The sequence below is a fragment of the Phascolarctos cinereus genome, unplaced genomic scaffold (assembly GCF_003287225.1).
Source record: "Phascolarctos cinereus isolate Bilbo 61053 unplaced genomic scaffold, phaCin_HiC Scaffold_4;HRSCAF=312, whole genome shotgun sequence".
Lineage (NCBI taxonomy): Eukaryota > Metazoa > Chordata > Mammalia > Diprotodontia > Phascolarctidae > Phascolarctos > Phascolarctos cinereus.
In genome coordinates, this window is record NW_027555847.1 from 131,444,957 (window position 1) to 131,517,045 (window position 72,089).

Below are 72,089 nucleotides of genomic sequence, written 5' to 3' on the forward strand. Positions count from 1 at the left end.
CAAAATTATTTTGTTGGCTGCATGGAAGATGGATTTGGGAAGGAAGGGAATCAGAGTCAGGATTACAATTACAGCACTGTTTCAATAATCCAGTCAACAGATGAATAAGGTCCAAACAAGGGTGATGGTTGTATTAGTGGAGAGAATGTGGGTTCAGGTGAAAGGTGTTATGGAGATAGAATCAATAAGATCAGCTATTGATTAGATATGGGAATAAGAAAGAAGGATGAATTCAATATAATTCCAAGGTTGTGGGCCTTGAAGACTATAAAAATGGTGAAACTGTAAATGGAAACAGGAAAGTTTGGAGAAGAGGTGAATTTGGGTGAAGGTCCAGGGGAAAAATAAGTTCTATTGTAGACATGTTAAGTTTGAAATGCTGGTGCACCACCTCATTTGAAGATGTCCAAGTGGCAATTGGTGATCCAGTCCTGGACCTAGACTGTTGCACTGGTTTCCCAGTAAGTTCAAACCACCAGAACTAAATTAAATATAGCCTATGGTATTGAAAAATTGGGCAAGACTTCCACTTCTGGGAGCCAAGATGGCTCACCCTCCCCTATCAACCTCTGAAAACCCAGAAAATATCACTCCAGAAAAATAAAACCCTGGAACAGCTGAAGTAGAAGAAAGATGGGGAACAGCAGTGCAACAGCCCAGCAAACAGGTCTCCCAGTGCCTCAGCAAAAATAAGGGAAGCAGCACTACAAAGGGCCCCAGGCAGATAAGCACCCTGCAGCATTTATCTGAAAGGAGCTGAAGAAAGCAACCTAGAGTTTTCCTAAAGTCCCAGCCTTGCTGATTCTAACCCAACACCACATAAGCTGTCAGAACCCTACAGCCTCCAACTGTCAACACAAGAAGCCCCAGTACACAAAGCCAATGACCAAGACCTAGGCTCCCAACACAAGAAGCTTGGGTCAGTGCCCTCTGTTCAATCTCTTTAAAGCCCAGGGAATAAAGAAACCACGAGTAAAAAGAAACGTACCATAGATTCATATTGTGAGAGGAGTGGAGATCAAGATTGAAATTCTGAAGAGGACAGCATTGTTGACAAGCCCACATCTGCAACATCAAAAGGGAATACAAACTGGTCTGAAGCCCAAGAAGCCTTCTTAGAAGAACTCAAGAAAATTTTAAAAGTCTAATGACAGAGGTAGAAAAGTCCTTAAAAAATGCAATAGGCCAATTGGAAAAGGAGTGCACTGAAGAAAACAAGTCCCTGAAAAACACAATTGGCAAACTGGAAAAAAAGTACACTGAAGAAAACAAATCCCTTAAAAATACAATTGGCCAATTGAAGAAGGAAGTACAGAAAATAACAGAAGAAAACAATCTGTGAAAAACTAGAATTGGACAAATGGAAACTAATGACTCTATGAGAGAGCAAGAATCAGTCAAATAGAAACAAAAAAATGAAAAAATGGATGAAAACACAAAATACCTCATCAGTAAAACAGCTGACCTGGAAAATCAATCCAGGAGAGACAATTTAAAAATCATTGGACTACCTGAAAATCATGATGAAAAAAAGAGCTTGGACAGTATCTTTCAGGAAATCATGACGGAAAACTGCCTGGAAGTCCTAGAACCAGAAGATAAAATAACCACAGAAGAATACACTGCTCACCACCTGAAAGAGATACCAAATTGACAACGCCAAGGAATATAATAGCAAAATTCCAAAATTACTAGCTGAAGGAGAAGGTGCTGCAAGCAGCCAGAAAAAACAATTTAAATATCATGGAACCACAGTCAGGATTACACAGGACCTTGCAGCTTCTACATTAAAAGACCGCAGGGCTTGGAACATGATATTCCTTAAGGCAAAGGAGCTTGGATTGCAGCCAAGGATCAACTACCCTGCAAAAATGAGCATGATTTTTCAAGGGAGGAGATGGATATTCAACGAAATAGGGGACTTCCAAACCTTCCTCATAAAAAGACCAGAGCTCAACAAAAAATTTGATCTTCAAGTACAAGATTCAAGAAAGACATAAAAAGGTAAATGGGACAGAAAGATACAAAATGTTGTTAATAAGGGCAGACTGTTTACATCCCTACAAGGGAAGATGACACTTGCAACTCTTGAGAACTGTATTGTTATTACACCATGTTAAAGGAGTATACATAAAGGGGGTGGATATTAGTTGACTTTGATGTAATGATAAAAAAAAATCTAATCAAGAGGGTTAAATGGATCCAAGTAATTAGTCTGATCTTAGAAAATGTACTTAGAAAGGAGGAGGCAGACAAGGGTAAATTACATTACAGGAAAAGACAGAAAATCCTATTACAGCAGAGGGAAAGAAGGGAGGGGGGTAAGCATTGTTTGAACCTTACTCTCATCAGATTTGGCTCAAGAAGGGAATAACATAATCAGTTAGGTATGGAAATCTAACTTGCCCTTTGGCAGGTTAGGGAAAAGAGGAAAGAAAAGGGAGGGGGGATGGAAGGGAGGGAAGAATTGGTAGGGGTGAAGGGGAAGAGTGGGGAGGGGATAATAGAAGGGAGGAGAGACTGAAGGAGGTGGTGGTCAAAAGCAAAGTACTGGTGAGTGAGGAAAGGAAGAGAGGAGAAAGAAAAGCATAAATAGGGGGAGAAAGGATGGAGAAAAAGACATAGATAGTAATCATAACTGTGAAAGTTGAATCGCTATCTTTTTTTTTCTCTTCTGTTGAGTTTTGTTTCCTCTTTCTGATGGTTCCTCCTATTGGTTTTAATTTTTACTTACAACTTCACTAATGTGAAAATATGTTTAATAGGAATGTAAATGTATAGCCCATATCAGATTGTGCACTGTTTTGGGGAGGGTGGTGGGGAGGAAGGGGCAGAAAAATAAACTCAAAAGCATATGGAAGTAATTGTTGATACTAAATAAAAAACAAATAACAAAAAAAAATAAAAAAATAAAATGCAAAAAGAAAACTGGGCAATCAACTTTAAAGATGTGGGAGTCATGAAGATGTGCTACAGGATTACCTTAAGATGCAAAGGGGCATGATATCAATGAAAAGGACATATGGGAGCTGACTGAAGAGACATATATACACACAAGGAATTCACAACCAAATTAAATTTAAAAATAAAACAAAACAGAAGGAATGGCCAATAAAGGAAGATGAATGTAAAAGGATTATACGGTCTTATGAAATAGAGTCAGGAGTAGTAAAGCTCAGAATCAATTGAAGCTAGTGAATAACAATGACAATAATAATCATAACAAAAACTCATTGTACCAGGACAACTTGGAATCTCCTAAAGCTACCCAGAGAACTAAGAGATTAAGTAACTTGACCAGGGTCCCCAAACCAGTTTGTGTTAGAAATGCCTTTAAGGCCATGCCCCTATCCACTATACCAGGCTGTTTACAGTTAAGTACCTAATAAATGCTTGCTGAACTGAATTAAAATAATATCATAGAATTTAGACCTGGTCAGAACTCATTAATCTCACATCCTCATTTTGTAGATGAGGAAAGAGAGACCAAGAAATATGAAGTGTCTTGCCTGCTGTCACAGAGCAGGGCACAGACCTAGAACTAGAACCAGGACTAAAACCCAAGTCCTCTACTTCCAAATTCTGCATTCTTTCTATTCTACCATCGTTGTAGTCATTCAGTCATTTTTCAGTCATGTCTGACTCTTTGTGACCCCATTTGGAGTTTTCTTGGCAAAGATACTGGAGTGGTTTGCCATTTCCTTCTCTAGCTCATTTGACAGATGAGGAAACTGAGGCAAATGGGGTTAAGTGACTTGCCCAGGGTCACATAGCTAGTAAGTAACTGAGGTTGGATTCGAACTCAGGAATATGAATCTTCTTGACTTCAGGCCTGGCACATTATCCACTGAGCCAGTTAGCTCCCCCTATGACCCCCCCATACTGTTTTTAACCTGCCTGGGCACATTTGCTAATGCTGTTCCTTTTGCCTGAAAGGTCCTCTCTCCACATCCTACCTGTCCTACAAAGTCCTTTGCTTATGCCCTACCTCTTCTCTCAAGCCTTCTCTCACCATTCTACCAGATAAGAGTCCCGTTTCAGGGAATCTTAGCAGCCTGGCCTTACTGGCATAAGGGGAAAAACTGAAGAGCTATAAATTGCAGGTAGATTACAAAGGGATTGCCAGACCTTTGAGTTTCTCTTCATGGAGGGTTATTGCAATGATGATGTGGTATCTTTGGCATGTGGGATTGAGGATCCCCCTCTCTTCTTTTGGAGCAGATTCTCACCTTTGAGATTTTGATTACTGGTGACTCATTTCTTTTTCTTTTTTAATCTCTTGCCTACTCAGTGCTTCTCTGTTATGCAGAGCCAGTCCAACTTCTACATACCACTTCATCTATCCATCCATCAATCAACAAAAGAACTAGCATCTGATGTCAAATTTGAACTCAGATCTTTCTGACTCCCAAGTCTAGCATTCTATCCACTGTATCACCTAGTTGCACCCTTATGCATTAGGAGAGTAATTTTATTGAACTAACAGTGAAGTGATCCTCATAACAACTCCATGACAGAGAAAGGGTAGGATTATACCCATTTTACATATGGAAAGAAACTGGACACCAGAGAAAAGAAATTGTGATGGAATACTTTTGTGCTAAAAGAAATGACAAGGGGGTGGGTTCAGAAAAACCTTGGAAGACTTATATGAATTGATGCAAAGTGAAGAGAGAAGGAGAACATTGTATACAGTAATAACAATATTGTAACCATGATCAACTGTGAAAGACTTAGCTACTCTGATCAAAACAATGATCCATGACAATTCCAAAGGACTCATGATGAAAACTGCTCTCCACCTCCACAGAGAAAAGTGATGAACTCTGAGTGATTGAAGCATATGTTTTCACTTTCTTTATTTTTCACGTGTGTTTTGCAAAATAGCTAATGTGGAAATGTGTTTTGCATGACTTCATATATATATAGATATCATATAGCTTGTCATTTCAGTGACTAGGGAGTCTTGAAAGAGGGAGGAAATGTGGAACTCAACATTTTTAAATGAATGTTAAAAAAATAAAGGAAGACGGAGATTAAAAGAAAAAAAGAAAGGCTAGAGAATTTAGCTATGCTCTCTGCCCATATCAAAACACATGTCAGGTTTGGGGTGTTACATTTTAGGAAGAATATTAACACATTGGAAAATGTCCAGAGAAGAACAACCAGGATGGTGAAAGACCTTGAGATTATCCTACATGGAGCTTTAGGTTGAAGAAGAGAAGACTCAGGGGAGAATGATCATTGCCTTCAAGTATTTGAAAGAGTCAAAGTGGGATGAGCCTGGGTCTGCTGAGAGAGAGAAAAAAAAGACAGAGACAGAGAGACAGAGATAGATAAAGACAGAGACAGAAAGGGTGGCTCTCTTGTGTGTATCATTTTTATACCCTCTTTCATTGTGGGTCTAATGAAGAAGAGACGTTAGTTATTCCTAAACACTCCAATAGAAAAGAAAAACTAATTTTCTTACCCACCTAAGAACAATAACAGTTTGACAAGAAGTTATAGGTATCACTTTTGATCAGAGAAAATTAAAGTCCCTAAGAAACAGGATAAATACTGATCCTTGGGATGTAATGCTCAAGTTTTGATTGGTTCTCGATTATCTAGAGTACCATGTCTTATTTGATTAAGTACATTCGTTACAAGTCATGCTGAAAAATTCAAACTTTTCCTGGATGGTAATTGCCATGCTGTGTTTTGTTACAGTTCTATTCTTTTGTTTTTCATGGAGATAATGAAAATCTCCTGTGGTGTCAGAGAATAAAATAAAAGAAACCTCCAAAAAAGGAGGAGGAGGAGGAGGAGGAAGAGAAGGAGAAGAAGAAGAAGTCAGACATTTATTCTGAGGCTGGTTATCTAGTTTACAGATTATTCTGGCATCTGGTTTCTCCCTTTCTCCTTCCTACATCTTAGTTTTTGATTGTTATTTTCTTCCCAAGAGTTAGTAAGAACAGCAAGGAAAGGAGGACCTGACATTCAAAAGGAATCTTAAAGGTCTACTTCAAACTACCATGCAATGTGGTAATATGTCATTTGCTATATTCCTGAGGAATTTACTTTCTTGAAAATAATCTATTCCTTTATGATATAACTCTATGTATCTATGTATCTATGTATGTATGTATGTATGTATGTATGTATGTATGTATGTATGTATCTATCTATCTATCTATCTATCTATCTATCTATCTATCTATCTATCTGCCTACCGTCTAAGTGGCTCATTTCATACTATCTCAGATACTATGGAAAAGACCTAAAGACACCATTAAGTATCCCATGTACCTAAAACAAAACCCCCTTTTAAAACATTTCCAACAATTGGTCATTAATTCTTTGCTTGAAGATTTCCAGGGGAAAAGAGCCCACTAACTCCCAAGGGGGGGCATTCAACTTTTGCTCAGCTCCAGTCATTAAGAGAGGCTGCACTTGGCTTATGAGGATCTATTTTGGGATGAAATGCTTGTGGTGAGAAGTTTGATGTCTGAGGCTGTGGTTTTGAATGGAATCCTGACAACTGTCTGGTTACTCAGTAATTAGGGGGGGCTGAGGCATTGTTGATTTTCTGCCCAGGCTCTTAAGAAATGAAGGAAGATTTAAGATTCCCATACACACATACACATGCAAACATACACACATGAAGAAAGTATGGACTTTTAATTTCCTCCAGGAAGCATGCTATTTGAGAGACTGACTCCCATTAACAGTGACAAGCTTGATATTAATGAAGTCAGAAAGTTTAAGGAAGACATAATTAAAGGGAAGAAATGCTCTTTTATTTAAAGAGTGTTGTACTTAGAGGGGGGAAAAAAAGGACTTGCAGCATTTTTTCATGACTGTAGAAAGCCTGGGTCTTTTCATTTGAGAATCGCCTAGTCATATCCTAAGACCATTTACCATTTGGGGAATGACTCATTTATAAATTTGAATCAGCTACTATAGCTTGTAAATGAGTCCATTGTTAGACAAATATGCTACAAAGATTTTTTCCTAGCTAGTTGTTTCTCTTTCAATCTTTACTTTATTGGAATTGCTTGTATAAAAACTTTAAATTTTATTTTATATGAATTATCCATTTTATCTCATGTGATTCTCTCTATCCCTTTTTTGGTCATGACCTTTTCTTCTTTCTATGAATTTGATAGGTATCTTTTCCATGTTTAGTTTATGATGTGACTTTTACGTCTAGGTCATATAAAGCAATTCTGAGGTTCTACCTCACACCCATCAGATTGGCAAAGATGACAAAAAGGGAAAACAACAAATATTGGAGGGGTTGCAGAAAACAGACACATCAATACACTGTCACTGGACCCATGAATGTGTGCAGCCATTCTGGAAATCAATTTGGAATTCTACACAAAAAGTATCTACATAGTAATTGCCCTTTGATACAGCTATACCACTTCTAGGCCTTTATCCAAAAGAGATTAAAGGAAAAGGAAAAGGTCTTACATGTACAAAAACATTTAGATCTTTTGTGTTGACAAAAAACTGAAAGCTAAAGTGACACCAGCAGTTAGGGAATGCCTGAACAAACTGGTATATGCATGTGATAAAATACTCTTTTGTTGTACGAAATAAGAAAATATATGATTTCAAGGTGACATGAAAAGATTTGTATGAACTTATACAGAGTGAACTTAGAGCACTAGGAGAATAATTTATACTGTAACATCAACAGTATAAAAATTCACAATTTATAAATAATTTACTAATTGATAAAGAATGAAATAAGCAGGAAAAGGATAATGATTGATACAATAATTACAACACTAAATTCAAAGAGTTTTGAAAGCTATAGGAGCTATGATCAATGCAATGATTATCACAATTCCAGAGTACCAAAAATGAAACATACTATCCACCTCCTGACAGAGAAGTTGATGGATTTAGGGTATAGAATGAGGCATATGTTTTTGAACATAGCCAATAGTGGAATTTATTTTGCTTGACTATGACCATTTGACACAAGGAATTTATTTTTTTTTCCTAATGAAGCAGGGGAAGTCTCAGAGAGAAAATAGATTTCTGTTAATTAAAAAATAAAACACTTAAAAAAATAAAGGAGTTGGGGGGCAGAGCCAAGATGGTGGAGTAAAAGCAGTGACTTGCTTGAGATTTCCCCCAAACCCCTCCAAATACCTGTAAAAAATGGCTCCAAACAAATTCTAGAGTACCAGAACCCACAAAAAGACAGACTGAACCAAATTTCCAGCCCAAGACAACTTGGATAGTTGATTAGAAAGGTCTATTGCACTGGGCTAGGAAAGAAATGCGGTTCAGCACGAGTGCGCAGGTGAAACAGGCCTCAGCTAACCTGTAGCAGGCCTCAGAGGACTGAATCAAGGAGAGCTGTGGTGGTTTTCAGACTTCTCAACCCACAAACACCAAAGATAACTTAGAAGGTCAGTAGGAAAAGTCTGTGACCACGATGAGAGAGAAGCTAGGTCCCAGCCCCAGTTTGGGCACAGCCTTGGGGCAGCAGCTTCTTCTGGAGCTTTCAGCCCACAGACTGAGGGAGAATTCAGTGCCTGATCAGAGGGGGATTGCAGGGATCTCTTTGCTGGTGCTGAGGCAGGATTCTCTTACTTAGCCTGTGCTTGGATCTGAGGCACAGTTCTGGGTGACTGTCCTGAGGCAAGGAGGAGTGCTGGCATGCTGGAGCTTGTAGTGGTGGTAAAGAGAGAATCCTCCTCACAGTTCCAAGGCAGAAAAGAGTTCTTGGGGTCACTCATAGACCAAAGCATAGGCCAGGAAAGGAGTAAACACCTTGCCCTTGATTGTATCACCTTGGAAGAACAGAAAATTTGCAGGTCCCTAGAAGTATCTCTGAAAACAGCTGCACAAACCCCCAAAGCTTGGGACAGTATATTCTCTACACTGGAAACAGACCCGTACCTTAACAAAGAGTTTAAAACTCAAGTAATTGGCTGGGATCATGAGCAAACTGTGCAAAAAAAGTCAGGCCATAGAATCTTTCTTTAGTGACAAAGAAGATCAAAACATACAACCAGAAGAAGACAACAAAGTCAAAGCTCCTACATCCAAAGCCTCCAAGAAAAATAAGAATCAGACTTAGGCCATGGAAGAGCTCAAAAAGGATTTTGAGAAGCAACTAAGAGAAGTAGAGGAAAAACTGGGAAGAGAAATGAGAATGATGCAAGAAAATCACGAAAAAATAAAGGAACTGGTGGAGCTGTTCTTCTCATAGATCCAAAGGCAACAAAAAATATGGTTTCATGGGACAATTGGTCATCTTGTTTTACAGGACTTTTGATGAACATTTGCAAAAAGACCAACATGAAGATAATCATAACTTGTGTTTGCAGATGTATGCCAATATCCATTGCAAAGATTAAAGATGTAGATAAATTTTACAGAGAACTTGATAAGACCTTCTAAATTAAATTAAAATATATTTTAATACCTAATGAATTCAACACAAAAGAAGGCAGGGAGATGGACAGCAAAAGTAAGTTACAAAGTATTGCTGGTTTATCAAGAAAGTAAGAAGTTAAAATACACAGAAGTCCCATGTCTATACAACATGGATATTTACTTCAGGAACAATGTTGGAAGATATAGGACATAGCAAGTGCCAAATACTACTTTTAAATGAAATTGATTGCATCTTAATAGAGAGGAAATGACTCACTACTAACTAGAGAATCATTTCCATATCAGCTGCATATAATTCACTTGTTAGAACAAAGATCAAAGTGAGCAAAAATAAAAAAAAGATAGATAAGAACTAGAAGAAGATATAGTATTCAATTAAAACAGTTACACTATCACCTCTTTAGATAAGCTATTGATGTAAAAAATGGGAAATGGATAAAGGAACAGATATCCACAAGTATTGTCATTATTTCCTATGTTAGTTTAATTGACACAAAGCAGTTGTCATAATGAGAAGATCAGAAGCTTAAAAACCACCTCACCTAGTCAAACACTTAATTACTTTGCCAAGCTAAAAAATATAACAGCCATAGTCATTTCAAGCATAAAAATCATTTGTGCAATTTTATAGAGGAAAAAGATAAAAGATTGTGAGCAATGTTTCTTCAAAATAGTGAGAGGTGATAAATAGGAAAAGATTTTTTTTTCAGAAAATGTATCATTACTCTCTATTAAGCTAGCCTATCCCAAGAGAAAAGCCATAACTATTACTATTACTACTACTACTACTACTATTACTACTACTACTACTACTACTACTACTACTACTACTACTACTACTACTACTACTACTACTACTACTACTACTTTTGCCTAATGCAAACAACGTGAAAATTGCCCTCAGTTAATAGTACTACTATCCAGGACGCAGTGCCATGATAGGGACGCAGATGTCCCAGGGCACCCTCATGAGATTGCTGCTGAGGAAGCTGCCATGGCACAAAGTCATTATAGCTCATCCAAAGATAGCAAGAGCATCCAGGGCCTGCAGTTCAATTCAACTTAATAAACATTAATTATGCTCATACTGTGAGGCAGATACTGTGCTAAGCACTAGAAATACAAAAAAGAGACAAAAGAGTATTCCTTCCCTCAAGGAGCTTAAAATCTAATGGGGAGGGAAGGGAGGAGACAATATGCAAATATATGCAAAGAAGCTATATACAGAATAAATAAGAAATAAAAGAGGGAAAGCACTGGAATTAAGAGAGGTTAAGGAAGGCTTCCTATAGAAAGTAGGATTTCAGCTGGAACTTAAAGGAAAGAGGAGAGGTCAGTAGTTGGAGCAGAGATGAGAGAGTATTACACACATGGGGGGCAGCCAGAGAAAATTCCTGGAGCTAAGAGATAGACTATCTCGTTTATGGAATGCTTGGGAGGCCACTGTCAGTAGATCAAAGAGTATATGCTGGAGAGTAAAGTGTAAGAAGCAGGAGCAGGCTAGGTTATGAAGGCCAAATAGAGCATTTTGTATTTGCACCTGGAGGCAGTAGGAAGCCCCAGAGTTTATTAAATAGGGAAGGAGGTGACATGATGAGACTTGCATTTTGGGAAAATCACTTTACTGGATGAATGATGAATGGATTAGAGTGAGGAGAAACTTGAAACAGGCAGACCCACTAACAGGCTATTGCAGTAATCTTGAAACATAGTGATGCAGCCCTGAACTAGGGTGATGGCAGTGTCAGAGGAGACAAGGGGGCATATTGAAAAGATACTGCAAAGGTTAAACCGATAGGCCTTGGAAACAGCTTGAATGTGGGGGAGGAGGTGTCAAAAATAGTAAGAAATCCTGCATGACTCCTACATTGTGAGCCTGAGGATTTGGGAAGATGATGTTGCCCTTTACAGTAACAGGGAAGGTAGGGTCAGGGGAAGGTTTAATGAATTCTGTTTTGGACATATTGAGTTTAAGACGTCTACTGGACATTCAGTTCAAGATGTCTGAAAGGCAGTTGGAGATGGGAGATCAGCAGAGAGCTTGGGGCAGGAAAGGTAGATTTTAAAATCATTAGCATAGAGATAGAGATTAAATCCATGAGAGTTGATGTAATCACCAAGTGAAATAGTACAGAGAGAGAAGAGAAAGGGGTAGATAGAGCATCAGCCCTGAAGTCAGGAGGACCTGAGTTCAAATCCAGCCTCAGACCAAACACTTGATGTGTGACCCTTGTCAAGTCACTTAACCCCAATTGCCTAAAAATAAAAAATAAATAAATAAAAATTAAAAAAGAGAAGAGAAGGGGGCCCAAGACAGAAGCCTGAGGGGCATCTATGATTAGAGAGTATGATCTGGAGGAGAATCCAGCAAAGAAGACAGAAAAAAAATGATAAGTAGAAGGAACAAGAAGCAGTAGAGAATGATGCCTTGAAAACCCAGAGAGAAGAATATGTCAAGGAGGAGTGAGTGATCATCATTGTCAAAGGCTGCAGAGAAGTCAAAAGTGAGGATTGAGATTTTGGATTTGGCTTTGTGAATTTAAAGCTCTGAGATGAAGGCCCTATTGTCTACCCTGGAGTAATTGAGGGAATTGAAAGGATTAGGACAGTAAGTGGTTAATTGGGAATTGAGTGAACCAAACTGTGCCTATCTTGTGACAATTCAGGAGCTATCTCAGTTGCCTTTCTATTCAATTATGGGTCTAGTACAATTTCTGTCTTGTGGGAAAATTGTGAGGACTGGGGAAAAAACCTTGTTGCATTATTTGACCCTAGCCCTTGGTGGCCAGGAAACTGGACCACCTATACCTGCTGCTTGGAGCCCCTTAACCAAAGGACCCAGGTTATGCTGACCAGAAACTCAGTCAGATCCAAAGATTGATGCAAGGAAATTTTTCCCCCACAATTGCACATCTCAACCCACGTATCTTATTTGAAAACTGGCTCCATACTAATCAATAAGCTAGTTTTCATGTCCATTTGATTGCTCACAGACGTTTGAAGGGAGTGGAAAACCTCTTTTTCTGAAATGAAGGAATTGCCTCTCTTCACTCTCCCTCTCCCAACTTGGAAAGTCTCTAATCTTTCCTCCAATTGAAATCAGATAGCCTAATGTCGTATTGTTTACTTTTAATTAATCGGTCTTATTTAATTGTTTTTGATGCATAAGAGTCTATCTTCCCCATATTTGGGGTCCTGCCCTAAGCTGAGGGAGGCTACTGGTCCCTATTTGTTAGGTAATTGGCATGCGTCGCTTAATAAATCAAAGTGCTCAGAAATTTAGACTTTTGTTTTTCAGTCATTTCATCTTTCATCTGCTACAACCCTGCTTACATTTATGCCCAAGGGCACTTGAAAATGAATTTGGATGAAGACCCAACACCTCAAAAATTATAAAATGTAATAAATAGTTTCAAGATTTTTATAACTATTAAATTTTCATAACTAGTTTCTTCATCAATGCCAGGGGAGCTACCACATTTGGATTCTGAAATCATTATCCTCAATGAGTCACATGATGAAGTGAAAAATGTTACAGAAAACAAAGACAGGAAAAGTAGGTACGCTAGGCAAAATTTACATAGAGGTGGTTCATAGTTAAGATAACACTATTTTGAGGGCAATAAAGGACTGAGTCTCAAAATGCCTAAAATTAGCAATTATAATAAATGATTTTAAAAATCACTGGTAGTGTCACTGTGAAAAAAGACAGTAGGGCAGCTGGGCTTTTGGCTACCTGTATCACCCACTGGAAAATTCTATAGCTAATAAGCCTCTCCCCTGGAGGGAAGGCTACAGTTCTTTCAGTCTGCTAAAAGAAGATCTACATAACTTTGAACATGTGGAAAGAAGGCTTATAGTGTTTCTTATCTTCATCTATCAGCTACTCATTCAGTATGCTTTTTCAGCTTTCTACGATGCTTCCTTTATATTCTTCAGGTGAAATGCTATCTTCTGAGCCACCTGCAACTCAGCCCCCACATGGCAGGTGCTGTGGTTAATAAGGCTTTCTCCTGCAAGGGAAGCTGCAACCTTCCTCAGCCAGCATTTAATATTTATGAAGTTTTCTTCAGCTCTTCTTGGTAGCCTTGGTCAATGTGTATGAAGATTCCTTTAGATTTCTAAATCAGCCCTCTTAGACAATGTCCTTCAGTTAGTGGTAATAGAAGATAATGGAGATCTAGGCTGTGATCACATCTATTCTTTGAAATCTTCTCTGAATTATTTTTTGTTTGTTTTCTGGACTCTTTCCTGAACTTATCTATTAACTGTCATGTCCTCTATTTTTTTTCTGAGTCTCTCAACCCAACTGTCATCTCATTTATGGTAAGAAACCTATTTCAGCTCTCTTCAGATCTTCAGGTCTTTTATATCCCTTGACTGAAGTGAATATCCCCAGGGCTCTATTTTCTCAAGTGTAAAAGGTGCTAAATGACACTGTGGTGAGAATATTGTTTTAAATTTACCTTGCTCATGCTCTGTTCCATGCAAACAGCAAAGGCCATTGACCTTTGTCTCACTCCTTTAGAGGTCTACACACTTTACTCTGTGTTCCCAGAATTCTTCTCTATAGTCTGCTTGTGCTCCTGTCTATTCCTACAATCCGAGCACTGAATCAGGGGATACTCAAGTGCCCAAAGGCCAACAGCAAAAGGTGGATAGGTAGATCCAGCTGCCACTGTGTCTCCCAGCCCTTGTTTTTCACTTTCAAAGCTTTCCCTTTCAAAAACAATGCTTATATGTTCTTGTCATCATAGTCATTAATATAATGAGAGCCCACAGTAGGCCATTACCATCACTTATTTTTCCCATCTGTATCAAATCAGGAGTTGTTACACTTCCCTCAACAACTACTTAATAACATCTGATTTCGTTTAATACTTGATAATAGATTGTAAAGCATTTTGTAAACATTTCATTTGATCTTTAGCACAGCTCAAGGAATTATTATTATTATTATTATTATTATTAGCAAGACAAGGATTATTATCTTCATTTTAGAGCTGAAGAAATAAACTCAGACAAGGAAAGGGACTTGCATAAGGTCACAGAGCTAGTAACTGGTAGGGGTAGGAACTTAAAACCATGTCATCTGCTTACCAGTTCAGTGTTCATCTCACCATTCGCTGTGTTCTTTTTTAAAAAAAAAATTATTGGTATATTTTGCTTTTACCTCACTTTCATTTCTGAATGTGTCTGTTCTACTCCCCTATGCATATAATCATCCTTTGTAACAAAGAATAAAAAGGTAGAGAGGGAAAAACCATTCAGCAAAACTAACCTACACATCAGTTGAATTTGACAGTATATACATTGTTCCATACACATTGTCCTCAATTCCTTTTTAAATTGATTTTATTTCTATATCACCTCAATTCCCCTTCCCCTGCCCCCATTCCTGTATCTGTCATCCTCCCTGAGAGCCATCTGTTCTAACAAAGGATTTTTTTTTAAAGAAAAGAAAGAGGAAAAAGAAAATATTCAGCAAAACTGATCAATACATCCAAAAAGATGACATAGTGTGCAATGTTCCATACCCAAGGACTCTATATCTTTTCATAGGGTAAGGGGAGGGGTGGAATTATTTTCTCATATCTTTTGGGTCAAGCAACTGTCCCCTACTTTTGAAAAGAGAAGGATGTATATTTTTTCAGTATCTTTTTCAGGGCAAAGTTCAGTCCTTATAATTTATATATCATTCAGTTTTATATCTTTTGTTTGTTCTTTCTATTTCCATTATAAGTACTATATATATTGTCCTAGTTCAGAGAGGACAATCTGTTGGAAGAGAAAGGCTGAACGCATAGACAAGTTAGCCTTGGTAAGGAGGAAAGTTCAGCCACTTCATCATGTGAGATGGGGGTGAAAGAGGAAATGGTGGCAGAAGGCATGTGAGTGATATGAGATGAGAAAGAAGGAAGAAGGATCTCAGGGTGAATGAACTTAAATTTTTATATAAAATATGAGTCAAGGTTCTCAGTTGAGAGGGTGGAGGGAGCCAAGGGAGATTTGAGGGGGGAATGAAAAGGTTTGAACAAGTTCCTATAGAGAGTAGAATAGTGAATTGATAAGGAAGCTATAGGAGGATTGCCTAGTCGCTGTGAGGGCCCAACTGAAGTTATATAACATAAATTCATAGTGAACTCCATTAAAAATAGTTGATTGAAAATATCTATGTAGAAGCAAAGGTGGTGAATTGTGGAAATGATCTAAAGCTGAGGCTTGGTGGGGCACAATCAATGCAAAGATAAGAAAGGAGGATAGTGTAGGATTGAATTGGTTCACTAAAGAGGCCAGATGGGGAAAAGAGGAGAGAGTGCCCTGTGTCAGAGAGATGGACTGGGAGAAAACTGAGGGGTAAAGGGATTGAAGGTCATGATGTAGATAAAGAGTCAGTTTTGGTAAGACATGGAAGAGGGAAAGATGAAAAGCTAATAGATTAGGGTTGGACAAGGGATTTCAAACTTATTAAATAGATAGGTGGTACATTTGTGGGTAATGGTAAGATCATGGGTATGGCTATCTTTGTGTGTGGCTAAGGTAGGGTGGAGGAGTAGGCTATGGAAAGTGAATAGGTTGAGGAGCTAAGTGGTTAAAGTGTTTGAGGGAGAATCAACATGTTATGTTGAAGTTTCCAACTGAATGTTCTGATATCTACAGAGCCCTTCTTTGACCTGCTTGTCATATATGCCTACCTGTGGTATCTCTGGGTCAAACAATATGGACATTGCGATCACTTCCATAGCATAATTTCAAATGCTTTCCAATGCGGTTGGCCCAAGTCACAGTTCAACCAACAGTGTATTAGTATGGCCCATTCATTTTGAGTATACTAAAATTATACTGATGGCACCTTATAGATATAGGACCACCATCCAGCATAAGATTGTGTTTGTATATAAAGTATATAAGAATGTTTCAAATAAAACCTTCTGAATACCATTCCTTCTCTCCCTGTTCACCCATCACCCACACATGCAAATCTTTCCTTTCTATGCTAATTGGCTGTTTTCAGTCAATTTGGGCACAAGTTCCCCTTTCCTTCTCATCACCAACACAGAGCCTACTAGCTGTGGGATGGGATTGTTTCTTGCCATCAGGACACAGGCAAGGCTACAAACACATAGAGCTAAAGCTTAAAATTCTCGATTTAACATCAGTAGCTTTCAACAGATTTTTCCCTCCAAGAGTAATATAACACCTCAGTTTTTTCTTCTATAAATGAAGCTCATAATACTTTTACTGCTTATCTCACTGAGTTATGAGGAAAGTACTACATAAACCTTATATTGCTATAGAAATGTACATTATTATTATTGTCATCCCCCTTTGGGTCTTCTATGTTGCTATTTCTATAGCAACTCCTTCATGCTCCCATAGCTTTTTTTTCACGTGACACATTCTCTGGAGAGAGAGCCAGCCCTTCCTTCCATAGCACAACTGTGGGTTGAAAATGTGAAATCCCAGATCTTGGGGTAGGGAAAAGAAGTATATTGTTGGAAGAGATCTCAGAGGTCAACTAGCCTTACCCCTCTTTGAAGAGTACTTACTGAACAACTAGTTTTTTAGTCTTCAGCTGAAGACTGAATTTTATTTTTATTGATGAGAAGTTCACTACCTCCTCAGTGCTACATTTCAATTGTGATAGTTCTATTTGGTGGATACTTTTGCCTTTATATTAACCTGAAATTTACCTTTTAAAAACTTCTTACCTTATTTTACCAAGCTTCTACCCTAACTCTGTCCTTTTGGGTCAAGTAGTACACATACAACACTTCTTTCATATGATATGCCTAAAATACGTGAAGACAACTATCGTTTCCCCTATTAGTCTTTTCTCTGGGTTAACCATTCCCAAATCCTTCAATTAATCCTTGCATTGCATGGTTTTGAATCCTCCCATTATCCTGAGGCACACATCTGCTGGTCAATATCCTTTCTAAAACGTGGTGCCATGAACTGGATACATACATACTACAAATGTAATCTATCCAGGACCTCCCCAATCCCACATTAGCTTTTTTTGAGTGCTATTTCACAGTATTGACTCCTGCCTGCAATCTATTAAACCCCACCACTCATTTTTTTTTTATTTCTCAGGCTGGCATTCAAAGTCTTCCATGATCTTCTTCCCTTTTCCCCAACTCACATACCTTACAACTGCTCCACTTTTTAAACCCCCTATTTCAGTCAGATTTGTGTTACCTGAATATGTTTGGTACATTCCTACCTCTTTACCTATGCTCATGACATTCTCTCTCTTGGGAATCTTATTTCTTGGGGGTCTAGCTCTAGTCTCACTTCCTCTAAGAACCTTTTCCAAAACACCTTCAGCCTGCTCTGAGTTCCATCTCCTTAAAACTCTTATGCTGACTATTGTTGACATGAATCTTTTGGCATTTATCATATACCTACTTCATGACTGTAGGCCCCATCTTTCCTTCTGGATTGTGAACTCCCCATGGACAAGGAAGATCATCTTAGGATCATAGGATCTTGACTTCAGAGCTGTAAGGAATGGTAAAAATCATCTAATTAAATTGTCTGTTTTAATGATGAGGAAACTAAGGCCCAGAGAGGTTAAATGACTTGCACAGTCACACAGGTAGTAAGGGACAGAGTTGGGATTCTTTTCAATTTTCTAATTTATCTCTGTGTCCTTCTTAGCACTTAGTGCTAGAGCTGTATGGCCAGATGGCCAATAAATGCCTGTTTAGTACCTAAATTGCAATATGTCTGAGAAGAAATGGCTCAGAAACTAGGAGCTTCTTAGCCTCGATAAATGGGGTAAATGATGAGAAAGATATATTCCCCTCAGGTATAGGAAAAGAGAGATTGCAAACAATTCCTGTGGGGTTTTTTTGTTGTTGTTGTTTGTTTCAGATACAATTATTTGCACATGGTTGTACTATCGGTTGTAGCTTATAGCTCTAGCCCTTACTGCCTTCTGACGGCTGGTATTAGAAGCTTTAGGGATGGCAAGACAGGCAGAAAGAAGGTGAATAAAAGTCTCCAAAAGTAGAAATGCCCATCACACATAGGCTAATGTAACCTCTTCTCTCAGACTTAGACTCTAAGATCCTGAAAGGGGAGAAGGATGAGGAAGAACAGAAAGAGAAAGGGCAGAAAGAAAGAGGAGAAAAGAAAAAAAAACAGAAATGGAAAAGAGGAGAGAGAAGGAAAAGGGAAGAGGACAAACCACAGTGGCCTCTCAAAAATAACTTTAAACCTAAGAAATGCTTCAGGTGTCAGATAACATCATAATTACATATGTTATCTCTATATTACAGAAATACAAAAGTACCTCACTTAAAATAATCAGAAAATGTGAATTAAGATTTTTTAAACCAAATGATTCACAGTAAGACTTCGTGACATATTTAAAACAGAATTTGCAAAAAAAATTATTTTACAGAGATCACTTTTCAAGAACACACCTATTTTTGAAAGTTGAAAACATCTGTATTTCAAGTTAGTTTGGTGAATCTAAAAATGACTTTGAAACTTAGAGATTATTCATTTTAGCTCTAACGTTGCAGACTGACTGTAGGCAAGTTGCTTAAATTTTATTCACAATGGAAACAGCTCTAGACCTGGAATTTAGAAAACTGAATTCATGTCCTGACTATGCTATGAACTCACGATGTAACCATGGGCAGGTCACTTCTGCCTCTGGGACTCAGTTTCCTTATATTTCAAATGAGAAGAGATTCTTTCGACTGAAAGGCAATCTGGTATTGTGGATAGAGGGCTGGATTTTTTAATCAGAAAGAGTTGGGTTAAAATCACACCTCAGATATTTAATTAAGGCATTTAATCTCACTGGGCCTCAGCTTCCTCACCTATAAAATAAAGGAATTGGATATTTATAATATTCAGAATGATTTATTCACTCAAAGTCATTCCTAAAACAACATTGTTATTACTGTATTCAGTGTTCTCTCAGTTCCGCTCATTTCACTCTTCATTATTTCATGCAAGTCATTCTGTATTTTTTAAGATCATTGAGCTCCTTGTTTCTTATAGCACAGTAGTATTTCATCACAATCATAGACCACAACTTATTCAGCCATTCTCTGATTGATGGGCATCTTTGTAATTTCCAGTTCTTTGCCACCACAAAGAGAGCTGCTACAAACATTGTAGAACATATAGGTTATTTTCCTTTTTTCCTAATTATGTTTGGAAATAGACTCAATAGCCTCTAAAGTCCTTTTCAGCTCAAAATCTGTGATCTTGGGTTCCTTTTAGTTGTAATGTTCTGTGAATACACTCATATATGAGGCAAAGTGGGAAGGAGGGAAAGAGAAAAGGGAGAAAATAGGAAAGGAGATGAGAAGGGGACAAAGGGAAAGGGGGGGAAATGAGGGAAGGAAGAATTTTTTTGCAGGCAAGGGAGAGGAAGGAGGAAGACATGGAAGATGCCTTATTTCCTTAATTCTGCCTTAATTATGAGAATGACTGGGATAGAAATTGGACTCAGACTAGGAGCAGTAAAAGAATTGGAAAAATTCAGTGCCAGGCCTGATGCAGTTGCAGGAAATATGATCCTCTAAGGACCTTCAGAATGAATGGGATCAGAATGCAAATGTTCAGGCTCCACCAGGTCTGCTTGGGTCTCTGCTTTCCCTTCTCAAGGGAGATTAGGCACGTTATAAATGGCTATATGTTAAACCTCTCTGGTTGTCACTCCTTCTTGCCATGCGTCCAGGTCCTGTGGATTTACCAGTCAGAGAAAGATGCACGTATTATGCCCTGGGAAAGAGAGGTCAGGACCCAAAGTGAGAGAAAACTGTTCTGATCTGTAGAATGGATGTAGAAAACCTGCAGCTATAGCTCTTCCCATTCACAGGATTATTTACTTCTATGCGACTTTGACATTTTGGATTTGGAGTCAGGATACATGAGCTTAGATGTGGGCTTCTTCTGTGCATCTGGAGGCAACTGCTTTGCTTCTCGAAGTGTTAGCTTCCTTATCCATACAATAAGGAAATTGGACTATATGATCTTGAAGACCCTTTCCAGCTCTAATCTATGATCCTATACTAAAATCAATCAGCATTCAAGCAATTCAAGAAATGCAATGAATACAATTCAAAAGGGACACGAGTAAAGCAGGGGCAAACTTTATGGACACAGGTGAGAGAAAATCCTGTTCAGGAGCACATATGGCAGAAATTTACCTAGGATTCACAATGGGCCATTAGCAGAATTAAGAGACAGCATTACAAGAATTAACAAGCAAAACAAAGTAGAATTCCAACCTTTTCTCTATCTCATGTGGTATAACAGGATAGTGGGGTGTGGCTTGGGAGTTTAAAAGAACTTAGTTTTAGCTGTGTGGCCTCAGGACAGTTTTTTCCCCTCTTTGGACCTCAGTTTCCTCCTCTGTTAAAGAAACTTGGACTGTATGACATCTAAAGTCTCTTCTCACTTTAATGTTTTGTGACTCTAAGACTTAAACTCTTTGCATTTCCCTTACCATTATCCCTAAATATGGGTAAGTATCTTCCCTCCTAGAAGGTAGGGAAGGAGATTAAACCTTTAAGGTTCCTTTCAATTTGAAGCCAACATATCCATTGGTCATGTTCATTAACACAAGCATCAGAACAATGTCCCTCCAACATCATGCACTGATCAAGTCCTCAGAGGACTGGATCTCTTTTTTGTCTTGGCATTTTAAGACAGTGCTTAGAAAACTGAATATGGCTTGAGGAAGAATGAGCAAAATGACCAAAAACAGAAAATCGGTTGCATAAGTTAAATTACCCTCAATCTTAAATCACCATATATCTATTTTGTGTGCATGCTGTCTCTCTAGCTAGACTATAATCTCCTTGAGGACAAGAACTCTTTTCCTCTTGTCTGTTATCCCCAGAGCTTTGTAAGAGAGTCTAACACCTTTTAAACCATAATAAATACTGCTTGATTGACTGATGAGTTGAAGAATAAGAACAATTAGTCTAAGGAAGATGGCGGAAATACAATATTTGAGCAAAGGTTGGAACAAGAAGAAATTGCTTGAAATTGTAGTAAGTGAGTTTGGCTAGACAAAACTGAACTTCTAATGGAGAGAGTGGTTAAGCATTGGGAACACTGTGATGGGAAACTATGAAATAATTTCCAGAAGATTATTTTTAGAACAAGAACATATCTATCTATTTTCAATATTTTATGAGCCAACCTTCCCAGAGGAGGCAGAAAGAGGGAGATAACCTATATAGATTTCTTCTGGCTCTAGAAGTACACTCTTCACTGATTAAAAGTTAAGATACCCTGGGACCAGTTCCCAAATGACAATTGGAAAATCACACAGTTGATTATACCCATGAGACCTACGATAAGAAAGACAAAATTCTAGGCTTTTACAGCAAGAAGGAAGCTTTTTATGATCCATATTTTCTGGCTTATTCTTTCTTGTTCGACAGACTTGTTATACCACAGTCGTATCACATCCTCTTACTTGGACTCTAGAACATATGAAAAGAAATAGTGTGAGGTAAGGCTCAAAGCTGGCAATTTGAGCCTAACAAGGGAGGAAATTTTTTCCAGTGACTTTGGTTTAGCTGTTTATACTGACTATATTAAAATAATCGATATTTCATGAATGTACTCAGTTAATTATTACTTCATTCTCACACATATCTGACATTATCACAGGCATATTATTGAACTTCTGTTCTGCATGTCCTTTCTGTGTGTACTTTTTTCTAGAGATTTATCTACAACGAACGTGTGATTGTTGCCCAGGACACTATGATTTGAGATACCCCTGGTCTTCTCTGGAAGGAATTCAGTGGTTACAGAAAAACTTGAATTTGTCAATTATGAGTCTCCACACTTTGTCTCCAACCTACCTCTTCAGTCTCATGTAACCTCTAGCAGAAGTCCCATGTGCTTCCTATGACAACTGTTGTTTTCCCTCTATTTCAAATATTGTGTATATGTATGCATATATATACACATCTATATAAATATCTATCTATCCATCTATCAACATGGTGTCCTTAAAGTGTTAGTGTAGTTTTAAGCTTTAAGGATTTAGGATACACTGTATAATATTCTAGTAACCAGAAAGATCAGAAAACATAGGGGTTAGAATCTTCAGGAAATGTAATGTAAACAGAGTGTCAAAGTCTACCCTAATGTTCCATTTTAACTGGGATAGTCAGAAAGAGTCAGATTTATAGAGGATGTAACAAACAGATGTCTGGAAGCCTTCTGAAGAAGACAGAGAGATAGTACATAAAGCCAGACCCTCAGTGACTAGCCTGAGTTGTCCAACAGTGGCTTTCCCTAGCTAGCAGCCAAAAGGATGCTGAAAAAGCCTATGATAGTCATTATAGGAACAGGCATGGTAGGAGGTCAATGCCAAAAGAGGTGCTACCTCACATTTAAAATGTGTGTGTGTGTGTGTGTGTGTGTGTGTGTGTGTGTGTGTGTGTGTGTGTGTGGTGGGGTGATACACTATCAAAATGGTCTGAAAACTAGATGGTGAGATACTGAGATTTCAGACTGCCTAGGAGGAAGTTCTGCTGCTCCAGAATTCTCACACTGCATTTTGTTACTTTTGATGCCACTTCAGTAAATGTGCTTTAATCTATAGGTAGGTGAACCATTCTTGCAGGACTACGTATTGTTGGGAAAGATATTAGAAGTACAATGGAATGGGGACTGCTTTTTGAGAGAGAAAGAGGTGTTATTATTTGTTTTATTCATATCCATAAAGAGACTGGGAAAAGCCAAGACTCACACACACACACACACACACACTCCTGTCAGTTCATCAACGTGACAGGGCTGAGATGCTATAGCTCAAGCTATGAGTCAGAACTTGGGGTTTTAGTTGGGGTTTGATCAGATATAGCAACCTACTTTTTTTCTTTTTCTTTTCAAAAGTAATAAATTAATAAATTTATTTTATTTTAATTTATGGAATAAAACTAGCATTTCCATAACATGGTATAATAAAAAAGAATGATTGCACATGAAATTGCAAATCTGTTATGTACAAATTACTATTCCTTTTAAATACATAATAACATTATCATATAAATTTGTTTTTTTTTTCCTTTTTTTTCTTCCCTCCCTCCCCACCTTACAGGTGGCTACCATTAGACACAAATACCCAGATTAACTACAAAGGACATATGAAGAAAGATGCTATCTGCATCCAGAGGGAGAACTGATAAACAGAAGTATGTATAGAATGATTTTACATACATACATACATACACACACACACACACATACACATATGTATGTATACTCATTCTAGACATACTACTTATCAGTTCTTCCTCTGGATTCAGATAGCATCTTTATTCATATGTCCTTTGTAGCTAATTAGGGTATTTATAATAATCAAAATGGCTTATTCACTCAAAGTCATTCTTAAAACAATATTGCTCTTACTGTATGCAGTGTTCTCTTGTTTCTGCTCATTTTGCTCTTCATTACTACATGTAAGTCTTTCCATGTTTTTCTAAGATCATTGAGCTGCTCATCATTTCTTACAGTATAGCAGTATTCTATTACAATCACATACCACAACTTGTTCAGCCATTCCCCAATTTATGGGCATCCCCTTCAGGATGACTTTTTCATTTGCACATGCCTAGTATGTGAGTCTGTAGCTTGAGCAGAGTGTTACCTGGTGTGGTCCCTTAGAAATTGCGCAGCTAACTCTGAATAGCAACATCAAGTCTTGCCTCTTGTCATTATTGTTGTTCTCCAAATGCATCCACGATGTCTTCAATCATATCATTCCCTCCACCTGCAATGTCCTACCTCCATCTCCACCTGAAGTGTTTCCTACACCCTTGCTTGAGGATCTAGCTCAGAGACAACTCCTCCAAATTGCTTCCCTAATTCTCCCAGATGGAAGGGATGCCCCCTCTTCTAAAACTCCAGAGTAGTTTGTACCTCTCCTATGCAGTCATAGTTTGTTTTCTTTTTATTTCTAATTGTAACTTGTCTCCTCTACAAGACTATAAACTCTAAGAAGGACAGATTTTTTAATCTATTTGCTCCAAGACTTAGTTCAAGTCTCCATACATGGTAGGTGTGATGAATGGACTTTCAATTCAACAAGCGTTTATTATTAACTATGTGTGAGGCACAAAAAATTAAAATAGCCCCTGCCTTCAAGGAGCTTACACTCTACTGAGAAGCTTATCTTTGTGTACTTTCCAAGGGGTGTTGAGTTCTATTTATGAGGATATTGAAACACTACCAAACATTTTCCTGTTTTGTATTATCTTTTCTTACCCCTATATGAGAGGCAGGGGAGAGCTCAATGCAATTACATAGAAATCTGGATGCAACATCTAGAGCCCTCCATGCAATCAGGAGCTGGCTGTTATGGGATGTGTCTTTCTACCAGGAAAGATTATGATGGGCCTAGCTAGGACTAGGAAGTTGTCCTAGATAGAATATTGGATGCCTAGCCAGCCTGGGAGTGGATAGGTTTCTTTTATATGCACTTCTAAGTACTATCTCCTGGAATAGTAGTCCTGAATTGTCATTTTCTTTTCCCTTGTAAATAAACAATAGAAAGCCTATTTTTCTGGTATTGTTTTACAGACAAGAGAAAGGGAGAAACTATATGAACACATTTGTATATCAATTTGAGGTTTGCAGAGTACTTTTCTCACAACGGTCCTGTGGTTTAGCTATCACAACTATTATTATCCACATTTCTCAGATAAAGAAACCAATGCTCAGAGAAGAGACATGATTTCCCAAGGTAACACAACTATTAAGTACTAGAACTGGGATTTTAATCCAGGTTTAGCTGAAAATCTAGCTTTTGTTTAGTTGTTTATTTTCTGGCTATCTTATAAATGGAAACCTATGACCAGCTAAGACAATAAATCATTAAGGAGGAACAAGGGAGGAAATTAATCAGGATCCGATGTTTCAGATCCTAGAACCCAGGGTACCAGGGAAATTCAATTTTAGGAAGATCCAAGGGTCTTCTTTCTTGGACTTGGAGTTATTGATGATTTAGAAAATGACATTAAAGATAAAAGTCCTGTGACAAAAAGCAAAAGACTCCTAGATCCAGAGAAAACCTGGTGCCCTGGGAATGTGGTCCCTTAGAAATTAAAAGGTATTACAAGAACTAAAGGTGAGAGAAGTATCTCTCATCATAGGAAAATTATGAGCATTTGTTGAACTGAATTATGGAGTTCTGACTTCTTCATAATTGTACAATGGAGTAGTTGACAGAATCTAGTGAAAATTGCTGATACAGGTTCTGTTGTTCTTCAGTTGTGTCTGCCTCTTCATGACCCCATTTGAGAATTTCTTGGCAAAGATACTGGAGTAGTTTGCCATTTCCTTCTCCAGCATATTTCATAGATGAGGAAACTGAGGCAAACAGGGTTAAGTGACTTGCCAAGGGCCACACAGCTAGTAAGTATCTGAGGCCAAATTTGAACTCAGGTCTTTCTGACTCTAGGCACCACTTAACTTCCTCATGCAGGTTTTTGAACATTTTTGAGAGGTGGGGTTTCAGAAGCAGCAGTAGATATCATAGAATAGAGAACAAGGTAAACTTAGATTGTTGCATCAGGCTCCTAATTGGTCATCCTTCCTCAAATCTCTTACTACTCCACCCCATCCTATACATTTCTGCCAAAGCAATTTTCCCTAAGTGCAAATCTGATCATGTGACATCCATGCTCAAACAAGTTGAATGACTTCCTTTTGCCTCTAATCTAAAACACAAAATCCTCTGTTTGGCTTTCAAAGCCTTATGCAATCTGGTCCCAACCTATCTTTCTACCCTTGCTGGATATTATTCACCACACTACATTCTAGCCAAACTGACTATCTCTCTGTTCCTTAGGACACTACATGCCTTTCTACTAGCCATCCTCCATGTCTGGAATGCATTCCCTGCTTATATCACCTCATAAAATCTCCCTCTTTCTTTATAATGCTGCTCAAGCACCACCTTATACATGAAACCTTTTTCTGATCCACCCAACTGCTAGTGCCCTCCTTGCTAAACTACCTGCATTTGACTACTTTGTATGCATTTGCATGCACTCATTTTCTATTTATGCTTTATATACTTTGTATGTTGGTATTATGTTCTCCATTAGACTGTGAGGATAGGGATTGTTTCATTCTTTACACTTATATTCCCAGCACTTCTCACTGTGCTTGGCACGTAGTTACTAAGCTTGGTAAATGCTTGTTGATTTATTGATCAGTTGAAGGGTTAAGGAAAAGTGACTAGAACATGAATTTGTTTAAACACACACACACATACACACACACCAGTTGTGTATTTTTTTAAGAAACCATGTGGTAGAATTTGGTGTTTGTAGAAATTTGGTAGGTAGCAAGAGAACTATAAATGATTCACAACTCTAAACAACACTTAAGAATCTTACATTAGTAGGGACAGCTAGGTGGCGCAGTAGATAGAGCACTGGCCCTGGACTCAGGAGCACCTGAGTTCAAATCTGACCTCAGACACATAATACTTACTAAATGTATGACTCTGGGCAAGTCACTTAACCCCAATTACCTCATCAAAAAAACAAACAAACAATAACAACAACAACAATCACATTAAAGTAATGATGATAAAGTCTCCAAGAAAGTCACCTCCTTAGAGATGCTTCAAAATAGGGCAGAGATGTACCAATGCTAGAAACTACCCATTGACCATAAATGTTTCAATTGACATATTACACTTCCAAACCTTGATCTTTGTAGGCAGTAATGCCCACTCTCCCCACTCCTCTCTTCCTTATCATTCTGGTTCTGCCATTAACTATAATTTCAGGTAAGTGCCCAACTGAGCCTCCCCTGACACACAGTGCCTTTGGTGAATGACAAGCCTCTCAGAAACTCCAGCAAATGCTTCCCCCTTTATAGCAAAGGGGAAGAGGAATATGCCCTGGCTTAGGTGATTAGTGGCCATGGCCATCTTGGGAAGAAAGGAGCAGCTGGAATAAATTCACTGCAGTTTATTTTATCAAAAGCAGAAATCAACTAGAAAGCCAGGCATAAGACCCATTTTCAATGAGAGCAATGGGAGATTTCATTGCTTGAAGAGACATTGTGACAATGGGAACTAGTCAGGCAATTCAAATGCCACAAATTGTAAGGTCTCTTATGCCTGAAATGTGCCAAGATCTTGTTATCCTGATGGAACTTACAACAGTGCAGAGTAAATACCAGGAAAACTGTGGTTCAAGATGTAGGAATGGTTCTTGCAAACATGTTCTCAACATTCATTCAAACATTTATTCAAAATGCCTACTATACGTAGAGCATTGTGTTAGGCCCGGGCAAAGAAAGAAAAATAATTCCACTTGTGTTTCCAATTCAACAAGCATTAAAAAGCAACAATAGTTTCTGGAGAAACAAGGAGTTCAAACAATGTTACTGCTCTCACAGTGCTTATAGTCTCATGGGTGAATGTTTTAAGTGCACAAATCTATTTCAACATCCCACTTAGTGTAGAATTCTATTCAATGGCACCCTTGATAGGAAATCAGTCAGGCTCAACACACTTCCAGTGATGGGAAGCTTACTATCTCAAAGCCCATTCCATTTTTGGATAACTCAAATTGTTAGAAAGATCTTTTTTATGTAGAGTTGAAATATGCTTCTCTGAAATTTCTACTCTTTGACCTCAATTCTGCCCTTTGGAGACACATAAGTACAAGTAATTAAGATGAGAACAAAGCAACAAAAGATATAATCAGACACTGTGATGATTGAAATACAGTATAGCTGTGCCCTGCTTTAAGAAACCTTAAAATGAGGAAAATATGAATTTGTAAAACTTAAGTTAGCAGGTGACTCTGCATTACAAAATGGCTTTTACCCCTACAAAAAATTTATTGTTTTTTTAATGACAGCTGGAGACAAAGTGAATAAAGTGCTAGGCCTGGAATCAGAGAGATAAATTCAAATCCAGCCTCAGACATTTACCAGATGTGTGATTAAGTCAGTTTGCATCAGTTTGCTCAACTGTAGAGCGAGTATAATAATAGCATCTCACAAGATTGTTGTGAGGTAATATTTGTATTAAGTGCTAAGCATAGTACTCAGAACATAGTAAATGCTATATGTTTATTTTTCCCCTTTACACTGTTTATATAGGGAATATTTTTGCTGTAGACAAAACATGCTTTAAGATAATGAAGTTACAATTCTTGCCTTGAAAGTCATTACATCTGGATTCTATCCACCTTCATTTGTCCTTCCTCAGCTATGTGTACCTTCTATGTCATACCTGGAATACACCAAGTCTCAGGAGTCAGTTAGTGGATGGTGGAGTGACAGGCAATCCAGGTCTAGGCAATGTCTTAAGTCACAAGTCCTAGTTCCCACAGTCCTGACAGAGCTAAGACTTCCAGTGTCCCCATTTGCTTAAGTTTACTTCCTTCTCTTTCTGGAATGATCATACAATGGAAAAAGTAGGGGGTCTGAAGATGAAATCCCTGGCTTCAAAGCCCATCTCATCTTGTTACTCACTACTATGACCTCAGGAAAGTTGCTTCACCACCATGGATGTTTGGTCCATTTATAAAATAAAGAGATTGGAGTAGATATTCTCAAAGGTCCTTTTTAGCTTCAAATCCCAAGACTACACTGGGTAAAATATAGGTCATATTATATATAAGATATATTAAGACACATTTGAGGATACCTCCCAGAAACAAGTAGAAAACCACCATTGTGATGCTGCTTGAAGAGTATTACTGGATGTTTTCCCCCATATTTAATGGAAAAGGCCTACATTTTCATTGTTTACTTTTCATAGGAACATTGGAATAGAAGACGGATACATGCATACAGATGTATATGTACACACCTAAAATCATATACATCCTTTAAAGCCTAAGTCAAATATCTCCTCCTCCATGAAGTCTTCTTCAGTCTTCAATTGATAGTGACCTTTCCTTCTTAATAGGCTGTGGGATCCTTGAGAGTAGGGGCTTGTCTTATATTTCCTCTGTCTCACCTTCATCACTGTTAACATGGGGACATACACATGGTGGGTATTTAATATATGTTGGTTAAATGTATGAACAAGCACCATCAACCCCTAATTGTCTGAACTTACAGTTTAATAACAAGGGCACATTTTAGTTTCATACTTGATTAAAAAATTAAATACAAGTTCCTTAAATGATATTTTTAATTCCAAGGGCTGTGAATTTGACTGCTGAGGTCTTAGTTAAGGGAATATTTTAAATCACCAAAATGACAAAGATCAAAAATTTAGTGCACAGATCCTAGAAAGAAAAGGGTGGGGAGCCTATGCCTAGCAGATGTGATATTCTCACTGGGTCAATCTACTGACCAGATTTCATTTTGGCTGGAATATCTGATCTAGAGCTGGAAAGGCCCTTAGGGTTAATTTAGTTCTGAATTATCATTTTAAAAGAAGGGTATGGAGGTGCAGAAACAAAACAGGATTTAACTAAGGTCTCACATCTAATACGTAGCAGAAACTGATGTTCTCTGATTCTAAATACAGTATTTTCCCCTCTGTATCAAACTGTGCTGATACTTATTTTCCAATCACTCTGTCATGCCCCATTTCTTTAAAAGTGAGAGCATATTTATTTTATGTTACTTAAAAGCAAGAATTCAATTCTTATATTCAGCACAGACATGACAGCATGACATAAAGCACTGGGCTTGAATAGAGAAAGATGTGGGCTTGAATTTGGACTAAGTCACTTACTAACTTACTAATCTAAGCCTCAATCTCCAGTCCTGTAAAACCTGTATAAATATTTGCAACATTTACCTCATAGAGTTGCTGTAAGGATAAAATGAGCTACCGTATGTAAATAATTTTTCAAACCTTAAAGCACTATATAAATGTCAGTCATTATCATTCTCATCATCATTAACACAACATGAGTGACTAATTTACTACTAGCACTTCTGCCTGCAGTTATGACAAAACAGAATATATGGGTGGTTCAGCACTGGATTGGTGGACAGCGCCAAGTCTTGTCTTGCTTAGTAGCGTTGTGCTATGCTGCTTCTTGTGAGGACATTGAGCCCCTGAAGATATTTAAGGAAAAGGAAGAATGGTTATGAGAGTTGGTTGATTTAATTAGGCGGTTGGTTATTGTGCCTTTTGGCATGAATAATTGTTCATGGAGTGAGCATAAGGCCCAACCTCACCATGTCTTTACATCTCTTTCCATAACCCACAGGAAAGCAAAATGTATGCCCCTTTTGTAGGTGCCTGGCATCTTGTGGTAGTGATTAGTATGGCTCAGAGTTCAGGGAGTCAGAGTTCCAGTAAGATCTGAATCTTTGAATAAAAGATTTTCCAACAACTCAACAGCTTCAGCTTAGTTCAAGTGTACTTTGCTGCTTTTCTGATGAAGAGAGCGTAAAAACCAAACCAAGACAAACTGAAAAAAAAAACCCTAGAGTTGGAAAGGATTATCTTAGGTTCTTTCTGTAATCTCCCTGATTTCATGAAATCACACCAGGACACAAGTCCCCAAAAATGTTCTGTAGGAAATTGCCAATTTTGAAAACTTCCTCTAGGAAAATCTCACTGCACAGACTTCTTACATGCATTCTCCTCCCTGAAGACTACATCAGAGCCTGCCTGGGCCCAGATAAACTTGGTGCCCAACTCTCTTTAAATAAACAGTTCAATTCTCTCTGTAGCTAGAGTTTTATCATTTTAAGTAGTTTCTACTCTCCTTGAATGCTAAGGGTTCAGCTCTGTACCTCCCCTGTGAAACCATAATCAGATTTCCCCTCTCCAGAACTTTCTTCTTTTTGAGTCCTATGCAGCCAGTTCCCTAGGATATTTGGAATAGAAAACTTTCTTTTCATCTCAGATCGCAGGACTAGTCTTATTTGAACTCTAGTACAAGATTCCATAGTTGGTCATCCTGTAAGTCTATGTTTTCTTTTGTTCCTATCTCCCTAAATGCTCCATGCTGGAATGTAAGCCCTGTGCTAGATCAAATGACCTAAGTTCTAGTCCAACTGACACTATAACAATATGAGATCTTAGGAGTCAGTTATTTTCTCAATAAAATGAAATAGCTGGACTTGGGTCTCTTCTACCTCTTTAAAGCAACATATTAGAGTAAGAAGGAACCTTAGAGGTCATCTCATTTTATAAAGGAAAAAAATATGAAGCCCAAAGCCTATCTTTAAGAGGAAGAGCAAAACAAATCATCAAATAAGAAAAGAAAAAAGCAAGTAATCTTCTTGGGCCTTTAGGTACAGACACAATTGTGCCAGAGTCAATTTGTGGATGCAATTGTGATGTGGAGTTTCTCTTCAGTGTCCCAGGCTTCCCCTTCTCTATGCTTCTATTCCTTCTTCTAGGTCACAGGATACTCTTTTTGCCTAATCTCCTCCTTTCAAGATGGTAAGTGGTCAAACAAGCAAACAAAAGCACCTCCTCATCCTAAAGCGAATAGAATGCTCCATCTCTTGTAGGTTTTGCTTTTTACCAGAGGATCTTAGTGAGACAATGCTTGCTTTCTTACTCCCTAAAAAGGAATAGAGCTCTAATAACCAGAAGTTATAGAGATTATGTTGGGGTGGAAGGGATGGGTACCTTTTTTTAGCAGGGGGATCTTCCCAATGCCTACTTCATCTTACCATGTATAGTAAGGCAATGAATTTATAGAGGGAAAAACAGATGTAGGAGTCAGCTCAGAAGCCTTGAACTTAATTTCTCAGTGTAGTCAGTAGAAGTCAATAAATCTGGTTCTGAGACCAGAAGTCTAGATGAGCCACTTGCTGTCTGTGTGATCTTAAACAAATTCCTCCCCTTCTCTGGGTCCCACTTCCCTCTTCTGTAAAGTGAAAGGGCTTGGACACGCCAATCCCTAAGGTTTTTTCCAACTTTATTATTCCACAGTCTCAGGTCTGACATAATATGTTTTAAATTTCTTCATGTCTTTGATGTAGCAAACCCTTTCTTCCATATAGGGAAGCAAATATGCTGGGAGATGCCCTATCTGAAGGACTACATGTTCCACAATTTCTCAACCTTCTTTCATAGGAGAAATGGCATATACAAGGATGCAGGAGGTGGTAAGTGAACATAAGAGGAATTTGCTGTTTCAGAAAACAAAAGGGAAAAGAACAAATAATTGGTCAGTGGGAATACAGCCAAACACAACTGTTGTAAAGCCAGGTAGTAGATCAGAGTAAATCTTTAGCTATAGTGCCTATAAAGCATACAGGATATTTACTGAAGGGGAACAAGAAAAATCATTCTGAAACTGGTTTCTTGGTGCAGGTTAAGGGGATAAAAATGTCATCTAATGCACAGGCTTGACTTCTCTCTCAGCTTCATTAAGTACAGTAAAGGACAGGTGAGAAAATGATGAACCCATTGTCAGTCTTTTGGGGAGAAGAGACAAATTAGTTATATCCAATGAAGACTAACTCAGCCTGACTTGCTATACAGGGAATGCAGAAGCTTACTGTATTTAATACATTCTCTGCACTATATAGAAAGCCCTGCTTATAAGCTGTTCATAAGGTCTGAGAACTTTATGGCTGAAGGCACTTTTGAGATTATATTCTCCATCTTCCCCTCACCACCAACCACTCAACCATTTAAAGATAATGATTTGCCCAGTCAGGGAAAAGGCAGGACCCAAATTCAGATTTTTTGATTTCCTGATTCTCTGCCTCTCCTAAGTATAAGAGAGGTATTTTATTTCATGTAAGTCATGTATGACTTAAGCATGTGTGTATACCCATATATACATATATAGTAAATATATACTATATATGATAACTATATACATACATAGGAAATAATATGTGCATATATGTACATGCATATATGTGTGTATACACACATAAAACTTCAAGATTAAAAGTGCTCTTCTCACAATAACCTGGTCTGGAAAGCAGTACAAATACAGATTAAGAAATAAGACCTAAAGAGGGAAACAATTTATCCAAATATCATATAGTGAATTTTCACCGAGACATACCTTGAATCTAGGGCTTCCTAAATGTTAATACAGAGTTCCCTGTGCTACTATCTAAGACCAAATGGGAAACAAGAATTATTAAGTTTATTAATTTGGGTCCAGTTAGCATTTATTGCCTAATCTAAAGAACTAGAAGTTGAGGGGATACCCATCAACTGGAGAATGGCTGAATAAGCTGTGGTGTAGGATTGTGAATGGGTACTATTGTGCTATAAGAAATGACAAGGGAGATGCTTTCAGAAATACCTGAGAAGACTTAATGAACTGATGCAAAGTGAAGTGAACAGAACCAGGGGAACACTGTACGCAGTAATGGCAATATTGGAAAGGGATCAACTGTGAATGACTTAGTTATTCTGATCAATACAGTGATCCAAGATAATTCTGAAGGACTCCTGATGAAAAATGCTATCTACCTCCAGCAAATTGAAGCATAGTTTTTTGCTTTCTATATTTTTTTCTTTTTTGGCAATATGACTAATGTAGAAATTTGTTTTACATAATTTTACATGTGTAATTAATAAAATAGTGCTTGTCTTCTCAAGGGGTGGGGAAGGTGTTGGAGGAAGGGATAGAATTTGGAACTCAAAATTTTTTAAATGTTTAAAATAAATTTAAAAATTTTTTAATATATTTACAACTACTTACCTCTTAAGGTTGTTATGAGGGTCCAATGGAATTGGGGGGGGTACCATTTATTGCCAAATCTTATCATGGTTTGTTTGATGAAGGTCTCTACTACACTCATCTGTGCCAGTACAATGAATAATAATATGCAGTGCAGTTTAGTGGTGAGATGCTGAGTCATTATGATCTGAGTTCAAATCCAAGCTCTGTTTCTCATTGTACTACTAGTAATAATAATAGATAACATTTAGATACTATTATAAGGTTCATAATGCACTTTACATATTATTTCATTTGATCCTCATAAAAACCCTGGAATGTAGTTGCTATTATTATTATGCCCATTTTACTGTTGAGGAAACTGAGATAAACAGAGGTTAAGTGACTTGCCCAGGATCACACAGATAGTAAGTGTATGAGACAGGTTTTGAGCTTGGGTCTTTCTGACTCTGAATTCAGTTATCTGTGTGATCTTAAGTAAGTTACTTAAACTTAAGTTAACTCAGTTTTCTCATTTGTAAAATGAATAGATTGGACTTGATGACTTCTAAGAATTAGCAATTCCAGCTCTTGAATCTATGCTTAAATTAGAAAACATTTGTGAATTTCACATGTCCTATCTCACCAAAGACATCACCAATTATGAAAGTGATTGGGCAGTGTATGAGGAAGAGGAAGGGCAATTCCCCACAAGGGGTAGAAGAGGCAGGATCCTAATTGAGGGGAGAACATTGATGAGCTGAGAAGTCAGGATGTCTAAGAAATGCCAAAACTCAAGGGAAGAGGTGAGTTACAAAGAAGAGGTGCACCAGTTGTTTGGCAGATATAAATTACACAAAAGCTGGGAAGTGAACTCTTTGGTTCCTTTTATGGGGGCTACTAGAGTTTCCCAACCCCTGAGGTAATGTGGCATGATGTGGCATGATGTGGCATGGTCTGTTCTGTTCCCTTCTGATTTGGCTGCACCCTTCTGTGTCTAGGATTGTGCAGAAATCTAGGAAAAGGCTCGCTAAAATCCCAACTTCTGTAAACTATTTCCCAATAATAAAAGTTGCTATCAAGTTTCCAGAGATATATCACTATACAGAAAGCAATCCCATTATTATCCCCACCCCACCTCCATGTGTACATTGATAGAGACAGAAAAGACCTTGAGAGAGGCCCCCTGCATCCAGGACAATAAATAACTATTTAAAGGTACATGCTCTCTTTTTTTTCTCGAAGTTAGATGGTACAAATAGAACACCGGACCTAGAGTCAGGAACACCTGAGTTTAAATCCAGTCTCAGACACTTAATATCTGTGTGACCCTGGGCAAGTTACTTAACAACTGTTTACCTCAGTTTCCTCAACTGTAAAATGGGAATAATAGTAGCCCTCCTCCTAGGATCTCTGTGTGGATCAAAGGAGATAATATTTATAAAGTGTTTTGTAAACCTGAAAGTGCTATAAAAATGATAGTTGCTGTTGTGGATGTTACTATCTCCAGAGAAGTCTTCAATGCCCATTCTAGGGTCTGATCACCATGATGGTTGAGAAGTAAAATCAGAGAACCATAGGCATTTAGAGTTGAAATTCTATCTCATATTTAATTGTAGTTTCTCCTACCTTAATTCAAGACTACTTCTTATTCTATCTTCTGTGGACAGGGCAATAATCCAAACAGCATCCTCTTCCAGTAAACTCTCCATTTCTAAAAAGATTATGAGTAACTTACCACTTGTCTCTCCCTTATCAAGGCCAAACAATTATAAAATTATTTTTGTCTAGCTAAGCAATGAAGTGGATAGAACACTGAGTCTAGAATTAGGAAGAGCTGACTTCAAATCTGTCCTTAAAATCTTACTATTTGTCTGCCCTTGGGTGAGTTACTTAACCTCTGTTTGCTTAAGTTTCCAGAACTATAAAGTGGGTGTCACCATAGCACCTACCTCCTAGGGCTGTTGGGAGAATCATATGTGATAATACTTAGAAAATTCTTAGCACAGTGCCCAGTACACAGAAGAGTTAAAAAATGTTTATTTTCTCTTTCTTTACTTTTTAGGGCCAGTTTGTCTTCTTTTTATTCTCTGTCCCTTGACTTTTCTTTGTCACTATTGACCAAACCTTCCCTAGTTTTATGAAATTTCAATAAGTCAAACTGTGCCATGCACTACTCAGGGTTTTATTTACTTAAAGGCTCAGTTCTGGTTTGTCCTACTCTTCCTAAGAGATCAGACAACATGGACTCTCAGAGCTGAAAGGGAATTCAAGGTTCATATAATCTTCCCTGAAATAGAAATCAATTGTATTTCTGATAAATTGTCATCTAAACTCTGCTTTAATACCGTCCATGACCAGGATTGCACAGTTCAATTCGATGTATCTCTTAAATTCTTATTGTTTGTAGGGTCTTGTCCTATGTACTAGAGACCCAAAGATGAAATAAGACATAAGGAGATTAAGATCTAATGAGGATGGGGAGATAAAATATACAAAAATAAAAAGGATTCAAAACAGAACATAATAAGAACAAATGAGAGATCCATGAAAAGCACTCTGAACATTGTGAGGAATGAGAACTTAAAGAAGACTTTTAGGATGGAGAAGTTGGGCCTTGAAGGAACAAAAGAATTTTAACAGACAGAAATGGAGAAGGCATCTATTCTTAGCATAGGGAATGGAATAAGGGATTGATGAGGACTATGAGCTGAAAGAACAGTAAAAAAAATATCCACTTTGCTTGAAATAAATAGTATACAAAGAGAAGCATCATGAAATAGGGCTTGAAAAAGGCCTTGAATGACAGGATCAGGAATTTATACTTGATTTGATAGACAAAGTTTTAGAAGAGAGAAATGACAATAGGTCTGTGTTTCAGGAAAATTACTGAGGTGGTGGTGTAGAGAATGGTTTGGAGAAGTGAGAAACAAGTCAACAGGACAATCTTGCTTTGCCTAAAGCAATCCTTCTAATTTGAGCAGCTCAGATTGTTAGAAGGTTCTTTATATTAAGGTGAAACTTGCCTAATCCCTCTTCTACATGACAGCCTTAGAGGTATTTGAACATAGTGCTATAATGGTATGGCCCTGCCTTCCACCTCTCTCAAATATTTCACAAACCAAATATCCTCAGAATCAGGCTGCTATTGAAAAAAATCCATAGCTGAGTTCCATTGTTATCTAAATACAGTTTACGGTCAACTGCGACGCTCAGGTTTTTAAATTTTTCCCTATTTTCTTGGCTAACTCAATCCCTCTTTCCCTCCTTTCCTTGTGCCTATCTATCTTCCTTTTTTTCTTGCCTTTCTTTTTCTTTCTTTCTTTCATTTCATTCTTTCATTCTTCCCTCCTTCCTTCCTTCTTTCTGATTTTTGAAATACATGTTTTATTGATTTTTCCTCTTACATAATTGAACAATTATATTGGCCAGGTCTGACACCATATGTTTCATTCCTCATCTATACTACCCACCCCCCAAGACACACTCCCCTAACTACCAAGAGGAAGGAGGTTTATTGCAGAAAGTCCTCTGAAGTTGAGATTGGCCTCCAGTATGCTTTCTGCTAGACCAGGTTGAAAGCCTATTCATTGGGGTTTAGGTTCGGGTAGCGGTTTCTCATTTTTGTGCTTCCCTGGAGACCAAAGATTTGTAATAGGAAATATGCTCGTTCAGGTCTTTCTGTGGGTATCAGGAGTATACTGGGGAGCAGATCTTAGTCTGGCAGGCAGGAGGGGCAGTTTCTGGTGATGTACATAGAGCTTAGGGTAAGTTGTATGGCTCTGTCTGACAGTCTAGTTCTGGGATTACCCCTCCTCATCAGTGCCTAAACAGGTTTTGAAAAATAGTACTCTTACACAAGTCATTATACCTCACGACAAAAGTAAAAACAGGTTTTTAGATTAATTTGCTAATCATGCCTCCCTACTCCAGACAGGTCAGGGAGATACATATTTCTTTCAGGAAAGCCATTTGCTGACACAGTTTGTTTTCTAATGTAATGTGTGTTCTGATAACACAAATGATTCAGATAAGAAAAACAGGAATCGCTGTCTAAAGGGATTTGGTGTGGGTTCATAAAGAACTTATCGAACCAATTTGATTTTTTAAATGACATGTACAGAAGACAGAAGAATGCAAGAACAAAAAGTGGCTATATGTCTACAAAGAGAATCAGAAATGCTTGAGCACAGAATGAGCTAAGGCTGATGAATCTGCAGGGGCCAAAAAGAAGAAAAAAAAAGTAGGAAGATCAAGCAAAGAAAGGATCTACCATCCAAGGTAGATGAAATACTGTTAATGTGCAATAGAGAAAAAGAAAAAATGACAAGACACCCATTTTACTTCTATTTTCTCCATCAAGGAGAATGATCTGTGGACTGGGAAACTGAATCATAAGTGAGAGATAGAAAGAAACTTTAAAATCATCAAATCTAATTAGTCCTTTTGTTTTAAAGCTGAAGAAGCCCATAGAGTTTAAGTATTGCCCAAAAATAACACATTAATATGTGCCAGAATTAGAATTTGAACCTAAGTCTTATGAGTCCAAAACCACTGATCTTTCTTTTGCACCACAATTTAGAACTAAACTGTTGAACAGGAAATTGAAACCAAGGTAAATGATGTAATGGTCAGAATGCAATTGCGCTCTTCATGAGTTTGAGTTAACCCACTTGGACAAACTGTGTCCATGGAGATTGACATCAATGATCTTCGAAAAAATCTTAAAGGAGACATGGCAAAGGATTGGAAATGAGAAACTGTTTTCTTGATTATTAAAAAGAAGAAGAAAGATTCTTCAAACTATTCATTATTGGACCCAGCTTCAATATCATTTCCCTTCCTTTGGTCGTGCTGGCAGTTTTTGTTTGTTTGTTTGTTTGTTTGGTAAATAGTATTTTATATTTTTCAATTACATGTAAAGATAGTTTTCAACATTCACTTTTTATAAGATTTTGAGTCAAATTTTTTCTCCCTCCCTCCCTTCCATCTCCCCCACCCAAAGACGACAAGCAATAAGATACAGGTTATAGGTGTGCAATCATGTAAACATATTCAGTCGTTGGTTATGTTTTGAAAGAAGAAACGGAACAAAAGAGAAAAGCCACCCAAAAAAGTAAGAATAGTATGCTTTGATCTACATCCAGACTTCATAGTTCTATCTCTGGATGCGGGTAGCATTTTTTATCATGAGTCTTTTGGAATTGTCTTGGATCATTATGTTGCTAAGAAGAGCTAAGTCATTCATAGTTGATCACTGCACAGTGTTGCTATTACTGTGTATGATGTTCTCCTTATTCTGCTCACTTCACTTGATGCCTGCTCATCATTTCTTATACTGCAACTTGTTCAGCCATTCCCTCATTGATGGACATCCCCTCAATTTCCAGGTTTTTTTTGCCATCACAAAAAGAGATGCTATAAATATTTTTGTACATGTAGGTCATTATCCTTTTTTTGTTATGAGGTCTTTGGGATAGTGTATTATCCTCACGATAAATTGCTGTAATCTCTTTGTTAATATTTTATTTAAAACTTTTGCATCAATGTTCATTATGGAAATTCACCTATAATTTTCTTTCTCTATTTTGGCTCTTTCTGGTTTAGGTATCAGCACCATATTTGTTTCATAAAACGAATTTGGTAGAACTCCTTCTTCACCTATTTTTCCAAATAATTTATATAGTATTTGAATTAATTGTTCTTTAAATGTTTGGTAGAATTCACTTGTAAATACATCTGGCCCTGGAGATTTTTTCTTAGGGAGTTCATTGAAGGCATGTTCAATTTATTTTTCTAAAATGGGGTTATTTAAATATTTTATTTCCAGTTAATCTGGGCAATTTATATGTTTGTAAATATTCATCCATTTCACTTAGATTGTTAGATTTATTGGCATATGGTTGTGCATAATAGCTCCTAATTATTGCTTTAATTTCCTCTTCATTGGTGGTGAATTCACCCTTTTCATTTTTGATATAGGTAATTTGGTTTCTTCTTTCTGTTTTGTGTGTGTGTGTGTGTGTGTGTGTGTGTGTGTGTGTGTGTGGCAATTGAGGTTAAGTGACTTGCCAAGGGTCATACAGCTAGTAAATCTTATGTGTCTGTGGCTGGATTTGAATTCAGGTCCTCCTGACTCCAGGGCCAGTGCTCTATCCACTATGCCTAGCTGCCCCTCTTCTTCCTTTTTTTTTAAATCAAATTAACCAAGCGTTTATCTATTTTATTAGTTTTTTCATAAAACTAGCTCTTAAGTTTATTATTAGTTCAATAGTTTTCTTACTTTCAATTTTATTAGTCTCTCCTTTGATTTTCAGAATTTCTAATATTTAATTGGGAGTTTTTAATTTGTTCTCCTTCTAGCTTTTTTTTAATTGTATGCTGAATTCATGATCTGCTCCTTCTTTATTTTATTCATGTAAGTATTTAGAGATATAAAATTTCCCAAGTACTGCTTTGCCTACATTCCATAAGTTTTGGTATGTTGTCTCATTATTGTCATTCTCTTTGATGAAATTATTGATTGTTTCTATGATTTGTTGTTTGACCCACTCATTCTTTAGGATTAGATTATTTCTAATTTATTTTAAAATTAATTTTTCATCTATCTTTCTATGGCCCTTTTTACATGTAGTTTTTATTACATCATTATCTGAAAAGGATACATTAATATTTCTGCCTTTCTGCATTTGATTGTGAGATTTTATGCACTAATATTTGGTAAGTTTTTATTGTAGGTGCTATGTGCCACTGAGAAAAAAGGTATATTCCTTTCTGTCCCCATTCAGTTTTCTCCAGAGGTCTATCATATCTAACATTTCTAAAATCCTATTCACTTCCATAACTCCTTTCTCTTTTATTTTGTGGTTAGATTTCTCTAGTTCTGGGGGGGGAGGTTGAGGTCCCCCATTAGTGTATTTTTTGCTGACTGTAACTCAATTTCTCCTCTAAGAATTTGGATGCTGTATCACATGGTACATATAGGTTTAGTACTGATAATACTTCATTGTCTATGGTGCCTTTTAGCAAGATGTAGTTTCCTTCCTTGTCTCTTTCAATTAGATCTATTTTTGCTTTTGCTTTCTCTGAGATCAAGATTGCTACCCCTGCTTTTTTTTTTTACTGCAGCTGAAGCATAATATATTCTGCTTCAACCTTTTACCTTTACTCCATGTGTGTCTCTCTGCTTCAAATGTGTTTCTTGCAAACAACATATTATAGGATTCTGGTTTTTAATCCATTCTCCCATTCACTTTCATTTTCATCTCACTCACATTCACAGTTTTATAATCACTAGCTGTGTATTTTCCTCCATCCTATTTTCCCCCTTTTTAATATTTTTTTCTCTCTCCTTTCACCTTGTCCCTTCTTACTAGTGTTTTGCTTCTGACCACTGCTTTCCCCAATATGCCCTCCCTTCTATCAGCCCCACCCCTTTTCTTTCCTTTTTTCCCTCCTACTTCCCCATAGGGTGAGATGGATTTCTCTACCAAACTGAGTGTGTATGTTATTCCCTCTTTGAGGGAAATCTGATGAGAGTAAGCTTCAAACAATGCTTATCCTCTCCCTTCTTTCCCTCTACTGCAATACATGTATATTCATGTGATATCATTTACCCCATTCAGTTTCTACTTTTTCTCTTCTCCCAGTACAATAATTTTTTCAGCTCTTAATTGTTTTATCATCATATCAAAGTATACTCCTTCTAACTGTCCTAATAGAAATACAATTTGTAAGCATTACAAGTATTATCTTCCCATGTAGGGTTGTAAACTGTTTAACCTTATTGAATACCATGAGTTTTTTTTTCTTTCCTATTTGCCTTTTTATACTTCTCTCAAGTCTCGTATTTGAAGATCAAATGTTCTATTCAGCTCTGGTCTTTTCCTCAGGAAAGCTTGAAGGTCTCCTATTTCATTGAATTTTTTTCTCCTGAAAGATTATGCTCAATTTTTCTGGGTAGTTGATTTTTGGTTGTAATCCAAGCTCTTTGCCTTCCAGAATATCATATTCCAAGCCCTCTGATCCTTTAATGTAAAAGCTTCTAAGTCTTGTGTAATCCTGACTGTGGCTCCTTGATATCTGAATTGTTTCTTCCTGGCTGTTTGCAGTATTTTCTCCTGACCTGATAGTTCTGGAATTTGGTTACAATATTCCTTGGAGTTTTCATTTTGGGATCTCTTTCAGGAGGTGATCAGTGGTTTCCTTCAATGAATATTTTGCCCTCTGCTTCTAGAATATCAGGGCAGTTTTCCTTGATAATTTCTTGAACGATGCTTTTTAGGCTCTTTTTTTTATTATGGCTTTCAGGTAGTCCAATAATTCTTAAATTATCTCTCCTGGATCTATTTTTCAGCTCAGTTGTTTTATTCCAGTGAGATAGTTTACATTTTCTTCTATTTTTTCCATTCTTTTGATTTTGTTTGATTCTTAATGTCTCATAGAGTCATTAGCTTCCACTTGCCCAATTCTAATTTATAGGGAATTATTTCTTTTTAGTTAACTTTTGTACCTCCTTTTTCCATTTGGCCAATTCCATTTTTGAGGAGTTATTTTCTCCAGTCAACTCCAGTCCTCCTATTCCAAGCTGTTAACTCTTTTTTCATAATTCTCTTATATGACTCTCATTTTCCCCAATTTTTCTTCTACCTCTTTTACTTGATTTTTAAAATCCCTTTTGAACTCTTCCAAAAGAACTTTTTGGGCTTGAGACCAATTCATCTTCCTCTTTGAGGCTTTGCATGTAGGCATTTTGACATTGTTGTCCTCTTCGGAGTTTGTGTTTTAATCTTCCTTGCTACCCTCATAGCTTTCCATGGTCAGGGCTCTTTTCTGCTTTTTTGCTTGTTTTTAAATTTTGAGCTCTGCTCCTGGGGCACAGGGGGCACTGTCCCAAGCTTTTTGCACTAAGGGCAAGGGCCTGATCACTGGCTTTCTGTGCTGGGGCTTCTGGGACTGGTAGCTTGCCACCTGCACTAGGGTGGCCTAGCCTACTTTTCCCTGTTGTGCCCTGGTTTCTGGGACTAGAAATTGGCCTTCTGTACTGGGGCTACAGGCCTCACAGCTGGCCTGTTGTTCCACTGGCCTGCTGAGCCTGGACCTCAGTGCCTCAGGTGCTCATTTGTGCTGTGGCTAAGAGCCTCCTGCTGGCTTGACTGGCCCCTGGCTGTGTTGAGCTATGCTCGCCTTTCCTGAAGTACTAAGTTGTCTTGGGCTGGAAAATTTTTTCCTTCCATCTTTTTGTGGATTTTGTCCTTCCAGAATTCTTTTAGAGGTCTGATTTAGGGGCAGCTAGGTGGCACAGTGGATAGAGCACTGGCCCTGGAGTCATGGAGGCCCTGAGTTCAAATCTGGCCTCAGAGACATAACACTTACTAGCTGTGTGACCCTGGGCAAGTCACTTAACCCCATTGCCTAGCCAAAAAAAAAAAAGAGGTCTGATTTAATGTTGTTTCTGAGGGAAATTGGAGAGAGCTCAGGCAACTTCCTGGCTTTTCTTTACCCTCTTGGCTCTGCCCCTCCCAATTTCAATATCTTGCTAAATTCTGGAGTCATTCTTAAAGGGATGGTTTGAGTATTTTGAATAGGATGCAGAGATCTCTAAGAGGTAGAATAAATACATCAGTAGGTGATATGAGACAAGTATCATATCATTTTTAATAGGATTAATAGAGTGATAGATCAAGGGAATATTATAGACAAAGCATTCTTGAATTTCAACAAGGAATCTGATCTGACAAATTCTCTCATACTATGCTCATGGACAAGAGAAATATTTTTAGGTTGGGAAATAATACTATTGGATACCTAGGTGGCACAGTGGATAGAGTGCCAGGTCTGCAGTCAGGAAGACTCATCTTCTTAAGTTCAAATCTGGCCTCAGACATTCACTAGCTCTGTGACCCTGGGCAAGTCACTGTTTGCCTCAGTTTCCTCATCTCTAAAAATGAGCTAGAAAAGAAAGCAGCAAACCACTCCAGTATCATTGCCAAGAAAACTTCAAATGAAGTCATGAAGACTCAGACACAACTAAAAAATGACTGAACAACTGTACAAATAGTTGGACTTGGAAACTGTTTAAATAATCTGGTGCCAACATGGCAGGAAATCTCTTTTAGAATCACTCAGGCAACTGCCCTTAGCCCTACTCTCTTCAACATTTTTATGTATGACTTGGATGAAGATATAGATGCATGCTTATCCAATTTTAGAATAACCAGAAAATGGAAACAGTACCTAATATATTGGGTGACAGAATCTTTACACAGAAATATCTCAACAGACTTCATGAGTCCCAATACTTTGGACTTTGTAGTCCTACATTGGTCTTCAAAAATCATCTGAAAAATTACAAACTCATGGGTCATGGCGAGACTACATTTCATATGAAAAAGATCTGAGAATTATAGTAGAATACAAACTCAGTATGACAACATTGTGGCTTGGTATTTGAAATACTGAATATGAATTTAGACTGCACTAATAAAATAGGTCTTAATTCAGAATAATGGGGCTAATAGACCAGCTATACTCTGCTTTACTCATACAGTACTTGGAGCATTATATTAAGATCAGAGAAACATATTTTGTGTTCTTGTTTAAGTTTTTTATATGTATATTTGAGTGCCTTATAGTTTTAATTTTTTTCTTTTTATTATGGATTCAGTCATCAACAAATGTGAACACTTCAATAAACAAAGAACAGAAAAGAAGATTGCATATGAAAGTAAAGTTCAGTTATACTCTATTTCTTTTAAGAACTATGTATTGAATTGAACTTGGTTGTAATACAATGGCAACTTGTGTAGCCAGAATGACTACTTCTTTTCATTTTTGTTGATGAATTTTTACTGCTTTATGGACAATTTTTTTAGATCTGTCACTACCCACTAACTAATTGTCATTCCCCCACTCCCATAGAAATTCTCACTTGTAACAAGTAAAGGTAATCAAACCAAACAAATTTACCCATTTGACATATCTGAAAATAGATGTTTTACTATGTAACTCTAGTCCAATCACCTCTTTACCAAGAAATAGTAGCCATATTTCATAGTTTGTCCTCTGAAGTCATAATTGTTCATGACTCTGATCAGAGTTTTATATTCTTTCAAAGTTTTTTTATTGTATTATCGTGGTTATTGTGTAAGTTGTTCTCATGATTCTGTTTACTCTGTATCAATTTAAATGTCTTCCTTGTTTTTTCTGAATCCATCATATTAATTTTTTTCTTAAAGCATTATATCTCCACCACATTCATGTATTACAGTGTATTCAGCTATTCCCCAATTGATTGACTGGGCAACTAGGTGGTTCAGTAGAAGGAGCACTGGGCTTGTAATCAGGAAGACTCATCTTCATGGGCTGAAATCCAGCCTCAGACACCTACCAGCTGTGTGACCCAGGGCAAGTCGCTTAAGCTTGTTTGCCTCAGTTCCTCATCTATAAATGATCTGGAGAAGAAAATAATAAATCACTCCAGTGTCTTTGCCAAGAAAACTCAAAGTGGGGTCACAAAGAGTCAGACACGACTGAACAACAAATGTTTCAAGTTTTTGCTTCACCAGAAAAAGCACTGCTGTAAACATTTTTTGTACGTGTGGGTTCTCTTCCCCTATCTTTTGTTCTTTTGGTGCATGTATGTAGCTGTGTTGTCACTGGGCCAAAACATATGCAGTTTAGAGGGTACCACATTTTATGAAGAACATTGATAAACTGGAGTTTATCCACAGAAGGGTGACAGAATAGTAAGATAGTAAGGGGCTATAGACTATGGTCTATATGAGGATCAGTCCGAAAAACGGAATTATTTTTCCTGGAGAATATTTAAAGAATAAATGACCACCACCCAAGAATTTGACTTCGCACTGCTCTCTTTAGCTCCAAAGAAGCAAATTCCAACTCTTTGTTAGGAAAAAACAAAAACAAAATTTTTTTACTGTCAGATCTGTTCAAAAATAGAACTAGCTGCCTCAAAAAGTAGTGAGTTGCCCCTCATTGGAGGTCTTCAAGGGAACACTAGATGACCACCAGTTCTGAAATCCAGTTCAGACACAAGTTGGATTAAATGTCCTCTTATGTCCCTTTCAACTATGCAATTAGACAAACCCAATCCAAAATGATAGTTGTGCTGGTATGACCACAGAAAGCAAATCAGTTTTCTTAGGAGACAATCCAGAAAGGCAAAGATACAATGGATGAAATAAGAACAACAGAGTTGTAGGAGGTATGAGAATTCCCTTCCTCCCATGCCATATATTCCAGCCAATTTGAATCATATAGTCTCATCACTCATTATTTTCCTCTGATGTACTTAGCATCTTCTAAATCATATCACAGAATCCAGAACTTGTAATAACTCTCAGAGAACATCTAGTCTGACCTGTACCTGACAACAAATGCCTTCTATTTATCTACCAAAAGGAGTCATCACCATTCTGTTATCCAATACAATGGTCATCCCCTCCTGCTCTCTGTCATCCCTGCACATTTGATAAATATGCCATCCATATCATAGCACAAGTCATTAGTAAAAATATTGAATTACATAGGGCCAGAAACATGATATGAACATTAACAGTCATAATAGATAGCATTTATATAGTGCTCTGAGGTTTGCACAGTGCTTTATATATGTTATTTCATTTGATCTTCACATCAACCCTGTGAAATAAATGCTATTAGCATTCTACATTTTACAGATAAGGAAATTAAGACACAGAGAGGTATAATGACTTTATACCGCTAACCAATCTCTAAGGTAGGACTGAAACTCATATACCTGGAACTATAGAGTTCCCTTCAAGATTACACTGACCCATTGACAATGTTTGTGTTTATTCATTCAATTAGATTAAAACCTTCCTGACTGTGTTATTATATAATCCACATCTTTTCACCTTATCCACAAAGCATAATGGCATAAAAGACTTTAACAGATTCCTTGTTAAAATCTAAGCACAGCTTTGCCTGCAGCATTTCCCTGAGCTACCAACCTAGTTAGTTACCCTATCAAAAATAAGAAATAGGGTTAGTCTGGCATGACCCATTCTCAATAAATCCATGACAACTTTTAGAGATCATTTCTTCTCTTTCACAGGGTTCACAAACCAACCCCAATAATAATATAGCCTAGAATTCTGCATGGTATCAAAGTCAAGTTCCCAGATTAAAGCTTGCTAATTCCATTCTCTTCCCTTTTGGTGGCAATTTGAGACAGTTTTTGCCCTTTTCCAGACCTGTGGGACCTCTCTCATTCTGCATCATTATTCAAAGATCACCATTAGCAGTTCAGTAATCACATGTGGAGATACCTTTCAATATTTTAGTATGTCAGTTGTCTGGACCTAGTTCCTTTAGCTACCTGAGCAATCTAAATGCTGTCTGACTATCCCCTCACCTAACCTAGACTTCTACTCCTTCCTAACAACTGTGGGTCTAATTTTCACTCCTTAGAAAAGACAAAAGGAGGGGGATGAGTTGAATAATTCAGTCATTTCATTGTCATCTTTTATCACTATATCAATGACTCAGTCCCTTCTTTGATATTCTTCTTGTCCCCAAAATGGCTTAAAATTCCTTTTTAATCCTTGTGATCCATTACCAGTCTCAACTCATCCTGGACTTTAGCAAGCTTGACACAATTCTTGCAGGACCAAATTACAGTCACACATTCATTTTCAGTAACTCGTACATATGTCCTTTTAAAATTTGAAATTATCTATGAGTTCTTTATGTGTCCATGTCAGTCACTTTAGGCAATTCCTCATTTCCCTTGTCAATGGAACAATTCTTACCTTGGTCTTTAGATTCTCATTCTTCGGAGATTCCTATCCCTCTTTGATCAATTTTCCATTCAAGTCATTAAGCCCAGGGGTCTGACCTATCATTTTTCTAAACCTTTTGAAATTCTCTCTCTCAAAATATAGGATGCATGTCTTGCCTGACTTCTCTTTCTTCAATAACTATAATAATACCTGTACATATACCCACATTCATGTCCACATTAACACTAATACATATACCTGTAACTATAAAGGAAGGCGGTCAATAGGTTTCACCAGATAATCTAATGGGATCACCATACAACAAAAGGTTAAGACTCTTTGATCTAATCTAACTCTTGCTTTACAGAAGAGACTCAGAGAGAGGAAGAGGCTAGTGTGAAGCCACCAAGTCACTTAAGGGCAGAATTGTGGTAGAAACAACGCTTCCTAATCTGGGATCCAGGACTCTTTCTATATCACACCATACACCCTCAGAAGGTGGTAAACTTATTCCTGAGGCTGTCATAGCTCAGACCACTTGAGAACAGTGACTAGGAAATAGCCTTCAGAGCTAGCTTAGAAGCTGGGCCAGAAAATGAGTCTCTTGACTTTAAAGTCATCCTTGAACATGTGAGCTAACAGGAGAGGAAGGAGGGATGGAGAGAGAGATACAAGTATTCTGAGGTTGATTGGGGAGTCCATTCACTGTGAATTCTCTTGAATATAGTCCATTCATGATTGGCCTTTTTATACCACTTCAAGGTAGCTTCTGGAAAGCAGAAATACTCTCTCACCTGATTAAATTGTCTAGAAGCTCTCATTCGGTCTCAGAAGATTTGTCTCACTTAAGGAAGCACGATTGCAGGACTCACAACTTTCTGACAAAACTATGCCAACTTTTCTCTCAATTGCAACTGAAGACCTTTCTGGGGAAACAGACACTACAAAAATGTGTCTGGCTATGTCTATATGGGTCTATGTGTGTCTGTGTCTGTCTGTCTGTGAATTTAGGAATGCCCAACCACAATAAAGAGCGCCAAAGAAGAATAATATCAAGGAACAGTCAGGAAGTACCAACTAGGACCCTGAAGCCCAACGTCTCTAATTTCCTAATATTGAAGAGGAGAGAACTGTGGCTAGGATAGCTAAGGGGAATAGAAAGTTACTGGCAATGCTGAGAGTAGAATCCAGATTTCCTGACTCCCAGACCAGAGCTCTTTTCAGTGCATTTCACTGGAAAGAATAAGTCCTTTCCAAAGGCCCACCTGAGCTGAAAAAAAGGAACTTTGGTCATCAGAGAAAGGCCACAAAGGACCATAATGAATGCTTTTTCATTACTTCCATGTACTGACAGATTTGCCTTATAAATAAGTCAGTTCATTGGCTGAAAATCCATCTTTTGTAACCACAAAATATAGGTCAGTCTGCCCCTTCTGAGTCCTTTGATATTTCAAAAACCTTCTTCCTCCACACTCTTCTGTTGTCTCCACAGCTCTTGGCTGGGATGGGACAAGACCACACAGAAACAAGACTAGTAAAATCTGAGGGAACCCTAGAACTTCAGGCCAGGGAGAGTTCTTAGAACATAGAACATCAGAGCTAAAGGGGGCCCTTGAACTCATTTAGTAAAATTCCTTCATTGTAGAGATGTGGAAAATAAGGCTTAGAGGTCCAGGAGTGGTGATACATATAATTGCTGCTTTGGGGGAGGTTGAAGTTGGTGAATTGCTTGAGCTCAGGAATTCTAGCTACAATCAGGCTAAATCTGATAGGGTGCTCTTACTGCCTAAGGCAGGTCACAAACAGAGCAAGGCACAGTTTCTGTGCCTATCAGTGGTGGTGTCAGGACTATAAGTGGCCCCTGCACTTCCAGCCTGGGTGAAATAGGGAGACTGAGAGAAAGGAAGGAAGGAAGGGAAAAATGAAGGAAGGAAGGGAGAGAGGAAGGAAGAAGGCCTTTGGCAAGATAACAACCATATCCTGTTGCCCTCAGAGCTTCAATTGCTAAATATCCTATTATGTATAGTTCCCTGTGGTCTAACAGGAGAAATGAATAATTCTTTCAAAATTATTGTGTAATGAACTGGATATTCTTTTCAGGGATTTTAAGTTTCCTATAAAGTTTCTGAACCCATAGGTGGTTCTCTTAGAGCTATTACTCCTTGAAACATGCAGCAACAGAATTTTAGTTGATTTTCAAAATTTTAAATATTCTTGGTTGAATGAATCACTTTCCAGCAGATGAGTAGACAATATTTCATCAACTTTTGAAAGATAAAAGAAATTGCACAAGCAAATATCAATCAGCAAATATTTACTATGTGTAAATCAAAGGAGTATTTGGAATAGTCCCTGTGAGGTATAAATATCATTGTTCCCATTTGCTAAAGAAATTGAGGTAAAGTGGCTGAAGTTGCCATAACCTTTGATACAGATATGCCACAACTAGATACATTTCCTAAAGAAATCCTTGATAAAAACAGAGGCTATATATACATCAAAATATTTACAGCAGCCCTTATTGTGGTAAGAAAAAGGGAAAACAAAGCAGATTCTCAGTTACTGGGGATTGGCTAAACTGATTGTTTTACATTAACGTAATGGAATATTATGTGTCAGAAGAAATTATAAACATGATATATAAAGGGGAGCATGGAAAGATTTACATGAGCTGATGCATAGTGAAGTAAGCAGAGCCAAGAAAAAACAGCATATGCAATGACTGCAATAATGTAAATGGAAAGAACCACCACGAAACAATTGATAATGAATGTTGCAAAACTTCAAAAACCAAGCATGGTCCCAAACAAGAGATATGAGAAGACACTTTCCTCTCCAATTCCTTTGCGGAGGCGGTCGTTAGGGGCTAGATATGCAACATTGTCCTATTTCTTCAATATATTGATCAGTTTTACTTATCTCTTTTTCCAATTTTTCTTTTAAAAATTCTTTGTTATGTGGGATGGCTCTTTGGGAAAAGTGAGAAGGAAGAATTCAGGGATAAGTGTAGGTAATGTAAAAACCAAAGATAGCAACGAATATTGATTTTTACAAAAAGTGAAGGTCATTGGATTGAAGTGACGTCTTCAAGGTCCCATAGATAATAAATATAAGAGCTTGGACCACAACCCATATGTTCTCTCTCCAAATCCCCTTCTTTTTTTCTCTAATTCTCTCTGTCAATAGTAACTCAGGATTTATTCAGGTAAGGCCCCTGATGCCTAAATCTGGTGTGGGTAGAGTTAGTTGTTTTGCAATCATTGGCAAGAAACAATGTTTAATTCTCACAATTTAATTTGGACAGGACGTGTTCTCTCTCCTGGAACATTACTCCCTGCTGACATTTCCAACCCAAACGTCAGCACCAAGAGGTTGATTATCCAGTGGAAGGAGGTTAATGATAAAATAATGATCAAAATCATTCTTGAACTGACTTCCTAAGTGAGGCCTACTCGAGGGGAAATGTTATCTCAAATACCCAGGCTTTAATTCTCTCTCCCTTGTCCCCGGTATTCAGCTCCCTCAGATCTAGAAGGCAGACTGTCTGACCTGCTTTCATCATGATACTTTACAAACCACCTTGCCCACAAACCTAAGGAGGTCAGTCATTTGAGTACTGTTTCTCCCATTTTACAGAAAGGGAAAATGAGGCTCAAAAACACCTAGTGATTTCATAGGATCATAGAGTGAAATCCAAAAGAGACTTTATAGGCCGCATAGTTTAACCATCTTACTTAACCGATGAGGAAACTAAGGTCCAAAGAGGTTGTGACTTGCCTAAGTTTGCACTGGTAGGAAGAGACAGAGATAACATTTTTAATGCAAGTCCTGTAACTCCAGGTCCTGTGTATTTTCCACTGCTGCCTCTCACTACACTTAATACTAGGTTTGTTTGTGGTTCATGTTACCCTGGATTTCAAGCTTCAGAGAGGGAAGGGGATCAATAAACAACGCCCTAAGCTCTGGGGGCTCCCTCAGAGTAAAGTCCTGCTAAGCCCAGCTCAAATGCCATCTCCTTTATGAAGCCTTTCTTCATCCCTTTGACTCACAACCGCTCTCCCCACACCCAGTCCTGAGCTCTTGGTTTGCATCTCTCTTATGTAAGTTCCATGGATTATGGGTCACAGTTATTTATATTACTTGTATCCTTTCCTCTTAAATGGTGATTGCCAGAAGTGTTGAGACCTCTACCCTTTAGTCTTTCCGCAGTAGGCACATAATAAATGTTTGTCGAAATTAATTGGCATAATACTTTTTTAACTTCATTTTTTGGTTTGTGTTTTCTTTCACAACATGACTAATATGGAAATGTTTTGCATGACTGCCCATGTATATTCTATATCAAATTGCTTGCCTTTTCAATGAGGGGAGAGGAGAAGGAAATTTGGAACTTAAAATTATAAAGAGCAATTGTTAAAAATTGTTTTTACATGTGATTGGAAAAAATAAAATATTAAAAAAAGAAATTAATGGCATAGAATGGAATTAAATTGTATTTCTTTCAACTATCTTGTCCTAGATGATTTAGTCATAGATATCACTCTAAGAGAATGCAGTCTCCTTGAGGAAAGATACTGTCTTGTTTTTGTATCTGAGCCCAGTAACTAGCACCGTGCATGGAATACAGTAGGCACTTAATAAGTACTTATCAATTAATTGGTAGATACTACTCAAGAATACTACCCAGGTACCTGATACCCTGGAACTCTTCTCCAATCCCATGTCATTTAATTCACCAGGCTAGTTTGTTTTTCTTTAATGATCTTTCTGGCTCAAAAATCTGCTTAATTACTTCCAGTAACTTATTCAGTTAGCAGTGCATGTTAATAAAAGTCATGGGTAATTAAATACTTTTTTTTTCAAAGAACACTGAGTCTCTCTGACATCCACAAGCACCCAGTCTATCAAAAAAATGAGCAGGGCCCTGCAGGTGGAATCCCAAATTGCTTTTGAAAAGGTACATCTCTCAAAGAATCCATTGAAAAATCTTCTTGGGGATGGCAGCCCCATGGGACCTGAGGTCTTTCTGGCTTGGTCTACACAGGCAAAATGGATTAATGTAGGGAATTGGATCACAAGGAAGATAGCCCATCTGGACCACATGGGTGCCAAATCTATCTTTAAAAAAAAACTAAACCAGACAGGTTTTGTTTGATCATCTGAATTATCCATGTGCAGTGCTTTTGCCGTAACAGAGTGCCAGGAAAAGTTGGAGGTAAACAAAATGTGTGTGCATCAAATCATGTTTACAGTGAAATTGGGGAGTGAGATGTCCATTCCCACCCCCTGCCACTGCTTTTTGGAGCCTTAGATATTGCCACCAAGGAAGCAAACCAAACAATAATGCTAAAAGCAATAAACCTTTTATTGTTGTCATTGTTTTTATGTTTTATTTTACACAAGCTAAGGGGATTAGTTTTGCGACGGTGGAGCAAGAAAAAGAAGGTGAAGCTATACTAGTGTCATATTCACCAGGACTACAACCAGATTTCTTCAAGGAGCACAATGAACATGGTTCTTTATGCAGGGCATGAAGAGGAAGGGAGCCTTTCTGCTTGCCTACAGCCCAGGTCATGCTAAATTCTCCATCCGATTCTTCAGTGTGGGACAACTGCACTGCCCCACACAACAGCAGTGTGTCTTCATTGGGAAGAAGGGCATATCTTTCCTCAAGGAGGGAAGGAGTCTCCATGGGCTGCATATAATTCATTTACCACCCCTCATGTCTTAGGCAAGAGTCACAGATCATTAAGGTTTCATGGCAAATGAAAGTTTCCAGGAAAGGTAAAAGGGAGTTCCAGAAAAGGGTGAGGGTAGCAGGCTAGATTTTGGGCAACTCCATAAAACAGATAGCCCATTGTCAGAAAGGATGGACTTGGAATTAATCAATCAGTAAGTACTTACTAAGCACCTACTTTGCGCCAGGCAATCTCTGCTAGACTCAGTACATAAAGGCAAGAGAGAAGCAGTTCTTGCCTTCAGTGAGCCAGCAATCTAGCCAGGGGGAACAAACATGTTCATAAAAAGGTACAACATATGTGTAGATTCAAGGTGATTTTGAAAGCACAAGCAGTTGGGAGTATCAGGAAAGGCTACGTAGAAGGTGGCACTTAAGCAGAGTCTTGAGGGAAAGGAGAGATTCTTTGAGATAGAGGTGAGAAGGGAGGGTATTATAGGCATAGGAGACAGTCAGCACAAAAGTACAAAGATGGGAAATGAAATATAGCAAATGAAGAACATTAAGAAGACCCATTTCTCTAGACACAGTGATTGTAAATAGTGGAAAACAAAGAAAAATAATTATTTTCTGGACTACTGCAATGTTTCCTTGAGGAATCCTAAAATTAGTTCTTCTGAAAAAAAAATTTCCAAGATGGAGGATTTTTCATAAAGTGAAAAATAATCTCTGATATATTTTCTGAACTGAATCAGAATGCCAGGGGATTTTAGAGGCTGAAGGGGCCAAGAGAGAGGGGTTAGTTTCAAATATCAGCTTTCCACTAGTATAATTAAGTTCCCTGAAAGCAGGACCCCCCTCTATGCCTGTATGCCCAGAATCCATCATAGTATATTTCAAATAGTGGGTTCGAGTTGAATTGATGTGTTTAAGATGGGAGACGTCCATGACTAATCCAGTTCTCCCCTTACTTGTAGACTAGTGTCAGAATAAACTTATTAAATACCTGCTATTATGTGCAGCTCTCTGCCCTAAGTGGGACTATAGGGGTGAACAAAACCAGGTTTCTTTTCTCAAGGAGCTTACAGGCTAGTTTCAAGAGATAGCATGTATACAAATACCCATCATACAAAATATAACATGAAACATGCAAAGGAGAAGCTGAATGTTTTGTGAGAGATCTCAAGGGGGAGCTACCACTTTTAAGTTTTTCATAGAAAGAGGAAGAGAGTTTCCAAGACTAACCATCAGCCTGGGAAGGGGATCAAAGCAGAAGGTTCTCCCCCTAGTGGGCTCTGGTCTGGGAATCAAAGCTCTTTAAATGAGCACAGCTTCCTTACCGTTCTCCTCCCCAATTCCCTAACTAACCTAACCCATTTCAGAGAATTACCCCTGCTATGAAAAAGTCTCCAGAGAAAGAATCCCAACAACCTTTGGTAAGGAGTAGTTCTGCTCTAAACCCTCCCTAGTGCTTCCCTGAGGCAGGGCACTGTAGTAGGAGATGCACAGGATTGAAAGTCTGATCACTGATGATCCAAACCAGCCTCCACTACTTACCATGTGTTAACTACCTCTTAGCAAGCAGCTGCCCCTCTCTGGTCCTTAGTCTTATATGCTGAGAGAGTTAGGCTTCATGATCTGTCAAAGTTCCTTCCAGCCCTAAATCTCATGAACCCAGATAGGTATGCTGAATGATCCTCTGAGTCACAGATACCTGGCAGGGAGCAATCATTCATTCTGATCCTTCCTCCTCCCTTCTTCAAAAAGCAACCTAGGATAATTTCCCTGCCCTGGACCAGTGGTCCTGAGAGATGATGGGAATCAGACAGGCAAGTGTGTAAGTGGGAAAAGGGAGAAAAAGAGGTAGTGGTGTTTCCCCAAAAACACTGTGATTCAGCTAGGGTTGATGGGAATGAGGTAAACACTGGAAAACTGGGGAAAGTGTAAATGGCCCTGAGGGATTCAAGTGTTTGGGGAATTAAAAAGCTGAAACAGTGTCTGATGGGACACTAACAGTCTAATCCCTTTAGAGCTGGAGTTCCTAACCCTTTTAACATAAAGGACCCCCTTGGCAGTACCATGAAGTCAATGGACCCTCTCTGAAAATATTTTTTTTTACTTTCTTTTAAATCATAATTGAAGTTAATATTAAATTTCAGATAGAGGTGAGCAAAAATGAAGATATGATTTCCTCCCACTCAAGAACATGCCTCCCAAAATCTATCCACAGATTCTTGGGGGACCCATGGAGCCACAACTTAAGAACTCTTGGTTCAGAAGGTGAAGAGCAAGCACTATCTTCTGCGAGCAGCAAGACAGAGCTGAGGACAGGGATGAGTGAGAAGGTCTGCGGCAGGGGCCAATAGCAGAAGGGCAGTGGTATACCATCAGCATAAAGGAGTGAGCCCTGATCCTTACTGAAGGACTCTCCTCCACCACGGTAGTGGGGTAAGTCATAGGTGGTGTGTGGAGGGTAGTATAATGGGAGAAAACAAAAGGGTTCAGCAGGCTCGGAATCTCAGTGGGCTCAGATGTAAGTACTTTCTATGTCCAATAATTTATAAATATAGCTATGAACAATTACTTGTGTCAATCTTCTCCAACACCCAAATAGTGTGGTATAGGGGAACTGATCACTGGACTTGATGTCAAAAGATCTGAACTCATATCTTGGCTGTTCATAGCAGTATAACTAGTCCTACAGGCTCTGTCCTTTCATCAGGAGGGTAGATAATCTTTATATTATAAAATGCTACTTAAACGTGTGTTCTCATTACAAAACTTCGCACTAAGATATCAGTGGTTATAATTGCTTTCTTGCAAGATCTCTCCCAGAGGCATTTACATTTTAAGAGTGGACCAAGGATCATAGACATAAAGCAGGCTATCAGAGACCTCAGAGGTCATCTCTGCCCATATCTTCTTTTTTTGTTTTGTTTCTCCAGATGAGGAGTCTCAGATTCAGTGAGGCTAATTTACTCATCCAAAGGTAGAATTTGAACTTGTATCCTCAGGCTCTAGAGATGGCACTCTTTACACTATACCACAACCAGCTTCTACTCTGAGCATGAATTAACAGCAGGTATCAGGAGTCTAAGAGGTATAGAGTCATAGACTCATGGAATGTTAGAGCCAGAAGGGACCTTAGAATATGGGGTTTTTTTCATTTTTATCAGACTGATGATTTCATTAATATAGGGAACTCTTGATGAAGAGATCATCTCTCTCAATGCTTGTGCATCTTATAGTCCTAGAGAGTTTACGAGCCACTTAGAGGCTGAGTGACTTGACCAGTTTCACATAGCCAATATGTGAGAAGCAAGATTTGAACCCAGACCTTCCTGATTCTGAAGCCTTCTTTCAATCCACTCTGCTGGGCTGCCTTTGAATATAGACTTTCAGAGTCCTAATGGATCTTAAAGGTCATAGGATCATAGAGTCATAAATTTAGTGCTAGAAGGGGCAGTTGAGATCATCAGCTCCAACACCATCATTCTGGAGATGATGAACACGAGGCCCAGAAAGTATAAGTGATTTGCACAGGGTCACACAGCTAATGAACGTCAGAGGTAGAATTCAAAGACATCTGGCCCAAACCTCACATTTTACAGACAAGGGAATGAAGGAGTCCAGAGAGGAGAACTTGCTTGCCCAGTGACATACAATGAGTTAGCAACAGGGTCAGGACTTGAATCTCGACCTCTCAGTTTGACTCAGACTCTCACGTGGTACCATGTCCAAAGAAAGCAGATCTAACTTGACCGATGAAAACACATGTCCCTAATGGGAAGCAGCATCAGCATTCTTTCTGAATGGAGGAGGTAGCATGACAAAAACAGTGGGTTTTGAGATAGAAAACCTGGGTTCAAATTTTAGTCACAAACTTTAGTTTTGCATCATAAAGCAAATAGCATCATCTTTGTGGGCCAGTTTCCTCCCTGGAGAGATTGAGAGACATACCCCTACTATCATGACCAGGGAACATTGTACCGAGGATGGGGAGTTGGGTCTTTTGACTCCAGGCTGCCTCTCTGATGAGGCTTTAGCTGTGAGCCCCTTAGGAGAAGGCGCTCAGGGGCTCAATGGAACAGCAATTGATCTAATCTGAAATACAAGGGAAGGAAAAGAGAGAAGCCAGGAAATGGACTCCTGGAAACAGAGTGCATACATCACAGAGGAAAGGAAAAGGGGGCCCAGAAAGGAGAGGCTAAAGCCTCCAAAGACAAATATCACCAACTTCATAATTTTGCCAAGGGCAATTAAATCATTCTTTATTCAATTATTCATTCATTTGTCAAACATTGTTGAGAAGCTACTGCAGGCCAGGCACAGCAGGATAGAAAATATAGGAGATAGAAAATAACGATGAGTAGAATTGAACTGTGCAAAGTATCACAAAATCTTGAGAAATAGAGACTCCAGGTCTCCCTAGAATAGCAAAACTTAATAGGGACTATGAAGTTGGTCAAGCAACTCCTAATCATAGAATCTTATTCTCTCATACATCTCTTTCAGTCGTTCCCACTACAACATCCCTGACAAGTGAGTACCCTGCTTCTGCTTGAGCATTCTCAGTGAGGGGGAACTCACCACCAAAGGAGGCAGACTGTTTCATTGTTGGACAGCTCTCATTGTCAAAAAGGTTTTCCATATATTTAGCTAAGATCTGTCCCCCTACTGTCTGACTCCTACCTAGTTCTGTCTTCTGGGATCAAACAAAATTTATTATCCTTTGTGTTTATGACAATCCTTCAGATGTTTAAAGACAGTTACCTAATTCTTGTCTCCTCTAGGCTACACATCAGCAGATCCTTTCCTCTAAACTATTTAATTATGCTTTTTAAAATTGATATAGGAAGGAAGGAAATAAGAGTTTATTAAGAGCCTAACTTTACTAATATACCAAACACTTTACTAATATAATCTCATTTGATCCTCAGAGTAACCACAGGGGATAGGTGTTGTGTTATTATTAACCCCATTTTACAATTGATGGAACTGAGGCAAACAACAGTTAAGTTACTTGCCCAGGGTCACACAGCTAGTAAATGTCTGAGGGACGTATTGGAACTCAGGTTTTCCTGACTCCAAGCCCAGTGCTCTATCCACTGCACCACCTCTAATTTTATGTGTGTGTGTGTGTGTGTGTGTGTGTGTGTATACACACACACACACACATACACATACGTATACATATACATACATATACATATTCATACATACTAGATAATCATCAATATCCCTTCCTTATCAAAATCTATGATCTCATGATCCTATGAACTGATATAAACCACTTGGCCATCCAATTAAGGATTGGGTTTGAGCCGAGAAAGATACCTACATTTATCCATTGTTTAATCAAGGTTGTTTATTAGAGAAGATGCCTCAGCAGAAATATTCTGGGTATGTAGATTTTGAAATCATCTATGTAAAGACCCTTCACAAAGACCCACCCTGACTCCTTATCATTACACAGAGGTGGTCCTAGATTCCCAATGGCTATGTGAGGGTAGTGAAAGCTATGTCAAGTTCTACCATTGCAAAAGTGCCAAGTATAATTTTGGCAACAGACTACATCTTTCTGAGAATCCACTAGCCAAAAACTGAGAGTCTCATTATTAGTAAGCTGGCCACTTGATTAATTCTTTGACCTTGGAAATCCATAACCAAACAGTCTTATAGAGATGAGTCTTCAATCCATGGAAGTTAATGAATTCTCTTCAGAGTCAGAACAAGAGAAGAGATCCCAAGGACATGAACTAAACGGTAGAGACATCATACAAGCTCTTCTTCTTGGCCCAGTGTTTCAAGAGAAATGATGGAAGGAACAACTAAGGTAGGAGATCATAGCCAGGATTGCAGTGACTACTGGAGAATGTCATGTTTCCCACGAATGCTAGAAAAATGTATAACGAATGTGGAAGGAAGAGGTCAAGGATGACGGGGAGTTTGTTAGTACTTGAGTGGAGATTCCAGTGGCCACAATGGAAACAGAGTGCAGAAAGGGAAATGGACAGAGGAATGGTAGAATTGAGTGTACTGAGGACAAAATTAGAGGAAGATAGCAAAGGAAGGAGCTTTCTCCCTGGCATCCTGTAACTAAGAATCAGTAGTGGCAAGAGAGTCAGAGACACAAATCTGTTAGCTGTAGGTGCCAGATTGCTAGGGCCTCGGACTTCTAAGATCCTGTGATGATGGCAAGTTGACATTGATTCTATGTCTCTCCTTTAAGAAATGGAAGCTTGGAGTATTTGGGGTAGATTAGATGAGTTCATATGTTTGGATTCCCAGAGGCTGGACCAAACTCCTACCTTGCACCCAATAAAGCAAGGGAAAAGTTGTACTCAGAGGTTCTTTCCCAGGTAGAGCATATACGTAGCTCTGTGTCAGGCCTACTAACCAATGTCTTTGTCCTTTAGCATTATCTTTTATCCGATGCTCAGGTAGGGGTAGCATAAGAATTTTGCCTGAGGTCTCCATTTTTCCAGATCTAGGAATGACTCTCCATTGCCTCTTGAATAAAGTAAAAACTCCTAATGCTGATATTCAAAGTCTTATACAATAGGGCACTAACCTTACCTTCTCAGACCAACCTCACAGGAATTTTAGGAATTCAGGAATTCTGCCTTCCAATCAAACCAGATTACATCTCCACTATTTCCTCTGCCCTTTCCTTGTCTGTCCTCCATAACTAGAACGCAGGTATTCTCATCTTCATTTCTTCAAGTCTCTCTTATCCTTCAAGACCCAAGTCATTCTCCACAAATGGAGGATACAATGCAATCTGCTTTGTTGTACCCTAGGAGTGTTGGGGCCTTTCTTTCTGCTACTGAAACACCATCATTGTTCCCCCCCCCATTCATATGTGAGATCTTTGTAAGCAAGGATGATCTTCCTCTTCTTTTTGTATCCTTACCTAGAGATAGAAACTGGTTAAATGATATTGGGAAAATGTTAACTGGCATTAGCAAATTATACTGGGGCAGTAACCACTGGTGATTGATATCGGAGGGAACACCAGATGAAGGCTTGAGCTGACAGCGTTAGAATAATCATCCAACCCTCCAGGATTGCCCCCCTAGAACATAATGGGGAAGATTATTCAAACTCCGGGGACCCAATCCTGCAGTGTGAGTGAGAGCTGGGATAATGTCTCACAGAATCATATAATATGTGTTACACAAGCAAAATAAATGCAACTGGGACCATAAGGGAAACAATTAAATGGGAAAAATTTTTTTCATAGAAAATTTTACTGATAAAGGTCTGACATTCAACATGTACAAAGAAGCTATGCAGATATATATATATATATATATATATATATATAGAGAGAGAGAGAGAGAGAGAGATGGATAGATAGATAGAGATAGAGATAGAGATAGAGATAGAGATAGAGATAGAGATAGAGATAGAGATAGAGATAGAGATAGAGAGATAGAGATAGAGATAGAGAGATAGAGGTAGAGATAGAGACAGAGATATAGAGATAGAGAGATAGAGATAGAGATAGAGACAGAGACAGAGATAGAGATAGAGATAGAGATAGAGATAGAGATAGAGATAGAGACAGAGACAGAGAGATAGAGATAGAGAGATAGAGATAGAGATAGAGATAGAGATAGAGATAGAGATAGAGATAGAGATAGAGATAGAGATAGAGATAGAGATATCTGAATAGAACTCATTCCCTAACAGACAAATGGTCAAGGGACTAGGTAGGTGTCAAATGAAGAAATACAAACTATCAACGACATATGATAAAATATTCCAGATCACCAACGATAAGAGAAATGAAAATTAAAACAACTCATGTTTCACCTCAAACTCATGAGATTTGCAAAAATGACAAAAGAAGACAATAAGAATTATTGGAAGGGCTGTGGAAGCACAGCCACATTAATGTACTGTTGGTCCTCCAATAAGACCCTCTATAACCCATTTCTGTACTTCTGCATAGGCTGTTCTCCATGTCTGTGCCACTTTCTCTTCTTAACTCTACCCCCTAATTACCTTGGCTTCCATCAAGTCTTTGTGCAGATCCCATCTTCCGCAGGAGGTCTTTCCCAGACATTTCTTCACCTCCCCCCATTCCTTCCCCACTCCAAGCTTTTACAGCTTTTTCATTTGGAATTACCTCTCGTCTACTCAGTATATCTCTTCTATGTGCCTGGTTACTTACATAGTGTCTCCTTTATTAAAATGTTAGCTCCTCTGACCTTTCTTTAAATCTCTAATGCTTAGCACACTGCCTGAATTATAGCAAGCACTTCACAAATATTTTTCATTGGTTGGTTGATTGACTGATGGAGTGGTGGATCGGTTCAACTGTTCTGAAAAACAATTTGGAATTATACCTACAAAGTCACCAAACTATACACACCCTTTGACCAAATGATATGATTAGTCATAAATCAAAAGGCAATCATGAACAAAGGAAAAGGACTAATATGTAGAAAAATATTTGTAGTGGAACAGGAAGGATGGCTGAGAATGGTTAAACAAATTATGGCATATAGATGTGATGAAATATTATGGCTTAGTATGAAACGATGACCATGATAGACACAGAGGAATATGGGAAGAAGTATATGAACTGATGCAGAGGAAATAAGTGGAACCAGGAGAACAATTAATGTGATGATCACGATGTTATATGGAGCAAAATAATTTTGAAGACAAAATTCTAATCAAAACAGCAAGGTGTTATAATGACAGGAGACTATCTGTAACTGGCATACTATGAGTGCTTAATAAATTCTTATTGTTTTATTGGCATAAAGGTGATGTACTAAATGAGGAGAAGTATTTTCAGACATGACCAATGTACTCAATTGGTTTCCTTGACTGTACTTACGTGTTACAAGGGAGAATCTTTGGGGAGAGGGGGGCATTGAAAGCTATGCAAAAATAAAAGTGAATCAATGCAACATTTTAATAGACAAAAGAACATAAAAAGAAGTAGAGAGACAAGCAAATGCAAACATTTGTTACTACCTTGTTTGAAACAAAGGTTCACAGTTTCTTATGCCTTCTAGTTTTCCTGCATATTGAAATGTTTATTGATGTTACTTAAATTCACACAAAAAATAAGTTTTTAAAAATACAGTGATTTTTACACTATTTCAAACATCATATGAACAGGTTCTGTTAAGAAAAAAAAATGGAAATCCTTTCCAGAAATAAGTTCTCTTATTTGTGAACTCAGGGAGAATAATCTATGGTCCTTTCTGCTTCTCAGGGATTTGAGATCATTTGGCAGCCAGTACTCTGAGTTTCCAGATACGGTCACCATATGTACTGGCTGTAAAAGTGTCTGCTTTCTGGCCAAACATGACAAATATGTGTGAGGGACCATTAAAATGCAAAAGTTTTATCAAATTGCTATGGTGACAATATGGCAACTTACATAAAACCAGGAACCAGAGAGAAGAGAAAACTTCATTTTTATCAGGAAGCCTTGCTCTCTCCCTGTATGTCACCTTGGCATTAAGTCAATGACCAGTGGAGATTCATCTCTAGAAAGTACCCAGTGTCAAACCTTCCTCCATCCAATGTTGTCCACCTGGCCCCATTCCCATTTTCCTAAGCCTGTGCTCCAAGATACAACAATTAACATTACTGTGTACATGCTTGGCATTTACTTACCTGTGAGCAAGTTGCACCCTCTCCCCCAGTAGCATTTAAGCTCCTTGAGGATAAGGATGGTTTCATTTTTGTCTTTGAATTCCCATTGCCTAGAATAATGCCTTGCACATAGTAGGTGCTGAAAAAATGTGTTAAACCGAATTGAATTTGAGGTTCATAGTATTTAGGGTTCATTAGAACCTTAAAGATCAGCTAGTCCAAATCTCTCCTTTTACAGACTGGAAAAATTGAGGCTTAGATAGATTAAATTATTTTCTCAGGGACACAGAAATTCAAGACTCAAGTTCTGGTCCTCGGTCTCTAAATCTATGCTAGTTGTTATCGTCTTGATGTTGTTATATTGTTATTATAATACTGTGTTGCTATGTTTTACAATACGCCGTTGTTATAATACTATGTCGTTACATTGTTGTTATAATACTATGATTCTTTGGTGACTTCTTTTGCTATGGTTCTCCTTTAAAATGTTTTTACTGTGATTGTTCTTTGAATTTCTTTCTTTATTATATGTTAAAGTCTACTCAAAACAATCATACCCTTCTCCATTTCCCTCAGTGTGATGATAAGCCTTCTGTCTTTAGTCAGGCTGGTCCTTAGAAAGTAATCTCTATCTGATAGATTTCCATCACCAATCCGAAACAGCTTGTGTATACAAGTAATTCCCTGACCGATAAACCGTCAAAGGATAAAAAAAAACAGGTAGTTTTCCCAAAAAAGAAATCAAAATAACATATAGTTCTATGAAAAAAAATACTCTAAATAATTATTTATTAGAGAAATGCAAATTACAACATCTCTGATATACCATTTTACACCTACTAGATTGGCTAAAATGGTAGAAGGGGAAAAGGGCAATTGTTGGAGCAGATGTGGAAAAATTGGAACACTGTTGGTGGAGCTGTGAACTGATCCAACCATTTTGGAGAGCAATCTGGAATTATGCCCAAAGAGTTATTAAATTGCCTCTACCCTTTGACCAATAATACTACTACAAGGTCTATTTCTTAGACATAATCTTTGAGAGCCCAGGTCTCTTCTGCATCATGTAGAGGCCTCACCATAGGACTCTGGGGAGATAAGTAGCATATATAATAGTATCTCTACTTTAGAAAAGGAGAAAATAAAGCTTACTACGAGAGAGACACCCAAAAGAAGCCTCAAACCCAGGTCTTCTAACTCTAAAGTCAGTCAACAGGCATTTATTAAGTGTTTACTATGTGCCAGGCACTGTGCTATGTACTGGAGGCACAAAGAAAGGCAAAACACAATCCCTGCCTTTGAGAAGCTCACATTCTAATTCAATGTCATGACTTCAGTACCTCACTGCTTATGATAGAAGATGATCATGATTTGTTATGTTTTCTTTTGGTCTAAATTTCACTTCTCCATACTTGGGAGGGTACATATAGCTGCCTAGAACAAGAAAGAGAGTGAATCTTACTACTTCATATATGGTCTTGGACAGGTATTTTAACTATAATGCACTGCACTTTCCTCATCTGTAAAATGAGGGAAGCAACATTTTAGAAAGGACATTGCTGAACACCTCTAGAGGAGAAAGACGCTGAAATCTTGAACCTTTGCCATAAGTGGATTGATTGAATGAACTAGAGATGTTTAATCTAGAGCAGATTTAAAGGGAAAGATGGGTAATCTGGTTTTATTTGTAGAGCTTTCTTTTAAAGAGAGATTAGATTCATGCTGTTTGGCCCTAGGGGCAGAAATAGGAACTGTGGGTGGGAAGTTGCAGAGAGGCAGATTTTAGATTTAGTATAATAAAAATCACCGTAACCATCAGAATTGTCTGCAAGAAGAATGTGCTGCCTATTTCTGGAGACAGTGGGGTGCTCCTTTCTGAGGGTCTTGAAGCAGTCTGGGCAATCACTTCTCAAAGATGTTGGGGAAGGGATCCTCGTTCAGGTATGGGTTGAACTAGATGGGTTCTGAGGTCCCTTTTACAAGAGATTCTGTGATTTAGGGACTAGGTAATTACTAAGCTTTCTCCTAGCTAGAAATCATACGATTATGTTCATTTCATTATCCTGAAAAATACAGCATGCACAGATGAAGGGCCAGTCTCGGAATCAGGAGGACTTCAGTTCAATTCTGACACTTATTAGCTATGTGACCCTAAGCAAGTTATTTAACTTCCCAAGAGAGGTGTGTTGGTAAATGTTTAACAACCGTTCTGTTGGAAATGGGGGTAAGGCACCTTAGGATACACTTTTAAGCTAAGCTGCATTATTAATATTTTTCCCATCACCTTCTTAAGTCTATACAATCAACAAAATAATAAGCCAAGCCCTGATTTGAAGTTTGGTGATTTCCAAGGTGTAAATATTCACACTGAAAACTTAACAATTGTCTTTCTCTGATAACCCTTAGAAGTGCCTCCAGCACACCTCTGCTTGCCATTGCCCGAAGCACCACTCTAAAACTTTAAGAAGTGGGTGAGCTACAGATATGTATCAGTGGGAGGATATTTCTACCCTTGTAGCTCTATATACTTATGAAATCATGGGTGTTGGCCATAAAAACAAAATAAAAAAATCCTGAGGGTGGTACTGCCTTCAATGGCTCCCTATTGTAAATAGGATTAAAAACTGTATACTCAATCTAACATGTAAATTCAAATTTTTATTATGGAATGGGAAAGTTTCCAATAGAAATAATAGATGAACCCTGAAAGGATAGAGTAAAAAAAAGTACACAACCATGTGGTGGAGCAAAGATGGTAGAGTATAGGCAGCAATCCTCTGAACTTTCCCAAAATTCCCCTCCAAACAACTTTAAAATAACTCCTCAAATCAAATCATGATGTGGCAGAGCCAATGAAAGGTCAGAGTAAAATATTTTTTTTTCAGGCTAAGACAACTAGGAGGTCTGCAGGAGAGTTTTGTGACACCATGGTGGGGTCCTGGCCAGGAGTACAGCAGGAGCACCAGAAGTGGGCCTTGGAGAGAGTAGCAGCAGCAACAGTAGCTTCAAGAGTTTCCAGCCCAGAGATGGTAAGGGGGTCAGACAACCAGTAAAAAACAGATTACAGAGGATACTTTCCTGGCACTGGGTATAGCTAGTACTGATTGGCAACTCTATTGCCCATAAGCAGTTCTGGTCCCCTTCCAGGGCAGAAAGGAGTACTTCTGGTTGGTCACAAGCGAACAGGGGCCCTGGTCATGGTTCCAAGGTGGAGGGGAGCATTAGTGCTTGTGGCTACAGGAGAGCAGGGGCCCTTCCTAGGTAAATACCAGAGCACAGACCAGGAGAGCAGTGACCATATCTCTCTCAAGATAATATCACCTTGACAACATCAAAAACTTGCAGACTGACAGAGCTAGCTCTAAAAACAAAAACAAAACAAATAAACAAACAAAAAGTCTAATGTGTGGGACAGTGTCTCCCTACTCCCAAGTGAGCAGAGCCTTACTTTAACATAAAGTTCAAAGTCAAGAAATAGTCTGGATAAATGAGCAAACAACAACAATAACACAACTTGATCATAAAAAGCAACTACAGTGTCAGGAAAGAACCAAGATATAAACTCATAAAAAGATAACAATGTGAAAACAAGTACCATGAAAAGCCTCAAAGAAAAATGCTAAATGGACCCCAACCCAACAAGATGTCCTGGAAGAGTTAAAGAAAGATGTAAGTATGGTAGAGGAAAAAATGGGAGGGGGATAAGAGTGATGCAAGAAAAGAGAATTATTTATTATGAAAAGATAATTAACAGTTTGGTAAAAAGAGACACAAAAAGTATTGAAGAAAATAACACCTTAAAAACAGAATTGGTCTAATGGTAAAAGAGGCACAAAAATTCACTAAAGAAAAAACTCCTTAAAAAGTAAAACTGGCCAAATGGGGGAAAGGTACAAAAGCTCATTGAAGAAAATAATTCCTTAAAAATTAGATTTGAGAAAGGATAAACTAATGACTCCATGAGACATCAAGAAACAATGAAACAAAGTCAAAAGAAGGGGAAAAAACAGAAGAAAAAGTGAAATATCTCACCAGAAAAAAAAACTGACCTGGAAAATAGATGGAGGAGAAATAATTTAAGAATTATTGGATTACCTGAAAGCCATAATCAGAAAAAGTACCTAGACATTATATTAATAAATTATCAAGGAAAACTTCCCCAATATCTTAGATCCAGAGGGTAAAATAGAAATTGAAAGAACCCACTGATCACCTCCTGAAAGAGATCCCAAAGCAAAAACTGCCAGGAATATTATAGCCAAATTTCAAAGCTCACAGGTCAAGGAGAAAGTATTGTGAGCATAAGAAGGAAACAATCCAAATATTGTGGAGACAGAGTCAGGATCACACAAGATTTACCAGCTTTCACTTTAAAGAAATGGAGGGCTTGGAATATGATATTCTGGAGGTGAAACCAAGAATAACATAAACAGCAAAACTCCTTCAGGGGAAAAAATGATATGTAATGAAATAGAGGACTTTCAAGCATTCTTGATGGAAAAAAAAATTAAATAGAAATTTGAAATTCAAACACAAGACTCAAGAGAAGCATAAAGAGCTAAACATGAAAGAATAATCATAAGAGACTCAACAAAGTTAAACTATTTACATTCCTGTACGGGAAGATGATACATACAACTCCTGAGAACTTTATCATTATTCGGGAAATTAGAAGGAGTCTACATGGACAGAGGGTATGGATGTAAATCAGTTATGTTGGAGTAATCTAAAAAAAAATGAAGGGGTAAGAAAGAGGGATACACTGGGAGAAGGCAGAAGGGAGAAATAGAATGGGAAAATTTTTTCTCAAATAAAAGAGGCTTGCATGGAAGAGCTTTTATAATAGAGGGGAAATGGGGTAGTGGTGGCAGTGTTTGAACCTCACTTTCATTAGAATTGGTTCAAAGAGGAAAGAATATATACACATATTCAGTTGGGCATGGAAATCTATCTTACCTTAACAGGAAAGTAGTACAAGAAGAAGATGAGAGAAGGGGAGGCTGATAGAAGGGAGGACAGATTGGGGGCAGTAAAAGTCAAGAAACAAAACACTTTTAAGAATGCACAAGGTGAAAGGGAAGAGAGAGAGAGAAACAGAGAGACAGAGACAGAGACAGAGAGAAAGATAAACAGGGGAAAATAGGATAGAGGAAAAAACATGGTATTGATAATTGTGAAAAAATTACAGCAAGTTTCTCTGATAAAGACCTCATTTCTCAGAATAATAGAGAACTGAGTTAAATTTTTAGAAATAAAAGCCATTCTTCAATTGATAAATGGTCAAAAGATATGTACAGACAGCTTTCAGATGAAGTAATCAAAGCTATCTATAGTCATAAAAAATGTTCTAGTCTAAATCACTACCGATTAGAAAAATGCAAATTAGAACAACTTAAGGTACCACCTAAGGTACACCTAATAGAAATGACAAATGCAGGAGGGGATGAGTAAAAATAGATACACTAATAAACTGTTAGTGAAATTGTGAACTGGTCCAACCATTCTGAAGAACAATTTGGAACTATGTCCAAAGGGCTATAAAACTGTGTATATACCTTTTGATCCAAAAATACTACTAGTAGTTCTGTACCCCCAAAGAGATCAAAGAAAAAAGACCAACATGCACAAAATATCTATAGCAACTCATTTTATACTGGCAAAGAATTGGAAATTGAGGGGATGACCATCAATTGGGGAGTAGCTAAATAAGTTGTGTCATAATTGTGATGGAGTAGTATTGTGCTATACAAAATGACAAGGTTTCAGGAAAAAGAAATAGTAAAATCTATATGAACTGATGCAAAGTGAAGTGAGCAGAACTCAGAATTACATTGTTGCACATTATTAAAAGGTTACATTGTGCGCAGTAACAGCAATGTTGTAATGATGATCAACTGTGAAAGACTTGGCTATTCTGATCTATACAGTGATGCAAGACAATTACAAATGACTCATGAAGAAAAAATGCTCTCTCACTCCAAAGAGAGAACTGATGAACTCTGAGTACAAATTGAAGTATAATTTTATAGCCCTTTTTTGTGATATGGCTAACATGGACATCTGTTTTGCATGATTTCACATGTAAAATTAATCGATATCGTTTTGCTTGCCTTCTCAGTGAGTGAAAGGAAGGAAGAGAATTCGGAACTCAAAATTTAAAAAGAAAGGAATGTGAAAAATAGATAAATAACAAATTTAATTTTAAAATAGAAATCACCCAACCAAACCCACCCTCCAGACCCCTAAGAGACAGAATCCTACAGAGCCCAGGAGCAACATCTAGGCCATTTTAACTATGTCCAGGCCATGTATTTCAGGCCTCCTGGAAGGGCTACTAATGCCTCTGAGAACACAGAGGGAATCATCCTTGCTAAGCGACATTTTATTTTTCAGTCCATACTTTTAGGAATGTGAGAATACATTAGAGTTATTTTTTGCCACCACAAAGGCCTGCCAATGCAAAGCCATAATTGGTCTCAAATCGTCCATGTGCTGAAACAACCTAGTGCTGCTTCAGGCTGCTGGCACGCAGCAATTAGGGGTGGGGGAGGGGAGCATTACTGACTAAGGAATGAGTCAGGCCCCCACTGGGTGATCTCTTACCTTGCCAGAGGAGAAGCTATGGTCAGCCAGTGAGAGTCCAGGATCTGCAAACAGAGGCCCTTGGCCGAGTGCTGCCTACATGGACTTGGATAAAAGATTTTAACTCTCTGGGACTCAGTTTCTCCCTCTAAAATGAGGGCATTGGGTTAGATAAAAGCTCACATTTATACAATGCTTTAGAGTTTGCAAGGTCCATACTACACATTACCTCATTGGATCCTCACAACAACACTGAAAGGTAGGTGCTATTTTTTCCTCCACAGTCTAGTCTTACGATCTCCCCAGGTGAGGAAACCCACTCCACTGCAGAATATAAGCACCTCTTGTGCCTAAGAGAATTGTTCTGGGCAGTATAGGGCCTGCTCCTGACCAGACTACGAAGTTCTTGAGGAAGTAAGATGGAGATACAAGAAGCCCAGGATTTGGAGTTAGAATCTTCCAGGATTCTAGAGACGACTGGACCCCACTGTGTTTTTCAAATCCTTTCTCTTAGTCTGCTTGGCTCTTTAAAGCAGAGTTAGGAGCAGGGAAGGGCATCTAGGTGGTACAGTGAATAGAGCCCTTGGCCTGGAGTCAGGAAGACCTGAGTTCAAAACCAGGATCAGATACTTACTAGCTATGTGACTTGGAGCACATCACTCAACCTTGCTTGTCTCAGTTTCCTCATCTGTAAAATGAGCTGGAGAAGGAAATGGTGAACTACTCCAGTATCTTTGCCAAGAAAACCTCAAATGAGGTCACAGAGAGTCAGACACAACTGAAATGACTGAACAACAATAACATGAACAGTGAATGAGCTGTAGGGTGTCCTATTTCAACTCAATATAAGGAGATACTTGTTAGTAACATGAGCTATCCAAAAAGTGAAATGAACTGCTTTGGGGGGTAATGAGGTCTGCATCACAGGACAATATCTACAAGGCAGCATGAGGCAATGAAATGAATACTGGCCTTGGAGTCACAGGACTTGAGTTTGAATCTGGGCTCCATTACTTAGGACCTATGTGACCTTGGACAAATCACCTTACTTCTCCAGGACTCACTTACCTCACCTGTAAAATGAGGGAGATGTTCTCTATGACCCCTTCTGGCTCTAGATTTATAATCTTATAAGTGCTTAGTAATTCTTGATGAATATTTGTCAGGGATATTGAATTGACAGACTGATTCTAGATCTGATGAAACCATTAAATGGGCTGGACAAAGCTTGGCTTTGTATGAATGCTCCATGTCTGTAACTGAAGGCAGCACAAGGGCCCTGGTGGGTAGAGGCCCAGGAGAAGCGTACATGGGTATCGTCGGGAGACGCTATATTCTAATGCTCTGAGTCTCTAGGGAGACCACTTTGTATCTATGTCTTTCACATAGTAAGCATGGAAGGATTATTTGTTGATTTGATTTCTCTAGTTCTATGAATATTATTTAAATCATTATTTGGAGCTGTTCTAGATCTGACACCAAACTGGGCTCCCCCTATGTTCTCCAAACAGCAACCCAAATCATTAAAACAGATACAAAGACCAAGTCACCTTGATACAGAGTGACCAAGAGAGTGACTAAGTCACTGTTAGAAGTCAAGGTAAAGCAGAATTCTGTGGTGATGCTTAGGACAGACCAACCCAGACCCGAAGACTTCTATCCAAACCAACCGAACCTTGGGAATTATGAGTTGAGTAACAATTAAATCTCTTGGTTTGATCCTCTGAAACATTACCTGGTCAAAAATGAGCACCATTTTTTTCTACTTGTTGGACCAAATGAGATCATGTGTGGCCAGGGCACTTCAAATCTTGAAGCACTATCTAAATGCTAGCTGTGTTGTTAAGGAAAACTGTTGTGTGACCTAGAAGCCTAACAAGTGGTCCCTTGAGACAACAGCATCCTTACCAACTTCTGCCTCATATGTCCCATCAAATTTCTCCCCACTCTCTTCGCCCACCCCACCTTCTACTTGAGACGGAGACTAGGCTTGAAGTGAAGGTGGAGAGAGGGATCTAGTTTTCCTCTGCCTTAAAATGAGTTGTAATAACACTTATCACTATATTTCTTCTACCAGAGTCCCCCACCAATGCCTCACCTTTGCACAATCTGGGTCTCTTAACTGAGAGTAGAAGAGTACAAGCTCTGGCAAGTCCATTTGTTGTTTTAAGAATGGGTCTCCTCATCTCATCTGGGCTGGTAGCATAAGAACAACCCACTGGCTGATCCCACTACTCGTCAGCTCTGGGAGCGTTTGCCTACTTACCTCCTTCTTAGGCCAGCTGGCGACCACCTTGCTAGGGAGCGAGGGAAGGAGGGGCTCACCATAGGGATACTGAACTTGATGCCAACACTCTATCATCGTAGCCCAACGAAGTTCAGAACTCCCTCACTCAAGAGATCACCTGACATCTCATCACCACTCAGGTTGACTGA